Source organism: Lissotriton helveticus, assembly GCF_964261635.1.
Source record: "Lissotriton helveticus chromosome 1_1 unlocalized genomic scaffold, aLisHel1.1 SUPER_1_unloc_4, whole genome shotgun sequence".
NCBI classification, from domain to species: domain Eukaryota; kingdom Metazoa; phylum Chordata; class Amphibia; order Caudata; family Salamandridae; genus Lissotriton; species Lissotriton helveticus.
Genome location: NW_027611681.1, coordinates 3,116,806 through 3,188,894, shown reverse-complemented (window position 1 = coordinate 3,188,894; position 72,089 = coordinate 3,116,806).

The window sequence follows — 72,089 nt, the reverse complement described above, 5'->3', positions numbered from 1 at the left end:
GTCCGTTTGTAGTGTTGTGATTACTCTGCTGTACGATCCTAGGAGAGGGCCCTCATTCAGGAGGCCTCTCGGTAACGCTCGGCTACTTCTCGACGGAGGGGTGGACCTAGGGGTGGTCAGTCAGACATCTTCTGCCTCCCCCGGGTCACCTTTCTAACAAGGGGTGGGAATGGGTGTTCCCCCGTTTGCCCACACATATGTGCCTGTTCACATTATTTTTACCCTACAAAGGGATGGGAATGGGTTCTAGCCCCATTTGCCCATATACATTTGCCTACTTAGGTAACATACGAATTTTAGCCTTACAAGGGCACTGTAGCTAGGGTCACAGCCCTTCCTACTTGTACACGAGTATCCTCACACAGGGAACAGTGTTATGGGTGAGTCCTATGTAAATTTAAATTTTACCCTCACATAGGGCTTATTATGGGTCACAGTCCCGTTTAAATTTTACCCTCACACAGGGCTTATTATGGGTCACAGTCCTATTTACATTTTACCCTCACACAGGGCTTATTATGGGTTACAGTCCCATTTACATTTACATGGTCACCCTACATAGGGCATTACATGGGTTTCAGTCCCATTTACAGTGCTCCTCACACTCTTGCACAGGAGTAGAGGACGGTCATGGGTTTTAGTCGCTCTGACTGTTATTGTCTATTTACATTTTGTAATTTTGCTGTTTTATATAACGCTCTATCAGTATTTTGAATGAAGAGGAGACATCGGTGGAAGCGAGCCACTATTGCTATGAGGTAACAATCACCTACTAATTGAACGTGAGACGAAAAAAGGAAAATGATAAACAGGAAAAGAGCGTGGACTCGTAACATGGACCCAAGATTGCAGCATATACGCAATAATTGGAAAAGCATATTTTACAAAGGTCGAGTCCTCTGAACCAGGTTACCTAACACACGGACTCGAGTTATAAACCAATAGCAATATGGCCCAAAAGGGAGTGATGAAAAATATGGCCAATTAAGAAGGTCTATGAACACACCGATGTACAGTTGAGTATAAATAATTGCAGGACCAAAACAACTGAAAGCGACCAAAAGAATTATTTCTGCCAAAGGTCACCAAGTATTCCAATTACTCAACGAATACTTCTAAGATTCTTTTAAGATCCTTGAGCTATAAACTGTCCTGAAGAAGGTGGGGCCTAGCGCCTTATCCACCGAAACGCGTCGACAACCCGAAAGGGGGTTTTTAATTGATTTTTAACTGTTTTTAACTGTTTGCTAAAATTGCATTATAAGTGTGAACGTATGTTTTTAATTCTGAAGTATAGCTATATTGTGTGCACATATATGACCATTTAATCACGAGCATTAGGCACTGTATTAAATAGAAAAAACATTGATGGTCATTTTGCCCTTGTATGAATTTATGTGTGTCCTTGACACAATACTTTTTTTTATATAATAAATATCCCATTGTGAATTTATGTAGCTTTTGTGGTTCTACTATCACCAAGGGGTTAATACATAAGATGTGTAGATTGAATGTTGGTACAAGACGCCTGAGTGGTTTGTATGGTGATGATTAAGTCTCCCTAACCGACAAAAAAAACCAGAGGAACACTTTCCATTTTTTGATTATATAACGCAATGCTACACTTACATCGTATTTATATTGTTTATTGAAAACAGAGGGAAGTTGTAGTTATGTGTTTATATCTACTTTGCCTCTTCTCTGTGTTCCTATTCGTCCAGCTTTCCTCGTGGTGTCATTCTCATTGCCATCCCTGGTTTCTGGATCTACATGTCTTGTTGTCGTCTTTTGCCTCCTAGCTTTCTTTCGTTCTTTTTTACTCTTTCCTTCCCTGTTCCGGAGGAAATCTGTTACTCCCTCTTTCCTGTGTCTGTGTGGAGGCTTGTGTCAGTTTTCCATCGTGCCTTGTTCTTTCTTCCCTTTCTTGCCTGCCTGGCCAGTGGGTGCGTTCGGGGGTCAGTCCTTGGTGCGTGTTAGTTCTTCTGCCCCATGATGTTTCCATTTTCTGATTACTTGTTTTTTCCTCATCTTTTCTATGTCTGTGAGCCTGGGTTATCTCTATTGGTTCCGTATTACTCTTCTCTTCCTCCTCCTCTTATTCTTCCACCTGTCTCTTCACGTTGCTTTGCTTACACCTTTCCTTGTTGTTGTTTCGGTCCCTCTGCTATTCTACGTTATCTCTTTCTTGGTTCTCTCTCGCTAGTTGTTATTCACGTAGTGGTTTAATGCTTCTGTTAGAACGAAAGGGGATTTGTAGTATCCTGCATATTATACTGTAAGGTGTTTTACCAGCCCTGCTCTGCCAGTGCCTGTGCTCTGACTCATTAGATGTTGGAGTCTGATGATGCCTCGGAATGTTGGGACTGAGGGAGGCAGAGAGACTGTTGGTCATGGGCTGAGCAGCTGACAGGCAGCTCCTGGTGGGGCTCTGATCTACCACAATTCCACATGATGTCCTGTATCTTGCAACCTGTTATCTTCATAAAATAAATCATCTTGAAATACTACCTTCCTGAGTGGACCTTCCTCACTACAAAACTCCAGTCTGTCACATTGTGCAAACAACACTGCTCTTTTCTATCTAGAAACAACAAAGAGAAAAAAAAACTATGCCCTACTAATTGCCTCTATCCATTCCATTCTCCTGTCTGTCTCGCAATTGGTACACAGGCTCTCGGCAAAGTCTAGTGGGCACCAGGTGTATGTCCAATTCATCTCTGCCAGCCACCCTGCCCTCGCTTGCCACTTCTTTCTCTCACTTACCATCAGCCTACCTTGCTCTCGGTACTGTGCCACCCTCCTCTCTGGCTGGCACCCTGGGCGCCTGTCTCCACCTTCTGTCTGCGCCCGTCTCTCATTTTCCAGTATGTGCCTCATTCTCGTGTTTTCTAAATACCTGCAGACTCGTGTAGTGGGTGGGTCGCTATGTAAGAGATGGCGTGTGTGTCATGTTACGGAATGTGGGACATTATAATGCCATGTGTGGCGGACGCACCCTGTTCCTGGAGAGCCACGTGGTTTACACGCAGACTCTGGAACTCGGGGGCATATTTACAAGCCCCTTGCGCCACTTTTACCTCACTTTTAACATGGGAAAAGTGACGCAAAAGTGGCGCAAGGGACTTGTAAATCTGCCCCTCGGTGTTTATTGCTCAGTACGCGAAGTACATTCATGCATTTAAACATATTCTCTGCCTTTATTAGGTCTGGCATCATTCTGCCCAGAAGAAGGGGCAATGGAAAGCCCTTTGTTAATAAAGCCCTCTATACACATGTATGCCGGCGCACCGAGAGGAACACGCATGCATATGCAAATGAGCTCGAAGAGCAGAGGGGTGGATACCATTTCTTGATTCCTCCTCATTGTGCAGCGTGCTTGTGTCCTCTGCCCCGCCTCTCATGAAGCTTATTAAGGGTCAACCCATTCGCTGGGAGGCCCTGTGTCGCATGGTTGTCCCTGCAGGCTGCGAGTGACGAGGCCCCAGAGGGTCCAATGTCCCCAGGCATGGCAGAGTAAGGGCCCTTCGCCATACTGGGCATGGTTCCGTGTGACGCCTGTATTGTGTGTTGTGGCTGTTGAGTTGTCGGGCAGGGGGGGGAACCTATATCATTTCATATTTGTTGGAAGTGGGGTGCTTGTGGAAGCTTCACAAGTTCTGCACCGTCACCCTGCTACGTGTGGCCCTGCTAACTGGCTCGAGCTGGGTCCCCACAGACATTGGCACCAAGCGCGTTTTCATGAGCCACATTTCTCTTTGTTGTTTTAAGACAATTCCAGTAAAAATGGGAGAGCTTAGTTGAAATGCTTGGAATGCTTTACAATGATTGGCACTATGTTTCACTGTAATCTCTTGTTAAAATAGAGAGCTAATGATAAGCACAGCTGACCTTGCTAATATCCATCGCAAACTGTGGTTTTCTGGATCAGGGACACCATGTTAAATGCCGCTGGCCGCGCGACACGAAGGAGAGCTAAGCGAGACAGCATCTTAGTCCCACATCCCGCGCGAGCAAAACGGTGTGCGTCAGCTCCTGAACCGCCCCTTTTCATGCGCGTCCAATGGGCGTGGGCCACCGGGTGGGAGGGGCGGCCCCAAGGGGTTTAAAGTTAGCGCGGCAGCGAGGCTCGGTCTTTCCTGCCGTCGCGTTTCCTGGGCTGCTCTGCGCTGTTCCCGCGCCTGGGTCCCTAGGCTCTGCGCTGATAAGCGCTGTTTAGGCTTCCCGCGACTTTGTTGTTCCTGTTCGGCCTTAGCTGTCTCGTGGGTAATGTGTTGAATTTTCTTCGTCGGAATAGCGGTGAGTTTTGTGTTGGGGGTCCGCGTGCGGGGGTTCTGTGTCGGAGGGGCTCAGAGCGGGAGAAGACGAGGAGCGGACGGTTTTTGGACGTTGTTGTCCTCGATGCCGAGCAGCGGTTTGTGTGGCCTGGGGGGCCGAGGGGGAGCGTGCGGGGCAGTGCCCTAATGGAGGGAGTGGACCTGGTATGGCCTTAATTTAATTGCGGGCGGCCTCATTATTAGCAATGCTGCTGAAGGGGAACTGCTTTAAGAAATTGTGCAGGTTCGAGGGAGTGGACCTGGTATGGCCTTAATTTAATTGCGGGCGGCCTCATTATTAGCAATGCTGCAGAAGGGGAACTGCTTTAAGAAATTGTGCAGGTTCGAGGGAGTGGACCTGGTATGGCCTTAATTTAATTGCGGGCGGCCTCATTATTAGCAATGCTGCAGAAGGGGCACTGCTTTAAGAAATTGTGCAGGTTCGGCGATGGTGGGGCTCTGAGCGGGAAGAGGCGATGATCGGAGGTTTTTTGGGACGTGTTGTCCCTGATGCTGAGCAGCGGTTTGTGTGGTCTGGGGGGGCCGAGGGAGAGCGTGTGCCATCTCCGGACGGTCCCTGTGATAGAATGTTTAGCGCTCTTTGATGTTTGGTGAGTTTGTTCCTGTTGCCGAGAGCGGTCTTTGCCTCCCGCCCCTGAGCGGGAAGGGTTAGAATGGATGCCACTGGGCCCCTGAGGAGATGAAGTGTGCGTGGTGGATGGATTGTGATGCGGTGTGGCTGTGCCTCGGAAATCAGAGGTGGGGTGCCGTGGAGACAAAGGGGCAGAGATTGTGAGATATGGTGGTGGCCGTTTGAATGTTTCGTCAGAGTTCGTGTTTTGGTGCATTGATTGACGCTTTCATATATTTTGTCCTGCATTCTCTGCGTGCAGAGATCGTGAATGATTTGCACGGACATTGGATGGAGCCGGTCGAGTTTCCCGTTTTGGTTCCCGCTCTTGCATCGGGTGGGGATGCGGGAGGACAGGGTGTTGGAGAGATGCTTGGGCGCTCACGCGGGGCAGTCTCTTCCAGGCAGCCCTCGTGTGAAATAGAGGCCTCCAGCTCCGGACGGGCCCCGTGATATAATGTTTGCTGATCATATTCCATTTATTGTTGCCCCAGTTTAGGATGAAAAACGATTTGTACTATATTGTTGCCCCAGTTTAGGATGAAAAACGATTTGTACAATATTGTTGCCCCAGTTTAGGATGTAAAATGCTGTTTTGCATAGAATGTGGAGTTACTGATTTATGTGGGAACTCGGGAAAAAGAAGTGCAGGCAGAGAGCTCAAACAGGATGCTTCACTTTAGACCTCTGCGGAGAGAGGGGAAGCCAGGCTCGCCGGAGAGAGACTTTTAAAGTTCCATATTTTCAAATACTTTATGTCGAATTTGTAGCTTCTCCACCCAAGCAAATGCTTTATGGCTTTAAAGTAAACACCAGCATTTTGTCGAAGCTGGCTTCCACTACATTAACAATGTGAAGATTTCCGGGTGTATTATAAATACATAAGGAAAGTGACACCGATTTCCTTGTAAAAAGCGCAGTATGAAGTGTTTTAAGTTTCGGCATGGCGATCTCACAAATTGTTTTCCGTCCACAAACTAGTTTGCGTTTTCAGAGACTAATGGGTCTGACGTCATGCAGTTTGTCGAAGCTGGCTTCCACTACATTAACAATGTGAAGATTTCCGTGTGTATTATAAATACATAAGGAAAGTGACACCGATTTCCTTGTAAAAAGCGCAGTATAAGTGTTTTAAGTTTCGTCAAGGCGATCTCACAAATTGTTTTCCGTCCACAAACTAGTTTGCGTTTTCAGAGACTAATGGGTCTGACGTCATGTAATCGTAATTTAACAACCTTGTTGCTGATCACGTTTTGAGAGTTATACTGAAGATTAACGAGGCTCGTCTTAGTTTTGCTCTAATCTAAGTGCTCAAAGTTTTATTCTTAAAACGCAGCCAAAAGCAATTCTAGCATTAGTAACTTTTTTATGTTTTATTCCTTTTCACACTTCGGTTTAATCACTTCTTTCTAGATGATAGAAATGCAATTGTCCATTGAATTGTGTTTTCTGTCCCTGATTTGTACAATATTGTTACTCCGGTCGCTCTTGTTTATTACTTCTGTCGCTCTTGTTATTGTTGTTTGTGAATTTTGCTATAATGTTTGTGGAAATAAGCAGTGACCAGCCGCATGTTTACCGTGTGTTGCATGTTTACCGTGTGTTCAAAGATTACGATAACTAAGCAACGACAAAATTCAGGATATAACATTCATGGTTTTGCATTTTCAGATGCATGCATGTTACTATTTCACGAAGTTAGTTTCGTACACCTCCTGTGCGGTAATGATTTTATTTTCCAATTTTCACTTTGTAGATTCGAGGCCATGCTTTCTGGTTTTTTCCTGCGGTAATGGGTTTTTTAGGTTTTAGTTAGGAATTTCTCCCATAACACATTATAACCTTCTTACAATGTAAGCCCCGATGCACAGCGCCAGGGGACATTAACCCGCGCCTCGTGTGCTCAGGCGTTTTTTCATAATCAATCGCGTGCTCCCGCCTAGCTCAGGCTTATGGCAACAGACCCCTTTCAGTTCCTGAATTAGCTCTTGGCACAATTTTAGAAATGAGCAGTGACTAACCGCATGTTTACTGTGCGTTCAAAGACTGCTGGGGTGACAACTGCTGGCCGGCGTTGTATGCGCGTGGGCGTGCTCTGAGATACCGCGTGGTCGTAAAATATTCCATTTGGAAGAAATAAAAAGGCCCTAGAGCGGTGCATTAATTTCTTCCATTATGCAAATGAGGTGCCAATGCTCCTACCACTCACTCTGTTCTGGAAGCGCATTGTACAGACTAACATGTTTCCAAAATGTTCCTGGCCATTGTTTAAACTTTAAATATAAAGACATCCCCGGGCTCGTAAAGTGCTCTTTCAGTCAAAAGAGGAGACAGTCGAGGATGATTACGTGGCTTTTCTTGAAGGGAGCCACAAAACTTCTTCAGAGCGCTCGGCAGGCTCTGCGACTCGTGCGTTCCTTAAGCGATACGTTCGTACAGCGCGCTTTCACTCAACAGGGGAGACAGACGAGGAGGTTTAGCAGACTATGATACAATGCAAGGTTCTATACTAAGTATTTAACGCGGTTTTATATAGCGCAAACATGACCCGAGGGGGTTGAGCGCGTTATGAAAGAACGATTGCAAGGAATAAGGATTAAGGTTGGGATTTTAATTATGTAAAGCAATTTTAGTACAGCAGGTACGGAAGGATACATGAGAATGGGGCTAAGAAGAAAGCGAACAAATTGTAGAAGTGCTATCCTTTCGTGGCATCTGTGCTCGGTGACACGCGCGGGTCATAGTGCGTTGTGCGCCAGGCCTTCCTTGCGTGTAGGCTGTCTCTCCTTAGTCCCCGCATGCGACACCAGCTAGCTCCAGGTGGGGCCTTTAATTCGATACTAAAGTTGCTGAAATTGGAGGTCAACAGTGGAGCGTGACCAGTGAGCACCCGCAACAGGCTCAGCGATGTCAGGAGGGGTTAAACTTCACAAGTGCGACACGAGGTCATGCATAGGTTTCCACGGGGGAGCAACAATTAAAATTCGGAATTCAGAGTATCCCCAAAGTAAACATAATTCACCAAACGGGATTTTGAGGGCCTTGAGTAATATCCCCTCAGTAAAGGGACTGGCATCATTGTTATAATGTCACGCAGGTTTGCCACGGGGAATAAAAATTCTCTCCCCGACTTGTAAGCGGAGCTGCACATCTGGACAGCCTTCATCGGTATGATGGAGAGTGAGATAGGAAACCTTAAATTCTTGCGCTTGTAGTTGCTGTCACCAGACACACACACACAATTTCAGTATGAACGATTTAGAAACAAGCATTGGCCATGCAACAGGTCCGAGCCCACTGTGCGCAAGGGACCAACAAGGCAAATTGCGCTGGTAGAATTTCGTAGGTGGATGCCATCTGATGAGAGCAGGCGTCGAGAGCTATGCGGTTAGCTACTCCAAATTCAGTCTGGTACTTAGCAGCCCCCGGCAGCCCCTCCTCTTACATCCTGAGGAAGGCCCCATGTTTTACCCAGCACTACTGGTTTCAGTGCACTACACTATCGGCAGATATTTTCTGCTCATTCCTGCTGCTGGCAAAAGATGTTTACGCAGCATGTACAGCGAAGCATGGGTAACGGTGTCAACTGTTCCATTATCCGTGTAAGTAATGTAACAAGTAGGACATTCCCCCCCTTGCCCAAAGAACAGGAAAATGTGCAGCAGCCGAAAGTATAGCGCTGCGCGTGACATCTGTGGGATGTAGACATTCGGCTATTCTAACCAGGGTGACGTGCCCGTGTTCGGAGTCCAGTTTCCCGGCGCATAAATTACTCGTGGGAAAGGAAAGGGTTTTAAACTGCCATCCCTTCTGTCCTCCAGGGGGGTCGAGCCGGAGGATGGTGATCCACTCCTTCGAAGTAATCTTCAGGCAATGATGGCTGATCAGGGGGATTTACCCAACAGTTACGATTTTGTTATCCTCCAAGTATGAGAAGAGAACACGCATATGACAATGCAACGGTCTCGCTTTTCTTAATTAGAGCAATTGACATTGTAAATGATACAATTTTAGGTAGGTGTTGGTCTTGAAAACAGACGAAAAGAAACAGCATTGGCAGTTGGAGGAACGTGCGAGGCAGTTGGAACACAAACCAATGTGTACGCAATGAGTACATTTTATGCTCTTCCAGATCACGCCTGGATCACGTCGCAAGGATTAGCAGCTGCACCTCTGGAGCAGGGACGGGAAGGTCCGCTCGCAAGCGGAAACACACCCGCCAACGATGATAGTTAGTAGGTCCTGAACACTAAGGAAGGTTTACAATGGGAACAGTAAATGACAGGTGAAAATTGATAAAAGCAGACGTTAAGTTCATGAGGTGAAAGCGACAATTGTGAACAAACAAAATAGGCACTTGTCCAAGTAGCAAAGGCAAAACAGCAATTAAGAAGTAGCATACAGTGTACAAGTGGAAGTGACGGGGGCAACGTGGGCAAATACAAAAAGAGTACCACACACAGGTGCAGGGATAATACTGCAATAAATGGCAAATACTTCACAGGGACTACACTACTCTTTCCAAGGCAGGATGGGGAGCGCTTGGAGGTAGCATGCACACGATACATGGACATACATGGCGTAAGTGGGTAATAGCAGTATACATGAGGGGTTCCATGAGAGGTGAGGGTACAAGGGAGAGGAGTACCACCACCTGTTAGGTGGACCTTCAGGCCATACTATAACCATTCCTGGTAATGACCTTGCAGTGTTTAGCCAGGACAGACACTGTCATAATTGTTGCGGCTACTGTGTTCACGCAGCAAGTAATTAATACTGATCACAGGGTGATGCCCATAATGCTTTCGCTTTGCTTGGTCACATAAAACAGCATACGCTGGCTCATTAAGCAGACAGTAAGAAAGAGGACTAATAGGACATTGTAATAACACCCTTAAGTTCACTGAGGGGAGGATAGAGCCTGGAAGCTATGTCAGGGCACTGAAGGCCTATAGCAATTATACCGTATTTACAACATTAAACGGGAAGGGCGATTTGACGGTAAATTCATTGTCATAAAGACTACCATGCCGTGCCCGCATTATGGTTACATGTTACAAAAGAGTACTAAACACAATTACAAAGAGAATACTGTAGCACAACGGCAGGGACTTAGGAGAGACATGCCTGACTTTGTTCAACTTACATATAAGTACAAGCACTGTAAGATTGCCAGATATCTTTCCCTGTCCTGGTACTTACCCAAACAACGATGATGAAGCGCTATTCATTCCTTCTAGCACTTCTCTGCCATTGCAGGCTGGTAGAGCGCTTTTTAGTAACATGCACATTACAGGTACAATACAGTGCAGAAGTGGGTAATGACAGCAGTATACAGAGTGTTTCACGTGACGGCGAGTGACGGCGAGGGTCACAAGGTACAGGAGTCCCATTCCTTCACTGTGCACGGTGGTACGTTAGAAGGATTCTAGTTTTATGAGCTGCAAGTAACAAGCTATAACAATTACTAATAAGTCTTCGGCGTGATACATGAGGGCTTTTCACTGCAGGCATTAACGTTATGCCTGCCATACCCATCTCTTTTGGTTCCTGGGACCAATTTCACCGGTCTTCCAGTAGCATCCAATAAAAATCTTGCAAATAACATGCAGAATGCAACGAGAAGCAGGGACTAAGCAAGGATGTGCGGCTCCTCTTGTGGATATTGGCAGGTAAACAGCTTAATTCAAACTGCAGGATCCACAAGAGGTGGAGGGCCCTGGGCCAGGTACACTATTAAGAGGGCCCCGAGTCAATGAATTATGGGTTATTCAGGTCCCGAGGTGGCAAGATCAATGTTGTGGTAACTAGTCCGGCGAGAGTGAGACCTGCCATGGTAGCACAATCAAGTGCGGGCAGGTTCAGATCGGGCGTTACCATGCGATAACCAGGTATCCATTATGTAATAAAGCACTTTGAGGCTAAAACCAGAACAGCACCCTGTGTCTAAGAACAGTATCTACGCAATCCCCATTATAGGTGCGGCTTGTGTAACTAAGGGCGTGTCTACGCAATCCTCATTAGAGATGCGGCTGATGTAACTAAGGGCGTGTCCTAAGAACGGTTTTAAAGATATCTCCATAGTGGTGTGGCAAAGGGGACTATGATAGAGGTGCACGAAACAGCGTCAGAAAGTGGCTAGGTGGGTGGGGGGCTCTGACATCGACGGGGGCCTCCTCCAGAGCTGTGGCGGAGTACAGGGCGATCTGGAAGCAGATGGACAGTAGGGGTACCTCTGCGGCAGAAGGATACAGTCAATACCTCTGCCTGGCACAGTAGGGGTGCCTGAGCCAAGAACCTGGAGCCGAGGGGGTTCCAGGAAACAGTGTCGGCGCCCCGTTAGTCCTTCGGGCGGGCGGGGGGCCTGAACCGACCGGGGGTGTGCCTCATCGCTCCGCCCTGACAGGGGGGGCGGGAGTTGAACGAAAGGAAGTGATAATGTACTGCACCGTCAGAGCATCGACTCGCCGTGCAAGAATGGCTCATTAGGCATGCGGGTCAGCGAGGGGCTGCCGCATTGGATCGCCTGTAAGATGACCCACCTTATTTGCTACTTGTTGTGCAAAATAAACCTGCACCACTGTTTTCCCACAAATCTGTCTCATGAGTTTCCTTGGTATGTAAGTGTTATGGTGCACAAAGTGGAGCGAGCGCTGGTAGTGTGGGCACTATGACGTAGGATAAACCACGTGATTGTTAAACACTGGCTCACCTCAGAATGTCAAGGCATGCACACTGACAAGGCCCCGCCCCCAGCCCCAGTCCCACTGAGAGCCTCAGGGTGCCCCATCCTTCTACACATGAGCTGAAGTACTGGCTCATTGTAGTATGTTGCAATTCAAAGTCAAGGCAGTGTTCCGTTTATGTAAACAAAAAAAACACAACCAAAAATCAATGTTGAATATTTAACAGTTTGCCAATATGACCTCGTTCAAGATGGAGCACTGACTTACAGTCCCAGTAGGAGTTACCTGTGAGTACAGGTGGGATCGACGTACATTATTCCGTCATTCTCTCCTAGAGCCCCGCGGGCCGCCACCCATGGAGTCCTCTACATTGTCACGCGCTGTTCAGTGCTGTATGGGACTTTCAATGAAAGAAGGGTTCAGAAAGACTCACACATTGACCATTACTTACAGGCTTCCGGCCACGAGAGGAGCGGGGTTCTCCCAGGGGTTAAAAGTACTGGAGTTATTTAGACCTTCGTGAAGGACACGTTGTGGGTGGGGATAGAAAATCAAACACCTGCACTTATTAGCTCGGCAGACAGTTTGAGCACCCTACTGTCGGCCGTCCCACATTTTTCCACTTTTTGTGTTGTACATGGTTGTACATCCGCTTCCAGTATTGACAGCAGGCCTGTGCTCCAGGCAGCAATGTAAACATCAGGTCTCCATATATTTACCAAGCATATTTTCCAACAGTTCTAGGAGGAGGGCGACCTAGCAGCTCACAAACTTGTGGATGATTGAGTTTGCCCAAATTAATTCCATAACGTAACAGTGGAATTCCCTTAATATTTTTTCAATTTATGCTTGATGGCAATTGTTTCTCCACATTACAGCTCCACTTATGCTGAATGTATTTGTATTTGTATTTTGTGCTTGTAAAGTGCAACATTCATCCTGGGTAGGATATCACGGCGCTAAGATTGCTAGAGTCAGTGACCCGATGGTAAAGGTTTTAGAGGGATTTGTCAAATTTGGGGAAGAGTAAAGTTTTCAGTTTTTTTCCTGAAGGTGAGGTGGCAGTCTGTGAGCCTGAGATCTATAGGCAAGTCATTCCAAATGTTCGCGGCCAAATGAGAGAAGGAGCGACCGCCCATCCTGGTTCTCTTTACTCGTGAGGTGGCTGCTCTTGCTGTGTATTGTGAGCGGAGATTCCGGTTAGGTATATAGAACTTGATCCTGTTTTTTAGGATATTTGGGCCAGTGTTATGTAGTGCCCTGTGAGTAATGCATAACATTTTGAAAGAGGCTCTTTGCCTCATTGGAAGCCAATGTAGGGTTCTCATACAAGTTTTGGCTGAGTCATACTTTTTGTTGTTGCAGACTGCCTTTGCTGCCGCATTGTGAACCAGCTGCAGTTTTGTGAATAGGTAGTCTGCCATGCCGACGAATAGGGAGTTCCCATAGTCCAGTTTGCTGATCAGCAGAGACTGGACTAGTAATTTTCTGCATTCTACGGGAATCCATGTGAAGACTCTTCTTAACCTCTTAAGTGCTGCGCCTATACCAACGGCCGAAGGCACCACTACCTCGGGAGTGCTGCCGTCGGCCGTTGGACGTTCCAACTGCACCTGCGCAATGGAACGTTCAGCACTGGAGCTGGACGTTCCAAAGCAGCTAAGGTGTTAACATTTTTAGCAGTGCAAAGCTTTTGCCACATAGGCTTGTGACGTGGTTTTTCATGGACAGGGTATTGTCAATAAGGACTCCTAGGTTTCTGGCGGTCTGTGTTGGAGTGGGGGGAGCGCCTAGGTCAGCTGGCCACCAGGTATTATCCCAAAGCTGTTGGGATCTCCGAATAGGAGGATCTCCGATTTGTCGGTGTTTAGCTTTAAGCAATGACTGTACATCCAGTTGGACAAGTCGGTTAGGAAGTTGACCAGCCTGTTTTTGGTGCCGTCCTTGCCGTTTAGGGTTACCATTAGTTGAGTATCAACTGCATAAGAGCAGATATTGATACCCCACTTTTTACCAATGGTTGCCAAAGATGATACATAGACATTGAATAATGTCGGGCTCAGTGATGCCCCCTGTGGGACACCGTATTTGATCTTCCTGGGGGTAGATGAGAAATTGCCTAGGCGTACCGATTGCGATCTGTCTGACAGGAAAGATTCGAGCCAGCGTAGGGCTTTTGCCTGTATGCCTTTCGAGGCAAGGGTTTTTAGTAAAAGGTTGTGTGACACGGTGTCGAATGCTGCAGACAGGTCTAATAGTATCAAGGCGACCGTCTTGCCCTGAGCTACCTGTGTTCTAATGTCGTCAAGCACTGCCAGAAGGGTAGTCTCGGTGCTGTTGTTTGCCCTAAAACCTGTCTGGGAGATATCCAGCAGGTTGTTGGTTTCCAGGAAGTTGGACAACTGTCTGTTTACCAGTCTTTCAAGGACTTTTGATAGGTATGGTAGTTGTGAAATCGGTTGATAGTTGGCAGGGTTGTTTATGTCTGCACCGGCTTTTTTTAATAGTGGAGTGACCACTGCGTTTTTCCAAATTGTTGGAAATTCTGCTTGGTCAAGTGAGAAATTTAGTGCTTGTGTAACTGCAGGGCAGATTACGGGGGTTAGTTGTGAAAAAATATGGTGTGGACATGGGGTTTAATCTCCAGCATGGCTTTACTCACTTCCTCCTCAGAATAGGGGCCAAAAGTTGAGCAACTTGCCGATGGCATGGGATATATGTGTTGCTCAGTTTGTTCCTGGAGATTATTAGAGAAGGAGGTGTAGATTTTCTCTATTTTTTCACAGAAATAATTACTTATTTTGTCGCACCCCTCTCGTGATGGGGTCAGGTTTAGCATAAGGCTTGGAGGGCTGCAAAGTTCCTTGACTATTTTAAAGAGCTCTTTAGAGGAGTTTCTGTTGTCGGAGATTCGTAGAGATTCATAGCATAAAATAGTCTTTTTTTGCCTTCCTTAAGGCAGTGTTGTAGGTTTTAAGTTCATTTTTATAGTTGAGTCTGTCACTGGGTGCTTTAGTTAATCTCCATTTGTGTTCCAGTGAGGTACATTTTCTTTTTAGGATTTTTAATTCGGGTAGTACCATTTCTCTGAGAACATTCGTCTGGATTTGCTGTTTTGGCATGGCGTTGAACAAGGTTCTAGTGCATTCATGATGCTGTATTGCAGGTGTTGAATTCCATGATCACTGGAGGAAACAGGGATGTTTTTATGGTGAAATTTCTCCACAGAAAATTTCTTCCAGCTTATTGTTTTCCCTGCAGTCTGGAGTAATGGTCTCATGTGCTTTATGGGTAGATTCATGGTGAATTCGATCATGTGATGGTCAGTCTATGTAAGTGGCTTTATGTCTTTAATGGGGGTACTTTCTACATTGGTAAAGATAAGGTCCAACGTATGTCCTGCTCTATGTGTGGATAGTTCAATTTTCTGTGTCAGTTGCAATATTTTCATATCCTCTGTTAAGTGTTTGGTTAGGGGGTTGTTGTTGTTGTCGTAGTGGAAGTTGAAGTCACCTAAAATTAGGACATTTTTGTTTTTGAGACAGAAAGGAAGGACTTGTGAGAGGAGCTGGGTGCTAAATTCTGCTGTGCTCCCAGGGGGATTGTAGATGATTACGCCGCCTAGTATTGCTTGCGTGTTTATGGTGAGTGAAAATATCAGGGCTTCATAGTTACCAATTTGTGTGGTGGCTTCTTGAAGACAGGTGAAAGTTTCTTTAAATAGTATGGCCACGCCTCCCCCTCTCTTATTTGCTCTGTTCTGGATGTGTTGTAGCAAAACCTACTTCCTAGCTGACGGTGCATAAAGGCGATTGTACTTTGAAAAGTTTTCTGCCTCAGTCTTTTCTTTGGCAGAGTGTTCGGCACTAATAGGTATAAAAAGCATCCATAATGCTTTATTGAGCAAATGTAGGATTATCTTGGTGGTTCCATACCTATGCTGGAAAGAAATTAAAATCCAGATGGAACAAGAAATTCCAAATTCATGGGGAGCATACCTGAGGAAATCATTGGCGGAACTTGACATACAAACAACATGGGACAACCAATTAGACGAGGCAACTTTTGAAAAACTGGCAAAAAAGACAGAAGACAAAATAACAACTTTGAAATGCAGGCATGGGTGGACTGTGATTAACTCTTATACATCAACAAAGCCTCAGACCTATTTAGTAACACATTTCAGAAATGAGGTAAAAAGGAGGTTCACCCATTACCGTTTGGGCATGCATGATTCGAAAGTTCTGGCAAAGCAACAATCAGGCACCATATTGACCACTATGCGGCTTTCGTAACGAAACGGTAACACACCTGCTGTGTGCTTGCCCCACAGTTAAGGAAATAAGGAGGGGGCTGTTAAAATCAATGTTTAATGAATTGAACATTCGCACGTGCAGGCAAGCCGTGATACGTTGGCTGGATGGCTTCTCTATAATCCTGGCTTGCCGGGGTGTTAAATACCTGTCAAAAGTAAGGGAACTTTTTAAACAAACTGATCTAGAGGGTGCCAATAAAGTATGAACAAGGACGGCAGGGGCCTCCCAAACATGGTACACCTCAATAAGCCCAAAAAGCAAGTGGAAAAAAGCCCTAATCAACAGGATAACTGGAACAACATAGAAAACAGTAATCAACAAAAACTTATTGTATAGTTGGCATTTGAAATGGACATTCTACCTCACACAGGACCTAGCCAATTTAGTTCTAGATAACTTCTTTTTGAAAGTTTTAAATAATAGAACCTCTCACAGATTGCTCAAACCGTGAGATAACATTTTATGTGCGCTATATGGTTTTCTCAGATTTTAAAATATTGTGAAATGCATCGTCGAAAATTGGAATTTAACGGAAGATTAAGTTTAACATAAATTTTATTTTTATTTTATAAAAAAGTATAAATTGTAACGATTTTAAGTAATCATATACAATAAACTATTTTTGACATTTTGGTGGTTCCATACTGTCCCGAGGAGTTGGTTTGGGGGTTCTTTCGTCTGTTGCTGGCTTAGCCTCGTGGGCATCAGCACGGAATGTCAGCAGTCTACTACTCTCTACTACTCACTATCTCCTACACACTATCTCCTACTCCCTCTATACTACTCCTACTAATCTATACTACTCATCTCTATTACTGCCTACAGCTCACTACTACTCTACTCTCTACAACTCTACGGTCTATTAGTCTACTACTCACTCTCTACAAACTACTACTCACTACTACTACTCTCTACTGCTCAGCTATTGGCATTGTAAATGACAATGCCATTTATTTATCTGTTTTCAAAACCAACACATACATTAAAAATTTGTCATTTACAATACCAATAGCTCTAACTTTTGCAAAGGCGAGACCGTTGCATTGTAAATGCTTGTTTGTAGCTGTGGGCTGGGGAGGAATGGGGACGGGGAGGCAGGTATGATGCACCCAGCCCTTTGCCTTCCAGTCTTGAGAAAATTGTAAAGAAGAGGTTATTTTCTCCCATTAATCTGCGGTATGTATTTTGTAAGTTAATAGTTGCACGTCTGAACTTGAACAGAAAATAGGCCCGGTTACCAAAATAAAGTAGACACAATTAGCGAATTAGTTAGATTAAAAAAAAATGCACCTCATTTGCAAATAAGGCAATTTTGAACTTGTAAAGACACTTTATTTGCGGGTATGGTAGTCTGCCTGCCATTGTGCTTGCTACAGGTGATGTGATGGAATCCAACAGTCAAAACCGGCCCACCATACCATAAAACAGGCCACAAACCTTCTAAACAAGCATTGGCATAGCCAATAGATCTTGCCTTTGGGACCTTACACGTGTTTAGTTATCCAGCACAATATCCTTGGTGCAACAACTTCAGCTGTTGCATGGCTAAACAGTTAAAAGGTCCCAAAGGTGAGGCCTATTGGCTATGCCAATGCTTGTTTATAAAGGTTGGGAGGAATGTAGTGACTGGCTGGCCACATTCTAGTGTTTCCTAATAATGTGTTTCCCCCAGCCCCTTCTAGAGGGCTGGTCTCCACACTCACCCCACACCCATTTATCACAGGTGTCACAGGACATGTGACCCTGGTAATTAAAGGGGCCGGGCACACATTCTGTGGTCCAGTTCCAGAAACCCTAACACTGTGTCTGTGATATGAGTGCCTATGGCTCGACACGTTACAGTCGGCGCTGTGTGCCACAGCCACATCTCTGCTCATGAAACCAATCTTTCCCCGCTCCGAATAACCTCCTAAACGGCTAAACGCTGTGTGTTGTCTAGCAAATAGACGCCCAGGACATCTACTTGCCAAGGTCTCCAGGGTCGGAGCAGGGGTGGTCCATCTCAATCTCATTTATAAACTTACCATTAGAGCTCGGAAAAGGGCGATCAGGTCAATCAATCTGTGTCCTTATTGAAGCCACAAGAATAAATGCCCACTGGTGCTTTGGCAGGTGGTCCATAAGGTCTGCAGCCGGGAGAGTATACTGCCCTTTGTTACTCCTCATATCAACGCTGACCAGTGGGTTACCCGTTTCTCTACCATTTATCACATGAGTGATCAATCAGTATACTACCCCTCAAGTACTGGCTTTAAGATATGGGGTTCCTATCTTAGAATGGAGCTGGGGAGGTTGTCGAGGCCTTTAGGACACCTGGACTAGATGCGCTGGGCTCCTTACTAATGTTTTTAAAAATTGTAACTCCAATAAAATCCCGCCTTCATGGTCAACTTCCTGGATTAGCTCAATTTAAAAAAAGGGAAGCATTGGGATTCTTAATGTTATAAGCCAGTTTCCTTCACTGACTCATCAGCCAAAGTTTTGAGCAAATCAGTATTTAGTACAATTAGGGCATGATACAAAGACAGAAACATTCTTAGGCCTCGGCAGTACAGAGCTGTGCCTGAAGCCCTATTTTGTTATTGGGTAATATGTGGTTGTTAAACGATGCTGTTAGACCTGCCAGCCCTCAGAGTCGTCTTCCTTCAAAGTGTTTGCCATCTCCACCCATGTTTGCTGAAATCTGTTTCTGCTGGCCTTAGGACTCTGTGCACTTTACTACAACTAATCAGTGCTAGAGCGCTTGTGCTCACGCCTCCAACCATTTTTGCAATTGACTTACACCCAATTGGCACATTTAATTTACTTATAAGTCCCTAGTGAAGTTGTGCAGCATAAACCCCTGGTTTGAGGAGGGAATGCTGGAAGCAGCACCCTCATGGTCAGGTCAGCCAGGCTGCAGCTTGTGCATGCACCAGCGTGCAGTACCAGGGGTCGTCCCTAGAGGTCCCAGTCCAACTCAAGCCTCCTCATACATGACAACTGTCACCTGACTGTCACCTGACCGCCCCTATGTGTTCATGAGCACACATTTATGAATCCACATCGGAATGGATCACACTTGTGTTCCTCATATTAGCGTTTAAAGCCACATAAAGTGTCATGCGTGTGAAGGCGGGGAGGTGCTGGTTCACAGTATCAGGGTGTGAGTGCAGAGGGTGTTTGATAGTGCGGACAATCTACGAGCTGCGCTCCTTCCCTGCAGCTCCAACAGCTCAAACTATCACTGACGCGTGATCACTTGCATATGCAAATGCTTGTTTCCTTGAGCAGCGCTGTTAGGATGGCACTTCCTGTACCGCGTAACAGCCTCCCAGCGCACCTCCGGTGTTAGGATGGCACTTCCTGTACCGCGTGACAGCCTCCCAGCGCACATCCGGTGTTAGGATGGCACTTCCTGTACCGCGTGACAGCCTCCCAGCACACATCCGGTGTTAGGATGGCACTTCCTGTACCGCGTGACAGCCTCCCAACGCACATCCGGTGTTAGGATGGCACTTCCTGTACCGCGTGACAGCCTCCCAACGCACATCCGGTGTTAGGATGGCACTTCCTGTACCGCGTGACAGCCTCCCAGCGCACATCCGGTGTTAGGATGGCACTTCCTGGTGCCTCGAGACAGCCTCCCAGCGCACATCCGGTGCTAGGATGACACTTCCTGTACCGCGTGACAGCCCCCCAACGCACATCCAATGGCCCATAATGCATTGCAAAGACGGCAAACCCTTCTCCCGAACACAATAAATAACTCTTGGCATTCGTGAGACCTCACCTCAGTGATAGACTCTGCATGACGTGCACGCGCCTGTCCGAGCTCGTGGCCGCGTGACGTCCGCATGTGGGGTCGGCGTAACATTGAAAGCGCGCGCCATTGAACCAGCTCAGGAGCTGAGAACAATATCTGCGCATTTTACGATAGCTATTGCCCTTCTTGAAATCAGCTGGACCACGAGTGCCGCTGAGGAGAAGGTTTGGTCAATTTTTGGAAGACCTTTCAACATTGAAAGGTCCGCGCTCTGGTTGAAAAGTAGTGCATCTATCTGGGGGTAGAATCTCCCAGTCTCTCCCCAGGCACACACAGACAGTATAGCTAGGGTGACCAGTCGTCCCCGTTTTTCACCAGCTGTCCCAGTAAATTTCAAGAAATGTAGCTCATGTCCCGGTTTAGAGAGGGTCGACTGAAAACGGTGGGAGGTGGTTTTTATGGGTTGTATGTTATTACCACGAATTCCGTTGCAACGCATGCCTTTACCACGCATGCGTTACAACGGAATGCTATTTCAACAAGTAACCTTTTACACTCATTGTTCGTGGTGACGTCGTACGTCGTTAAGAGGAAGCGGAAGTTTCTTTCCGTTTCCTCTTAAACGACGCCGAGTGACTTTAGGTGAGTCTTTTTTTTGGGGGGGAGACCCCCCCAAGCCCCCCTTTTTAATGTTAGCCTTTACCACACATGCCTTTACTACGTACCTCGTAGTAAAAGTATGCGTGGTAAAGGCTTTCGTGATAACCACGCATGCGTTGTAATGCATGCATGGTTAATATTTCCGTGGAAACGGCCACGTTGTAGTGGCCGTTTCCCTTTTTTATGTTTTACAAAACAAGGAAAGTTAGCAGTTATTTCAAGAAAGCAGTTTAATTAACAGGCAAATTACATTTTATGTATGTTCTTACTGCCTGTTCTGTAATTCTCTGCTGAGGAGCGCTCTCATCGCTTGAAGTAATATTGTAGTCCTTCTTCTATTTTTGTGAAATGTCCCGGTTTTTGGCTTTAAAATTCTGGTCACCCTAAGTATAGCTGCTGTGGGCTGGCGATCTTCTCCCTCGTCGTCGGCTCTTCACTCCCTGCCCGCCACCCTTACCTGCACGGGCAGCTCCTGTGCATAGATTCCTCATAGTGTCCTAATCAATCAATCAATCAAAGACATTTATAGAGCGCACTACTCACCCGGAGGGTCTCAAGGCGCTAGGGGGGGGGGTGCTGCTACTGCTCGAACAGCCAGGTCTTGAGCTTCTTCCTGAAGGAGAGGTGGTCCTGGGTCAGGCGGAGGTGGGTCGGAAGGGAGTTCCAGGTCTTGGCGGCCAGGTAGGAGAAGGACCTTCCTCCTGTTGTCGCTCTTCGGATGCGGGGGACGGCGGCGAGGGCGTGGTTGGTCGATCGGAGGTGGCGTTTGGGAGCGTAGAAGTTGAGGCGGCTGTTGAGGTATCCTGGGCCTTGGTTGAGTAGGGCTTTGTGTGCGTGGGTGAGGAGCCGGAAGGTGATTCTTTTGTTGATCGGGAGCCAGTGCAGGTCTCTCAGGTGTCTGGAGATGTGGCTTCGTCTGGGGACGTCGAGGATGAGTCTCGCCGAGGCGTTCTGGATACGCTGGAGTCTCTTCTGGAGCTTGGCGGTGGTTCCGGCGTAGAGGGCGTTGCCGTAGTCCAGACGGCTGGTGACGAGGGCCTGGGTGACCGTCTTCCTGGTTTCGGTGGGGATCCACCGGAAGATCTTACGTAGCATGCGCAGGATGTTGAAACAGGACGAGGAGACGGCGTTGACTTGTCTGGTCATGGAGAGGGAGGAGTCCAGGATGAAGCCCTAAGATGCACTGCAGTGCACAGACTCATAGTGTCCTAAGATGCACTGCAGTGCACAGACTCATAGTGCCCTGAGATGCACTGCAGTGCACAGACTCATAGTGTCCTAAGATGCACTGCAGTGCACAGACTCATAGTGTCCTAAGAAGCACTGCAGTGCACAGACTCATAGTGCCCTGAGATGCACTGCAGTGCACAGACTCATAGTGTCTTAAGATGCACTGCAGTGCACAGACTCATAGTGCCCTGAGATGCACTGCAGTGCACAGATTCCTCATAGTGTCCTAAGATGCACTGCAGTGCACAGACTCATAGTGTCCTAAGAAGCACTGCAGTGCAAAGACTCATAGTGCCCTGAGATGCACTGCAGTGCACAGACTCATAGTGTCCTAAGATGCACTGCAGTGCACAGACTCATAGTGTCCTAAGAAGCACTGCAGTGCACAGACTCATAGTGCCCTGAGATGCAGTGCAGTGCACAGATTCCTCATAGTACAGTAAGGTGCAGTTCAGTGCAGATTCCTCATAGTGAAGTAAGATGAGTTGCAGCATGCACAGACTCATAGCGTCCTAAGAAGCAGTGCAGTGCACAGACTCATGGTGCCCTGAGATGCAGTGCAGTGCACAGATTCCTCATAGTACAGTAAGGTGCAGTGCAGGGCAGATTCCTCAGTGAAGTAAGATGAGTTGCAGCGTGCACAGACTCATAGTGTCCTAAGAAGCACTGCAGTGCACAGACTCATAGTGCCCTGAGATGCACTGCAGTGCACAGACTCATAGTGTCCTAAGATGCACTGAAGTGCACAGACTCATAGTGCCCTGAGATGCACTGCAGTGCACAGACTCATAGTGTCCTAAGATGCACTGCAGTGCACAGACTCATAGTGTCCTAAGAAGCACTGCAGTGCACAGACTCATAGTGCCCTGAGATGCACTGCAGTGCACAGACTCATAGTGTCCTAAGATGCACTGAAGTGCACAGACTCATAGTGCCCTGAGATGCACTGCAGCGCACAGACTCATAGTGTCCTAAGATGCACTGCAGTGCACAGACTCATAGTGTCCTAAGAAGCACTGCAGTGCACAGACTCATAGTGCCCTGACATGCAGTGCAGTGCACAGATTCCTCATAGTACAGTAAGGTGCAGTGCAGTGCAGATTCCTCATAGTGAAGTAAGATGAGTTGCAGCATGCACAGACTCATAGCGTCCTAAGAAGCACTGCAGTGCACAGACTCATAGTGCCATGAGATGCAGTGCAGTGCACATATTCCTCATAGTACAGTAAGGTGCAGTGCAGTGCAGATTCCTCATTGAAGTAAGATGAGTTGCAGCGTGCACAGACTCATAGTGTCCTAAGAAGCAGTGCAGTGCACAGACTCATAGTGTCCTAAGATGCACTGCAGTGCACAGATTAATAGTGTCCTAAGATGCCCTTAAGTGCACAGATTCATAGTGTCCTAAGATGCACTGCAGTGCAGATTCATAGTGTCCTAAGAAGCAGTGCAGTGCACAGACTCATAGTGTCCTAAGATGCACTGCAGTGCACAGATCCCTCATAGTGTCCTAAGATTCACTGCAGTGCACAGATCCCTCATAGTGTCCTAAGAAGCAGTGCAGTGCGCAGATTCATAGTGTCCTAAGAAGCACTGCAGTGCACAGACTCATAGTGCCCTGAGATGCAGTGCAGTGCACAGATTCCTCATAGTACAGTAGGGTGCAGTGCAGTGCAGATTCATCAGTGAAGTAAGATGAGTTGCAGCATGCACAGACTCATAGTGTCCTAAGAAGCTGTGCAGTGCACAGACTCATAGTGTCCTAAGAAGTAGTGCAGTGCACAGACTCATAGTGTCCTAAGATGCACTGCAGTGCACAGATCCCTCATAGTGTCCTAAGAAGCAGTGCAGTGCACAGACTCATAGTGTCCTAAGAAGTAGTGCAGTGCACAGACTCATAGTGTCCTAAGATGCACTGCAGTGCACAGATCCCTCATAGTGTCCTAAGATGCACTGCAGTGCACAGATCCCTCATAGTGTCCTAAGAAGCAGTGCAGTGCGCAGATTCATAGTGTCCTAAGAAGCACTGCAGTGCACAGACTCATAGTGCCCTGAGATGCAGTGCAGTGCACAGATTCCTCATAGTACAGTAGGGTGCAGTGCAGTGCAGATTCATCAGTGAAGTAAGATGAGTTGCAGCATGCACAGACTCATAGTGTCCTAAGAAGCTGTGCAGTGCACAGACTCATAGTGTCCTAAGAAGTAGTGCAGTGCACAGACTCATAGTGTCCTAAGATGCACTGCAGTGCACAGATCCCTCATAGTGTCCTAAGAAGCACTGCAGTGCACAGACTCATAGTGTCCTAAGATGCACTGCAGTGCACAGATCCCTCATAGTGTCCTAAGAAGCAGTGCAGTGTGCAGATTCATAGTGTCCTAAGAAGCACTGCAGTGCACAGACTCATAGTGCCCTGAGATGCAGTGCAGTGCACAGATTCCTCATAGTACAGTAAGGTGCAGTGCAGTGCAGCTTCCTCAGTGAAGTAAGATGAGTTGGAGCATGCACAGACTCATAGGGCCCGATTCACAGAAATACCTTAAGACAAAATCCGAAACTTACTACCATTTTGCTATTCACAGAAGGCACTTACTCATTTTGGTATTCACTGAAGGCACTTACTCATTTCGGTATTCACAGAAGTTAGTAGTCCTAACTTTAGGACTCCTAAATGTGTTCTGTGAATACCGAAAGTCTTAAAGTTAAGATTTGTTTTCAATTTAGTAGTAGTAAATTTAGGACTCCTAACTTTAGGACTCCTAAATGCCTTCTGTGAATACCGAAAGTCTTAAAATTAGGATTTTTCTCAATTTAGTAGTAGTAAAGTTAGGACTCCTAACTTTCGGACTCCTAAATACCTTCTGTGAATACCAATCGATATTCACAGAAGGCATTTAGGAGTCCCAAAGTTAGGACTCCTAACTTCTGTGAATACCAAAATGAGTAAGTGCCTTCTGTGAATACCAAAATGAGTAAGTGCCTTCTGTGAATAGCAAAATGGTAGTAAGTTTCGGATTTTGTCTTAAGTTAGTTCTGTGAATCGGGCCCACAGTGTCCTAAGAAGCAGTGCAGTGCACAGACTCATAGTGTCCTAAGAAGCAGTGCAGTGCACAGACTCATAGTGTCCTAAGAAGCAGTGCAGTGCACAGACTCATAGTGTCCTAAGATGCACTGCAGTGCATAGATCCCTCATAGTGTCCTAAGAAGCAGTGCTGTGCGCAGATTCATAGTGTCCTAAGAAGCACTGCAGTGCACAGACTCATAGCGCCCTGAGATGCAGTGCAGTGCACAGATTACATGTATGTTGACATATGCTTTTATTTAAATACATTTTGTCCTGTTTTTTAATTAACCATGCTGTCCATAGGCTCAGCTGCTGACCTATAATTCATCAAAGACAGCATTGAGAGTCTCTTTAAAGGAGCACAATTTTCTGTATTTATCCACTTTTAAAAATAAATGCAGACAGAAAACCCATTGTTTTCTGTCTGTAATTATATGTAAAAATCCGGAAAAACGGAAAACAGGGAGCCCTAATTAATATTTAGGCCTCCCGGACCTGCCTCCGGTTTTAACAATGCTCTCTTAGAGGCAGTTGGAGCATTTGCTGTGGAATCGGATAATTTTAGCATTTTTGGCGATCTTAACCTCCACTTTGATCTGGACCTGGATCAGACTATTCTGGCCTGGTCCAACCATCTCCTAGTTGAAATGACCATTCCCACACCTGCATCTTCACACAACAATACTCAACGTTCGGTATTTAAAAGACCGTGGCGCAAGTTTCGACTTGAAGATTTCCAAGCACTCTTAGGAGCGGACCCTTTAGGCCCTTTTAGTAATTGTCGAGACAGGATATGATTAATTCTGTGCCTGGATCACCCGGGCACTTGACACTCTTATACCGGCAACCTGGATTAAGGGTCGCACACAGGATTCTAACCCCTGGTATAATGACACCTTGACTTCCCTGAAGAAGACATGCAAAAGGTATGAGCGCAAGTGGAGGAAAATCTATGCTCCCGAAAAAAACCTTACTATCTAGCCGAACTTAAAACATATCATAGAGCTGTATGCAGGGCTCGAGCGGAGTACTATGCTTCTGAGATTAAGTTGAGCTCCAACCCCCGCTAAAGTCATCTTCAAAATTCTCAAAAGATCTCAGTGCCAAAAAATCTCCAGCGCCTATTCCCACGTCAGAATCCCAATGTGAAGAATTGGCCTCCTTCTTCGTGGAGAGAATACGGGCTATTTATCAATCTTTTTCTTCCATGACTATGCCCGCTCCATCTCCTTTCATTAGACCAGCCTTAGCCTCTGATCTGACGGCTATTCCTGAGATTTCATGGGAAGAATTTAGCACATTGACTGTGAAAATTAAGTCCGGCTCTCCGGCTGATCCACTCAAAGCTGCCCAGTTCAGAGAATCCTCTCTGCCCTGTATGGCCCCGCTACACCAGCTGATTAGTGCCTCTTTCTCATCCGCCATTGTTCCGGTGAAATGGAAACAGGCGTGGGTCTCTCCCATCCTTAAAAAACCTAACGTAGACCCTATGAAGCCTGAAAATTTCAGGCCTATCTCTCTTCTTCCCTGGATAGCGAAGGTGGCCGAATCACATGTTAATACTATACTTACCAACGTTCTGAGCTCCAATAACATTCTGGATGAAACACAACATGGTTTCCGCGCTGGTCATAGTACCGAGACCGCTCTCTTGGCTATGACGGAACACCTGTGATCTATCCTTGACCATGGTCAAACGGCGGCACTGATCCTGTTAGATCTCAGTGCCGCCTTTGACTCTGTTTCCCACAAGATTCTGCTCCACAGGCTTGAGGAGGCAGGGATCACTAATATGGCCCTTGCCTGGTTCAGATCTTTTCTGACCGAGAGGTCATTTCGTGTTTCCACCCCTCCTTTCCTATCTCAGGCACATCCTATTGAGCAGGGTGTTCCACAAGGCTCGGCATTGAGCCCCACATTGTTTAATCTTTATGTTCAGCCGTTAGCTGCTGTCGCCAAATAATGGGACCTTGCCATCGTCTTATATGCTGACGACACGCAGCTAGTGGTTGCCCTAACGGAAGGATCGGCCCCAAATGTCTCCAGGTTTAAAAGCGGCCTGACTGCCGTGGCAGACTGGATGACATCTAACTGTCTGCAACTAAATGCAAATAAGACAGAGGTGCTACTGGTTGGAAAAAACTTAGACCTATGGGGTGATCACTGGTGGCCCAATGCTCTGGGTAAAGCCCCAGAACCCAAAACAGAAGTCAAAAACTTGGGGGTCTGGCTGGATTCCTCCCTTAATTTTTGCTTGCAGACAAAAAAAGTCGCTGCTACATGCTTTGGCATTCTACGAGGTCTAAGACCTATTTTAAAGTTCTTTGACTCATCTATAAGGCAGCTGATAGTCCAGTCCACGGTTCTTTCCCGATTGGACTACGCCTGTTTCCTGCTGCTGGGAGCCAATCGAGCAGAGATCTCTCGGATGCAGCGCACCCAAAATGCGACTGCTAGAGCCTTAGTAGGCCTTCCCCGATTCTGCTCCATCTCTGATACCATCCGGAGGCTTCAATGGCTCCTTATGGCTCAGCGAATTCAGTTTAAGACTCAATGCCTGTCTTTCAAAATCTTAAAACTTGCTACTCCTAAAATTCTCTGCAACCTTTTGACCCCGTATGTTCCAACTTGCGTATTGCGCTCTGCAGGTCAACATCTGGTCAGGGTACCCCGGATTAAGCGCTGCCGAGCGGGAGGACGCTCCTTCCGCTACTTAGCAGCAAAATTGTGGAACTCATTACCAGCCCACATATGAGAACTGGAAGGCCTGTTGGACTTCAGAAAGGCAATCAAAACCCATCTCTTCCCCCTAAACTAAGCTTTTCTGGAATTATGCCCTGATGAATCTCATCAGAGTCAGTTATCTATCTGCTACAAAGCGCCGGGACGCCCCTTTGCTGAGGCAGCTGAGCGCTATATAAGCTATTTTAACATAACATAACATACCAAAACCCTCAGTCTGGAAACGGGCAAAACATGGCACCAACGCAAGCACACCAACTGCAATTCTACAAACCTAGTGTACTTGATTGAGTGCCCATGCCAGCTCCGATACGTGGGGATGACCACGAGAAAAGTACGCACAAGAATCACTGAAAACAGAAGTGCGGTTCGGTGCAAGAAGACTATCAGCAAACTCACAGAGCACTTCTTAAGGCATGGAAATACCACCAATGACCTCAGATGGACAGTCATCGAGCAGATCCCTGTCCACCCTAAAGACAACGAGAAGCACCTACTGTCCAAAAAACAACGCTGGATCTACAGATTGTCAACCCACATGGAGGGTTTGAATGATAATATTCCGTGGAACAGCCTCAGTAGATAAGGCTTCCCCCCTGTCAATACCTGACACATCACACTCTCCCAGTGCCATCTCACCAACAGCGCCCTTGCTGGGCCTGGAATGTCCCTGCCCTGCCACATGTTCCAATGCCAAACGTCCACAGTGAGACGTACTGGATCTAACACCTAGGTTGTGACCAACTCACTCACAGTCCCTTCTTAGAATGCGCTAACCCAACACTCTGTGAGACGACACTAGATCTCGCCCACTGATGCCCCCCAAACCTTACTCCACCGACAGGGCACTGAGCCTCCACGGCCTGACTTACTACACCGTGCCAGGGTATACACTCACACGGGACCATCACGACCCCGCGATGTCCCTTCCAAGGAGAGCGCGTGAAACACCACAGGTGTAAACCCCCTGCACATCCCCATGAGCCCCCACACAGTGGGTTCATCACCTCCCTTCATGGCAGAACCAATATGCATCAACATCACTGCATACTAGCGCCCGTTACCATCTTTGTCCCGCCTAGCTGCTGCAATATGCATAAATAGAGCGGGCAGTGCACAGATGCAGCGCGACTGCCCCAATATGGATTAGCACTCTCCTACATGACCGCACACTTGCACGCGCATATAAACGATCTAGGCTTTTGTAATCCTGCCTAGCAGCGCCAATGAGAAAAATTACATCGTGCACTAAGTACCTGAGCTCGACTTTGTTAACGGTACAGCCACCATTCATGCTGCCCCCGGCCGTGTTTGTGTGCGCATCCTTTTACCGTTACCTTGTTGGGTCCAGACTACCCCCCTCCCCCAACAGCCTTTTTCCTTTTCTTCCCCCAATTTAAAGCGCACATGGTCCTGGCCCCCGGCTGAGCTCCATGCTGAGTTGTTCGCTAAAATCTTGGGTAAGCAACTCCCCTTTTAATGTTTTATTCCTTCACCACTGTTTACTTCGGTTACGGTACTTAGGACTAATTTCACATACATTAACGCATATTGTGAGATCGGCCACACTTTCACTACCCGCCACTGACGCCAACACAACCGCCTTGTCCGTGGTCACCTCTAGGCACCCAGCGCAGCCTCACTGAATGCTTTTAGGCCGCTACAAGGAGCCTTTACTTAAATGTTACGTCTGTTTTCTTTACCCCCACAGGTACAACTCGAGAGGAAACATCTCTTGCACATATAAGCACCGTAACGTGTGCTTTACACACAGGGCACTGACAAACTCATACAAACCCCTGTAACACCCTACACATATAAGGTCCTGAAGAAAGCCAGTAGAAGAAAAGGCCTGGCTGAAACTGGTTGACCGCACAGGACGTCGGAGGCCATAAGCCCACCGTGCACGTCCAAAAGCCTTGGAGGCATATTTACAATAAGTGGCGCATCCCTGCATATCAGCAGGGATGCGCCACCTATTGTGCACCACGCCTACGTCAACATGGTAGCGCTGCATTTACAATGCGGCGCACCATGTGGCAAAAACGGCACAGATGCGTCGCGCATCTGTGCCGTAGAAGTGTCGCATTGCTGGAGTTGCGTCGCAAGCACGACGCAGCTCCAGAAATGCTCGGGGGCCCTATTATTCCAAAGCTGCGTCAATCCTTACGCCTGCTTCAAGCAGGCGCAGGGTTTTGACGCAGCATGGGCACCAAAATGACTGAGTGAATTCTTGTAGATTTCACTCAGCCACTTTCAGGAGGTGTTCCTGCGCCGGAACACCCCCCCCCCCCCTGCGCAGGAATGCCTCCTTCTGGTGCAGAGCTTTACAAAGTGACGCATCTCCCAGATGCGTCACATTGTAAATACCCTGCACCTTGGCGCATCTTTTGCGCCGCCGCTGGGTCACGAAAGTGACGCAAAGGCGGCGCAAGGGGATTGTAAATATGCCCCATCATTTTTATTGACTGCCTGGGGACCACCATTAAAACAGTCTTTGGGACCCCTAGGACAGTATTTTAAACCTCACTCAGAGTACACTCACAGCCCCCTCACGAACCAAAAAAATGATGAAACTTGCCACCAACTATGTTGGTGGGTGAAGGCCTTCATAAATTTCCTCCACCCTCAGACATACAAACACTTTAAATCAGAGCTAGTTCTCATTGATGGCTACAGTCAGAATTCCAATTATTAAAACAGAAACCTCATATATTCAAGACATAATAACAAGTATTTATTTTCTTCTATACATGTTAAAATGCATATAGTCAATTCACAAAAGTGGAGTCATTTCACAAAAGTGAAATTAAGATTCTACCAAGCAGTGAGAGAGGTGATAATTTTGAGATCCTCCCTAACCTAGGGGGAGAACCAAGAAGATGCCTTCAAAACAAAGAGCACATCTTGCTGAACGATTCGAATCGGTGGTGGGCCCATCCTCTTAGGACTATCACAAGCACAGTTATGGGCACAAATACAGTCCCAATTAAAAGCCCCTGCAAAGCATTATGGGACGAGATTAGCAGTGGGAAGTGAATATTATAGTATCCAAGTAATTCTACAAAGAGCTGCAGTTCACCTCGTCGTCCCTAGATGTCCCTGATGAGGCAAATGCAATAGCATTTAAAATATTATACATCAAGCTGCAGTTCACCTGGTCGTCCCTAGATGTCCCTGATGAGGCAAATGCAATAGCATTTAAAATATTATACATCAAGCTGCAGTTCACCTCGTCGTCCCTAGATGTCCCTGATGAGGCAAATGCAATAGCATTTAAAATATTATACATCAAGCTGCAGATCACCTCGTCGTCCCTAGATGTCCCTGATGAAGCAAATGCAATAGCATTTAAAATATTATACATCAAGCTGCAGTTCACCTCGTCCCAAGATGTTCCTGATGAGTAAAATTCAAAAACATTGAAACCATTTCATGAATGCTAATAATGATGCTAATCTTATCCCATAATGCTTTGCAGGGGCTTTTCGTTGTATTTTTGCCCATAACTGTGCTTGGGGTGGTTTTAAGAGAATGGGACCACCACTGAATTGTTCAGAATGATATGTTCTTTGTGCTCAAGGCATCTGCTTGGTCCTCCCCCTAGGTTAGAGTCCCCCAAAATCATCTCCTCTCTCATTTTCTGATGTTTATTAGTTCATTTTTGTGAATTGGTTATATGCTTTTAAGCATGTAAAGTTGGTTTATCAAAGCAGTTGTGGATGCAGTTTAATAACTGGTTCTGCTTCATGGAATGGAATTACTGCTCATGCCTACAGAAGACTTAACTGATGAATTGATGGAATATTTACCTGCAACCTGTGAAGTCATATATACTAATGGATGTATTAAACAAACTCTACAAGAAATGCCAATTGTAAAAAAATATATAATAAAGAAATACTTGTAACATCTAAGAAAAGTAACATGTTTATTTACTTTAATACAAAACTGCCTTGGAAAAAAAAGTTACCATTCATTTACCTGTATAATGAAACTTACATATATATATATATATAATTCACTGAAAAAACCATAGGTTATGAACCATATATAGTTAGGAATTAGCATTTAAAAAACCTTACTTTACTCACACAAAACCATTGAAATTCCATAGATAGTTAGTTGTACTAACTATATATCGCGCACCCGCAATCCACTGCTGATCATGTCACATATTACATCATTCATGACATGGTCAGTGACATCACTGATGACATCTCAAATGACATCACTGATGACATCACTGATGACATCTCAAATGACATCACTGATGACATCACTGATGACATCACTGATGACATCTCATTTGACATTACTGATCACATCACTGATGACATCATTCATGTGATAATACGATGAACCTCTTCAGACTCTAATATAACCTTAGATACACTCAGTGTAAACACAGACTCACAGATTGTCACTCATCCATGAAGTTACACACACACCTAGTCAGTCATGCAAACAATCAATCACACCTCCATTTCCTTAACTATACAGTTAAACACACCTTACTTATTCAAACATATACTAAAACATATGTACTCACTTATACAATCCTTGATACAAGTTCACAATCATCCATACAGCCACTCACACATTCACTGGCTCTTATGCACAGTTATTTATATATGTCAACTCTCACATGTACTGTATTTTACATATGTACTTACTTTGACATGTAGCACTGAGATATCTATTCACTCACCAATACAGTCATGCACACAGTCAACCGCCCATACAGCTGTTTCCACATGCACTTTTGAACCCATACATCTATGCAGAGAGTCATACACCTCCCAGCCACCCATACACACTCTCAGTCTCCCATACAAATACTTGGGCAACCAATCAATAACCCATATAGTTAATCATATAGCTACTGATCAACACATGCAGCAGTTTACAGAACAACAGACATAATGATGCACAAATTAAGACAGTTTAGTCACTAACCCATGCACTCAGTGAGACACATTTAATCACTCACTCATACAGTCAGTCATGCACCTACTAAATCCTTTGTTCAGACACTTCTACATCCACTCATTCTTCAATATGTAAGACATATTTTAACTTTACAGAAACATACAGTCACTGGATGTTGTCATCAGTGATGTCATCAGTGATGTCATTTGAGATGTCATCAGTGATGTCATCAGTGATGTCATTTGAGATGTCATCAGTGATGTCATCAGTGATGTCACTGACCATGTCATGAATGATGTAATATGTGACATGATCAGCAGTGGATTGCGGGTGCGCAATATATAGTTAGTACAACTAACTATATATGGAATTTCAATGGTTTTGTGTGAGTAAAGAAAGGTTTTTTAAATGCTAATTCCTAACTATATATGGTTTATAACCTATGGTTTTTTCTGTGAATTTTCAAGGTTTTGTAAATGCTAATTCCTAACTATATATGGTCTATAACCTATGGTTTTTTCAGTGAATATATATATATATATATATATTCACTGAAAAAACCATAGGTTATAGACCATATATAGTTAGGAATTAGCATTTACAAAACCTTGAAAAATCACAGAAAAAACCATAGGTTATAAACCATATATAGTTAGGAATTAGCATTTAAAAAACCTTTCTTTACTCACACAAAACCATTGAAATTCCATATATAGTTAGTTGTACTAACTATATATTGCGCACCCGCAATCCACTATATCCTAACTATATATGGTCTATAACCTATGGTTTTTTCAGTGAATATATATATATATATATATATATTCACTGAAAAAACCATAGGTTATAGACCATATATAGTTAGGAATTAGCATTTACAAAACCTTGAAAATTCACTGAAAAAACCATAGGTTATAGACCATATATAGTTAGGAATTAGCATTTAGAAAACCTTATTTTACTCACACAAAACCAATGAAATTCCATATATAGTTAGTTGCACTAACTATATATCGCGCACCCGCAATCCACTGCTGATGATGTCACATATTACATCATTCATGACATGGTCAGTGACATCACTGATGACATCACTGATGACATCTCAAATGACATCACTGATGACATGACTGATAACAACATCCAGTGATTTTTTGTTTCTGTAAAGTTTAAATATGTCTTACATATTGAAGATTGAGTGGATGTGTAAGTGTCTGGACGAAGGATTTAGTAGGTGCATGACTGACTGTATGAGTGAGTGATTAAATGTGTCTCACTGAGTGCATGGGTTAGTGACTAAACTGTCTTAATTTGTGCATCTTTATGTCTGTTGTTCTGTAAACTGCTGCATGTGTTGATCAGTAGCTATATGATTAACTATATGGGTTACTGATTGATTGTCCAATTATTTGTATGGGAGACTGAGTGTGTGTGTGGCTGGCTGGGAGGTGTGTGACTCTGTGCAGATCAATGTGTACTTGTATCAATGATTGTATAAGAAGGTAAGTATGTGTTAGTATATGTTTGAAAATGTAAGGTGCTCTATGTTTAACTGTATAGACAAGAAGATGGAAGTGTCATTGATTCTTTACAGGACTGACTAGGTGTGTGAGTAACTCCATGGATGAGTGGCAGACTGTGAGTGTCTGTATAGGTGTATGAGTGCATATGATAGTGTTGTAAAGATGAGTGATTGTATGTATGAATGATTGTATGGGTGAATGAGTGAATGTGTGTGTAGACATAGGAATCAGTGAGTGCGTATGTAGTAACTAGTATTGGTGTGTCAATGGTTTCAAAAATTATACTCTGTATTTAACACTGGGTGAAACAGAGGTTATATTAAAATGTGAGGAGATGCATTGTATTGTCACATGAATGATATCATCAGTGATGTGGTCATTGATGTCAAATGAGATGTCATCAGTGATGTCATCAGTGATGTCATTTGAGATGTCATCAGTGATGTCATCAGTGATGTCACTGACCATGTCATGAATGATGTAATATGTGACATCATCAGCAGTGGATTGCGGGTGCGCGATATATAGTTAGTGCAACTGACTATATATGGAATTTCATTGGTTTTGTGTGAGTAAAATAAGGTTTTCTAAATGCTAATTCCTAACTATATATGGTCTATAACCTATGGTTTTTTCAGTGAATTTTCAAGGTTTTGTAAATGCTAATTCCTAACTATATATGGTCTATAACCTATGGTTTTTTCAGTGAATTTCATTGGTTTTTTAACAGCTAATATCTGTAGCTGTAAAATGTATTCTTCTTTAAATCCAAAAATATATTTTATATGTTTATGAATAAAAAAAATTTTAAATATTTTTTTTTCTTCGTTCCCGCTTCGAGAATCGGGAAGCTTCCCGTTAGCTGACCTTGATGCCGCGAAATAGACCGCGAGCCGGTAAACGTTTCTTTACCGCAACTGCCGCGTTAGAAAACAACATCGTAAAGCCTCCCGTCCGCATGACGTTTCACGTTGTCGTGTGATACGTCATATGACGTGCTACGTTAGCGAACTGGTACGCGAAGCGAGTCACAAAGCGCAGGTATCTGGAAGCAAAGCGGGAGGCCCTGCAAAGCGCTTAACGTAAACACAGCAGGTCATGTGACTTGGTAATAACACTTTTCATTGGTTCATTTCACTTTTGGTTTCCTAATGATGTAAGACTAGGTCATATAATCTAAAATGAACACTTTTCATTGGTTGAGAACTCTTGTTTTTCCCAAATGATGAAAATCCCTCCTTCTTTCCTCACTCTGACTTTCATCATTGTGAGAGAAAGACCCTTTGTTACCAGTGAGCAATGGCTTCTTTAGTAGCTTCAGCTGGTGCTTCCCCACCACCTCCACCACATCCAAGGAAGAGTGGACCACCTGCTCAAGTTATAATTCAACAAGAAGAGGAAGAAGAGGAACAGGACGACGAGCACGAAGAGAGGCAGTTTTTGCCTGAGGAGCCGAGGACGTCTCACCGGAAAGAAAACTTCATTTGGCAATTTTTTAAAATTCCCAAAGGTCAGAAAAAAGTAAATGCAAGATACGTAACTTGCCTTATATGTCAAGATAGACTGTCCAGAGGGACCGAGAAAAAATACAGTTTCGGAAACTACACAATGCATCGCCATATGACTAGGTGGCATCCTAACAACTACAGTGCTGCACAGTTTCGGAACGACCTAGATAATCTCCCTATTATGGCCAGAAGATCTGTTGTACCGGAAGTAACGGGACCAGAGGGCAGGGAGATGGTGCCAAATATACAAATGAGATTTGGTGAAGTAAAACAAGTCTGCGTACATTGCAGTGGATTCATTTGCTACAGAGAAAGTAGCATCACTCTGATCAACAGAGCTATTGACTATCATATGCAAGTTTGTACAAAACGCCCCAAATAATAAATTCTTTTTTTTTTTTGTTGCTCCTGTTGAGCCCTTTACAATGAATCGTTTTCATTGCCCCCTCCAAGAAAAACCCAAAAAAATATAAAACTGTTCAGAAAAATTCAAAAAAAGTAAAAAAATGTTCAGAAAAATAATAAAAAAAATATAAAACAACAAAAACAATAAAAAAAAAGTTCTTTTCAGAACTACCTCCCCGTTATTAAAAAATTGGTACAATATTTGGAACTGTGCCAACCTCTATTTCTCGTAGTTCTCTTCCCAGTTCGCTCGCCGGTACGCGAACCGGAAGTGAACCAAAATTTTTTTACAAAAAAAAGAACAGTAAGTATAAGGGAAGGAAACAGACACTTATGTTAAAAGAAAGACAGCTATAAGGGAGTAAACTAGAGATACTATTACCCGTAATCCACTGCTGATGATGTCACATATTACATCATTCATGACATGCTCAGTGACATCATCAGCAGAGGATTGCGGGTTTTTTGGCAACGTGCCTTATCCACGGTTTAATAACGCTGCCTTTTGCTTTATATAAGTTTTCACATTGTATGAAATATATACCAATAGGTCGTTATGCACCTTTGGGTAGTGCTTTTTTTCATGAGGTCTGGTCGCTTCCATACACATACAGATGTTTCAAAGATGATCAAGAAGTTTATCTGAATGGAGAGGAATGCACTGAGACGCCACATCATTCACTAATGTGTAGGCACATACAGTTACACGGTTCATGCAACAAACACCGACCAAATATGGCTTGCGTGTTGCAAGGCACGCCAGTTCCTGCTATCATCCCCACGTTCAAGTTGTTGGAAAATGGTAGTTATTTGATGCTCAATAATGAAGATTGTTCTGGGTTAATTAAAAGTATTCCTTTTATCGTAACAGTAAGTGAACGGGTTATTTGCTGCAGAAATGTTCTATTTCCTCCCACACATGAACATAGGGAGTTTTCAATCTCGCCACAAATACCAACCTTGGGAGCAGATTTCAACGGCATGGCAAGAATAAGAGCTCTTTTGTCTCAGAGAGAGGTGGCCTTGAGTTCGGCCCGTGAAACTTTCGTGCTTCACATAGCGAACACCCGTACAGAGGTGCAGACCCTTTTCAATACAGATTTGCCTTTCCATTTCAGCAAGATGGTTCGGACTATCTTTAACGCGTCCTCCACAAAGGCCATGGCGCACTTTTTTAAAGTTGTTACCAGTGGTCTCGTGACTTCATTTGAGAAAATCTTTGGAGTCATCCCTGCTTTCTTTCATTCTACTTTCTCCACTCTGCTTCGTGGATTGCCATTTTTACTTGCATTACCAGCGGACGCTCTTGTGCTTTTTTACATTTTTAAATATGGATCTCCCTCCTGTGCAAGGTCCCGCCCTGTAGCTGCTGACGCTGTTCCGCAATCGCATGCTTGAATATTATGGCACAATGCCGTTGGCGATATTAAGCACGGCATATGGATTATCTTTTCGATTCTCCTACTTCACCTGTGTCCAGCCTGTATTTCACTGCCTGACCTGTGATTTCGATTGGGCCATTGATTTGTGTCTCTGCGGACCGGTTTCTCCTGACGTCGACTTTAATCAGCTGATGACTCCTATCATTACTCACGAGTTGGTTTGTCCTGGCGAAAGGATTATGGCTGTGGCATTGATGCATGGACTAATTGGTCCCTGGAATTTACTGGCGGCAACACAGTCTTTCTTGGAACAGAGCTTTCTTGAAAACCCACCGAGCTGTCCTCTGATGGTGATAGAGGATCCGGTGCTGGGAGAGCACGTATGTTCTTTTCCGCTTTTAAATTGGATGGCTGAACTCTTTTCGGATGAAGACGGTGACTTCCTATTGGAGGCTGTTGCAGCTTATTTTGCATACACAGTTATGTCATAGACCTTTTTCATGTTTGATATGCTGAGTACTAGCATTTCATTGACAATTCATTGACTTATTTGTCAAGTTTTTATTATTTAGCTTGCCTATTGGCTTAAGACTCGATGAAGTACTTGGCTGTTTTATTTTTCTTTAGCATTAAATTTTCCTAGTTTTTCATGCTTTACCTTGCGGACCGTCCACATATAAACTTGCAATCTGCTCTCATGAGATGGCACTTCTATTATCTTATTCAGTTCGTTTCCGGATCATGGGGAGGTGTCATCTAGGTCCTGGATATCTTTACACCGTGTTAAGTTAGCATGGGCTCATTACCGGTTTAAACGCCATTTTTCCTTTTTTGCAACTTCTGCACACGACACTTAGTTGTTGCTTTAGCTTTCAACCTAGTAGTTCATCGTGGTTTACATGAGAATAATATGTTATTGCTCTACTATCTGCTTTGCTTGTTAAACTATATCTGTACAGCGAGTGCTGAAGTTTCAAGAACAACACGATACAGAATTGTTATGAGGTCTGATCTCCACGACTTCATACTCATAACATAAGTGCAACTTCTGCCAATTCTGGGCATGAGGCGGGTTTTATATTGCTTTGCCGAACACACATACACAACAGTTGATGCGGTTCACATGAAGAGAGAGCTGGTGTATGCTGATGTGATTCCTTCAAATCTAAGACACTAAAGTATGGGCAAGCCCTAAACCAACACAAAGAGACCTTCTTAGCAAATAATATAATATGTGTATTAGGGAGGGTGAGATATAAGCAGCTGCGGGCCGTGGAGGGAGTTACGGTGGGGCAGGGAGGCGGGGAGGGGGAGGAGCAGGGTGGAGCCCTCTCCACCCTGCCCCTCCCCCTCCCCGCCTCCCTGCCCCACCGTAACTCCCTCCACGGCCCGCGGCTGCTTATAAGTGTTGCTAACTCTTATTCATTTACAGCATGTTAACATACTGTCACCATTCGCTTTTTATGTACTAGTAACTATGCTGGTAATTTTACTACTGATAATATGTGTACTTGTATTATCTAAGATACTACGCCTGAGAAGACGGCATTAGTAAATAAACATTTCAAATACACATGTGTTCCTCTTAACTCCATGTTCTGGTTTCTAAGAAATATATAACGACCGACTGTTCATGAGTTCCACGTATCCTGAGGTACTATAAGTTCATATTCTGGATTGTCTAAACATTGAGAGTTTGTTATATCCAATGTGACACTGTACCTAGCTTGCTAAGGGGTTTTGGATTACTAAGGTGAGTTTTGGGACACTCTAATTCGCCGAGGTTCCAATCCTCTGTCCACAGTTCTGTGTGAGAACAGAAACCCTGCGACAGGGGCACCCCCGACCCTTGCTGGAGCTTCATCACACTTGCGATACAACTCCAGCAATGCGCCACCTTTACGGCACAGATACATCACGCATCTGTGCTGTTTTTGCCCCATGATGCGCCGCATTGTAAATGCAGCACACCATAGGTGACGGAACAGCGGCACAGAATGACTAACACATCCCTGGTGATGCGCCAGTCATCATAAATCTATCCCTATGCTTCTTATCTTGTTAGAGATGAACCGCCATATGTATCATCAAAGTTTTTTGCATTTCCTAAATAGCGAACTTTAAGGAATAAATAGCGATTCTTTACCATTCCTAGTTTGCGATGAGCTATTTGCTAATTACAAATTACCCATTCATTTCCTTCATTTCCATAGGGCGGTTGGACTCACTTTTAGCTCGAACGGCTGAATGGATTTCCACGAAACTTGGCAAAATTGTAGGGACTGGTAGCCCGATATGCCTTTGCTATGTCTCAAGATATATGCTCCAGTGGTTTTTACGAAAATTAACTTTGAAAAATATATATTGGGCTACATTGGCCTATATATATGTTGGAGCCCAAATGTAGCCCAATGTAGCCCAATGAAGCCCAATGAAGCCCAATGTAGCCCAATGTAGCCCAAAGATGGCCGCCAGAGACAAAAAAAACGAATGTAGCCCAAATATCAGCCAGATGTAGCCCAACTATAGCCCAGTGACAGAATGACCAATCAGCTTCGCAAACCTCCGTTACGCGAAGCGGAGCGCTGTTACAGATATATATCTTTTTTTGAACGTTAATTTCTCAAAATCCACTGGAGCACATATATTGAGACCTAGCAAAGGCACATCGGGCTACCAGTCCCTAATATTTTACCAAGTTTCGTGCAAATCCATTCAGCCGTTCGATTATTATTATTATTTTTTTTTTTTGCCCCGCGGGGCCCTTTTAAAACCTCCACATCAAACCTAGGGGGTCAGCGAGGATCTACTATTCCCCCTTATGGTCATTTGCCCCTTCGCTTTGGCCTCCTCTTGTCTCTCGATCCTACCGAGAGACAAGATGGCGGCCGCTACGGACTGTTTGGAATGTTGACAGACGCCGGAGAACCAATCAGCTTCGCTTCACAAAGCTCCGTTGCGCGAAAAGTACGCGTCCTGGAGCGCTGCCCGGTCCGCTGTTACAGATATATATCTTTTTTTAAACGTTAATTTCTCAAAATCCACTGTAGCACATATATTGAGACCTACAAAAGGCACATCGGGCTACCAGTCCCTACAATTTTGCCAAGTTTCGTGCAAATCCATTCAGCCGTTCGGGCTAAAAGTGAGGCCAACCGCCCTATGGAAAACTCAATGTTAAAAACACGTTTTGGGACCCCCCTTTTTTCTCGGCCCCCCCTTGACGAACCCCCCCCCCCAAATTTTCAAGGGCTGCTCAGAAACAAAATGTGCCATTTTCCTGAAAATTTCAGCCAATTCCGTCCACAAACGCCAAAGTTATTAGACATAGAATTTTCAAAAATCCCATAGAGAAAAAATCCTAACTATATATACCTACTGGCGACCGCCAGTAGGTATATATATATATATATATATATATATATATATATATATATATATATATATATATATATATATATATATATATATATATATATATATATATAACATTTCTATGGCAAAATGAAACCCCTTATTTTGTTCCTTTTCAAATTAAATGTATTAAGTGTTACCACTTTATTCCAATCAAGATGACTTCAGGTGTGCCATACTTTTGTCATAAGTAAGACTGTTAGCGTTCTAGTTGTTCTTTAAAACACTGTGGGACATTCTGTCACTGGGCTATAGTTGGGCTACATCTGGCTGATATTTGGGCTACATTTGTTTTTTTTTGTTTCTGGCGGCCATCTTTGGGCTACATTGGGCTTCATTGGGCTTCATTGGGCTACATTGGGCTACATTTGGGCTCCAACATATATATAGCCCAATGTAGCCCAATATATATTTTTCAAAGTTAATTTTCGTAAAAACCACTGGAGCATATATCTTGAGACATAGCAAAGGCACATCGGGCTACCAGTCCCTACAATTTTGCCAAGTTTCGTGGAAATCCATTCAGCCGTTCGAGCTAAAAGTGAGTCCAACCGCCCTATAGAAAACTCAATGTTAAAAACACGTTTTCGGACCCCCCTTTTTTCTCGGCCCCCGCTTGACGAAACCCCCCCAAATTTTCAGGGGCTGCTCAGAAACAAAATGTTCCATTTTCCAGAAAATTTCAGCCAATTCCGTCCGCAAACGCCAAAGTTATTCAACATAGAATTTTCAAAAATCCCATAGGAAAAAAATCCTAACTATATATACCTACTGGCGACCGCCAGTAGGTAATATATATATATATATTATATATTATATATATATATATATAACATTTCTATGGCAAAATGAAACCCCTTACTTTGTTCCTTTTCAAATTAAATGTATTAAGTGTTACCACTTTATTCCAATCAAGATGACTTCAGGTGTGCCATACTTTTGTTATAAGTAAGACTGTTAGCGTTCTAGTTGTTCTTTAAAACACTCTGGGACATTCTGTCACTGGGCTATAGTTGGGCTACATCTGGCTGATATTTGGGCTACATTTGTTTTTTTTGTCTCTGGCGGCCATCTTTGGGCTACATTGGGCTTCATTGGGCTTCATTGGGCTACATTGGGCTACATTTGGGCTCCAACATATATTTAGCCCAATGTAGCCCAATATATATTTTTCAAAGTTAATTTTCGTAAAAACCACTGGAGCATATATCTTGAGACATAGCAAAGGCACATCGGGCTACCAGTCCCTACAATTTTGCCAAGTTTCGTGGAAATCCATTCAGCCGTTCGAGCTAAAAGTGAGTCCAACCGCCCTATGGAAAACTCAATGTTAAAAACACGTTTTGGGACCCCCCTTTTTTCTCGGCCCCTGCTTGACGAATCCCCCCCAAATTTTCAGGGGCTGCTCAGAAACAAAATGTTCCATTTTCCAGTAAATTTCAGCCAATTCCGTCCTCAAACGCCAAAGTTATTCAACATAGAATTTTCAAAAATCCCATAGGAAAAAAATCCTAACTATATATACCTACTGGCGACCGCCAGTAGGTAATATATATATTTTTATATATATATATATATATATATATATATATATATATATATATATATATATATATATATATATATATATATATATATATATATATATATATATATATATATATATGTATGTATGTATGTATGTATGTATGTATGTATGTATGTATGTATATATATATATATATATATATATATATATATATATATATATATATATTATACACTTTCAATGTTTACAAACTACATTGCATAAAAAAAGAGAATACATACATTGTTTTACAAATATTATACAGCATAAGATTTTAACTTGAACTATTTGAACACTGATTTATAAAGAATTTCATATTATACAATGTTTAGGCATTATGTCTTTGTACTGTATATATTTTTACAAAATGTAAATAATAGTAGAAAAAAGGAAAACAATGTTTTTTACTTACATACAAAACTACCTTAGAAAACAAACTTTTTTATAATAACACTCATTTAGCTGTGTATACAGAATTACCAGTACATCATGCACTTTATTTTTTTGTGTTATCATTTTTTATTAGCAGGAAATACAAACATCATTAAATATTAAATAGTGAATATAAAATACTAAAGTATTAAACAATTAATTTGACAACAAATCAGTAAAAAGCGGAAAATGATAGAATGTCAAGCTAGTAAAACATAAGTTACATATTTCATTAAAAGAATTCATTCGGAATAAAATAAGGGAATGCAATATAAGAATACAGAATCATACCAGTAGTAAGTATAAATATAATAGTAAAAGGTTGACTAATTGAAGACAATACACCATAGTCATAAGTCAGTGAACTAACAGTACCCAAAGGTCAATACAATATAATGAACAAAATAATCTAAGAAGTAAGGTTAGCAAACAGATTAAAAAAAAAAATGTATACTTGTTACTGGAAAACCTTTCCTCCATAACTTATTTTATTCTGTCTACAAAAGTTAAACAAAACTTCCAATAAATTATGCACTTTCAATGTTTAAGAGCTACACTGCAAAAACAAAAGTCAAAATTTTAATAGGAGACAAATACACAGTTGTACAAATGTTATACGGATAATGTTTTGAAATATATTGGATAAATGTAGCTTTATAATAAGTATCAAATTTTACAATAGTTTGTATTAAAAAAAATATTGTTTTGAAAAAATCACAAAAAATCCTGCATATATTCTTTTAAGCCATTGTAAATGTCTTAACAGTACAACAAAATAACATTACTTATGCAAGTTAATAAAAGAAATTACAAAATGTAAAGCGTCATTAATTTTGTTTTTTGATAATACAAGTAGGCAACCATTATATAATAATTAAAATGATGAATATTGTATACAGCACATACCAATAACATTGAAAGAATATTCTTTAGTAAAAATGACATACCTTAACACAAAAATATAGAGAGACTGATTGACATTGCCAATGCTTGTTTAAAACAATGTTTTTCCAGAATTAAAAGTTATACAAACAACATGACGCAAACAAGTTGTTACAGGAACAATCAAGTTGATCAGTTTCCATGTTACCACTCCTGTGAAAGGGGCATCATTGTGGAACTATGAGGTACTCTGTAATCAATGTTAACAAAGTTGTGTTCATAATAACGCACTACATACCCATGAGGGTCTCAAGGCGCTGAATAATGTGTAACCATAGAGACACTGTTGACAGTTGAGCGGTACCAGAGCGTCTATTCTGCTCACTTTGGAGCCATAACTGACCTTTGAACCCCTGCCATCCCTGTGACCTCCTGTCACTCCCTTTTTAGGTCTTGCCTAGGCAGCACGCACGCGCTACTCTAGGAAAAATTACCTCTTGGAATCGCTCTGGACTTCCGGCCTATTGCTTGCTGTAATGTGCATCGGCTCGCAAGTGCTCGTGCACCACTCGCGGGACTTCCGGCCTATGGTTTGCTGTAATGAGCAGCGTCTCGCAAGCATACGCGCACCACTCGTGGGACGCTGTAGCTGTATTCGTGGCCGGGCTTGTTTTAAATCAAATACGTGAATTGTTCCCACTTTGCTGTGCCCTTCTTGTCTACATGTGTAAGTGCATGCATTCCTCAAGCTAGGGAGGGCAGGTGTGTCCCTTCTCACTCTTGCTTGCTTACACCAGCTGTCACAATGGAGATCACCAGGTCAGTATTTAGGGCTGGCTAATCTTCACACTTCGGCAACACTGACCGATATATACCAGTCGGTACCTGTTGAACCACCAAGTGTCCACAGATGCTGGAAGGCTGCCGTGCTTTGCCGTCCATTAACTCTCTCAAAGATGACCTGTCCTGTCCAGGGAGTTACTTTTGCCCAGTGTGAGTGGTGTTTGTGCTGAAGCTCTTGTTATTGGTGTTGGGATATGCGTGTCCTATCTGTGGGAGACTGCAGCAAAGAATACAGTTCTGTCCCGGGAGCTGGAAAACGAAGTCCCCTGACAACATGAAACCTCTTTTATCCAGACTCTGTTCTGATTACGCACAGTTTGTTTTATTTTCTGACGTGTAAATGGCACATTTGGGATGCCCTGACTTTGTACCCGTGTTCTTCAGTGTAGCACAACTTGGCAGGCGTAAAGTTCAAAAGAAAGAGCCAACTTTTACCATTGCAAATGGTACATGTAGAGGGTGGCTTGGCAGGTGGTAAATATTGTCTAGGTGCTCCAGTGTGGTTTTTTTTGCATTTGGGAGAAGTATGGGCTGGGAGATAAGCTCTTTGCTCCGAAGCCCACATTTTGGTCATGTGGAGATGAGTGGATTGGAGTCTAGATGCCCTTCGGCAGTCTTCAGTGTGGCCGCTCCACTCACTGCCTATCTGTGTAGCCCACACATGGGTGCATGGTAATGAATCCTATCTCCATAGGCAGACCATGCAGTATGTGCCCCAGTTTTTGTGTCTCTTTTAATTTCTGAAACTGGGTTCTTTAGATATATATTGGTGACCCAGTTAGCTTGTGTCGTAGGTGACTGCCTAGTACTCTCATACGGCTGCACCACTCCCGTGTAAACCTTCATATTGGTGATTGCACCATAAAGGCAGAAACAAGCATGGTCCTTCATAACATCAAACATAGAATTCTGTTTTTGATTGCATTTTTTTTCTGTCTCTTGTTCCAAATAGCTTCTGTGAAGTGCCATTTCAGCTGCCTGCAGTTTAAGTGCTGGGTTAAGTGTGGTCTCCTTAGCAAATGATAAAATGCCTGTGAGCACTGACATCATTGGCATTTGTAAAACATCACTAGTAAAACAACCACGAGTTGCTGTTTTTACATTGCACATTTTTATTGCAAGAATATGATATGGGGGCAGTGTTTATTATTTGCTTTCAGTTCATGACACATGCTTCCAATAAAACTAAGAGTTCCACCTTGCCAAGGCTAGCACCATTGGTTTTGCAAATGCTTGCTTGATCTTGTTATTAGCTCCTGTTGGTATGAACTCATGCAGCAAGTTAGAGCCTCGAAGGGCTGCATGAATCGAGGGATTTGTTATTTGTAGACGTGCAATGAAGTCTGTGCTGGCCAGCCTGTGGCATGTTTATGCAGACTCGAGGGGGTGCTTTTGCTATAGTCCACTTTGTTTCTGGAACTCAGAGTTTGTTGCTTCGGCCTGCATGGGGGGGGGGGGAGGGCTCTCAGAGGGCACTGTGGATGGTAATCCCCACCCCAGGTGACCCCTAAATGTACATCATTCAAGGTGATCAGTAAAAGGCGATGTTGATGAGCTGGTGTCGGAAGGGTTTGATCCAAACCTTGGCTTCTCCACCTGACCACGATTGCATGGACCTGTGACACGAATGTCTCGTCCTGCACCTCTGGCTCTCTACCTGGCGAGCACCGGCAGCAGACTGAGCCTCAACTTCAAGAGTATCTGTTTGGGACCAGCCACGCCTAGACGTGTCTCCCTTGCCTTATATTGTACTAGTCTCACTATTCACCATCTGGTGAAGTGAGACCACAAGAGCTGTCTCGTCTGCTACAATAATAACCTTCATGAAGCGCTGCGCCGGCGTCTAGGCGCTGTTCATCGGGTGAGGTGCATGCTAGGTGGAGGCCACCGATCATGAAAGGCTTCTGCTGTGTCTTAAGAGGTTGGCGAGATGCTGCTTGCTTGCTCTGCCGCTGTCCACAGGTGACCGGCCACTTCGACGTGTACAGTGGGAGTTGTAGTCCATGTGTGCTGTGCTGTGCATCCTGCCTTTTCCTTCCACACCAGCTGCTTTTAAGTGGAGTGGGGTTGTAGTCCGTGTGTGCAGTGCGGTGCATCCTGCTTTTTCCATCCACCCCGATTGCTTTTGAGTGGAGTGGGAGTTGTAGACCGTGTGTGCAGTGCGGTGCATCCTGCTTTTTCCTTCCTCACCGGCTGCTTTTGAGTGGAGTGGGAGTTGTAGTCCGTGTGTGCTGTGCGGTGCATCCTGCTTTTTCCTTCCACACCGGCTGCTTTCGAGTGGAGTGGGAGTTGTAGTCCGTGTGTGCTGTGCGGTGCATCCTGCTTTTTCCTTCCACACCGGCTGCTTTTGAGTGGAGTGGGAGTTGTAGTCCGTGTGTGCTGTGCGGTGCATCCTGCTTTTTCCTTCCACACCGGCTGCTTTTGAGTGGAGTGGGAGTTGTAGTCTGTGTGTGCTGTGCGGTGCATCCTGCTTTTTCCTTCCACACCGGCTGCTTTTGAGTGGAGTGGGAGTTGTAGGCCGTGTGTGCTGTGCGGTGCATCCTGCTTTTTCCTTCCACACCGGCTGCTTTTGAGTGGAGTGGGAGTTGTAGTCTGTGTGTGCAGTGCGGTGCATCCTGCTTTTTCCATCCACCCCGATTGCTTTTGAGTGGAGTGGGAGTTGTAGACCGTGTGTGCAGTGTGGTGCATCCTGCTTTTTCCTTCCACACCGGCTGCTTTTGAGTGGAGTGGGAGTTGTAGTCCGTGTGTGCTGTGCGGTGCATCCTGCTTTTTCCTTCCACACCGGCTGCTTTCGAGTGGAGTGGGAGTTGTAGTCCGTGTGTGCTGTGCGGTGCATCCTGCTTTTTCCTTCCACACCGGCTGCTTTTGAGTGGAGTGGGAGTTGTAGTCCGTGTGTGCTGTGCGGTGCATCCTGCTTTTTCCTTCCACACCGGCTGCTTTTGAGTGGAGTGGGAGTTGTAGTCCGTGTGTGCTGTGCGGTGCATCCTGCTTTTTCCTTCCACACCGGCTGCCTTTGAGTGGAGGGGGTGCCGAAGGCCTTGTAGCTACCCGCTGGTGTCCCTTCTATCCACCTGGCCCACCCCCTCCTATGCATACTGTTTGCACTACGCGCCTGCACCACTGAAATCCTTGCACTGCCCCAACCTGCCCGCCACTGCCAGGGCATCGAGCGCTGGTGTCCATTGCAGGGCAGAAAGGCAAATTCCTCTTCTTGCCACTACATCTTCACTGGATGGGGCTTGGAATAAACCAGATCCTTCTCTGCACCCCTCTTCTCAGTCAGTCATCTATTAAACTTTACTCCTCCCAGAGCAGGCTCTGCTATCCACCCTTGCTAGGGGAGCTGCTCCGGGGTGGACCTTACAAAGCATGTTAACAATTTGCTGTATTTAGTGCATGCCTTCGGGTCCCTCACCTCTGTCCTGAGTAGACTCTGCCATGGATGCGGTATTCTGTCCTTGCCGTTGGGTGGACAGAGTAGAGAATTTACCGTCTGTAGCCTGTCCCTGTAGAGAGTGCTTCACCGTCACGCCGGTGTGGCCCCGGTACAGCTTTACTGGCTGCCTGTAGTTACTGTATGACATGGGTTAGTGGAGTTGTTTTTTAGGTCGATCCTGTCCCATTCCGCATAAATGGATAGGATCGAATTCATGTCGGCAAAATCCTCTTCAAACTAAGGGCTTTCAGCCCGGCGTTTTCTTGCAGTTCACGTGAACATGCACGAGCATTCACGGCCATGGCTTCTCCTCCCCTAGAAGCACTCCTCCCACACCAGCAACTCCCCCCTCCCACACCAGCACCTCCCCTCTCTCTCCCCGCAAACACAGCCTTGCCGTAGCAGCACTCCTCCCACACCAGCACCTCCCCCCTCCCCAGCACCTCCCCTCTCTCTCCCTGCAAACACAGCCTTTCCTTTCATTTCTCCTCCCCCTCCCCTAATTGATTCATGGCCGGCCGCAGGCCGGCCGTACTTTCGTTTCCCTTTTCTCGTTTTGTATCAAGCACTACATTATAGTGTGTGTGTGTTTGAGACATCCACCTAGAGTACAACTCTGCCAGTTCACCTCGTGTTGCTCGCTTTCACATGCATCTTCCATGTTGCTTTCCCTCAACCGGTGTTGCCTTTGCTCCCCGCCCCACGCCCCCACACCCGTTGTTTTCCTATCCCCTCCAACCCTAACCTCTTGCTTTTGCATCCCCTTCCTTTGTTCCTTTGAAACCTTTGCATCGCAGAACCAATGTCACTTGTGGCATGCTTATGATCAACTTCATGGCATTGGTGCCCAGCCCTCAACTCTCTGAGCTGGTTTCCAATTGAAGGTAGAACGACATAGAAGATAGCATGTATCATTGCAAACTCCTGCACCACGATTACACACACTACCTAGCCAAGAAACTGATTGTAAAAACCTGTATGTCTTTCTATTATACATAGCCTGGTCTATTCGTTTGCTCTTCACTGTACATTTGTCCATCACAATTGTTATGTGATTAAGGCCTCAAATAAGATAACTGTAAAGTGCTCTGTAGCTCTCGGCCGTGAGCGCACCATATGAAAACTCTAAATAAATACATTGCAAAGCGGTATGAATCTGGCCGACCTGGGCAGAAATACTCAACAATCTGAAGACATTCTCTTGTTGAGGATATGTTAACGGGTGGGAGATGCAGAGTGAGTTTGCCGGAAATGTTTTTCCTTGTTGAGAGTTTTGTGAACAAGATGGCAAGTTCTGTTGCAACGGTCGGGGCAACGCTAAAATATTTACGAGGACCCTGCGGTGGGCGTCACATCCTGCCGGTGCCTGATCAGATCGCAGATGTGCTTTCATGCTAGATAGCGATCACTGACTCGAAGAGCGCACCGAAGCCACTCTGGTGGAGTCAGCATGTCTGTGCGTGTTGCCGTTTGATGAGATTATCGTCCGTTGAGGGGCCATTTGGGAAGCAAACTGTTCTTTTTTCTGCATTCAAATGTACTCGCATTAAAACACGCCTGCTGGATTGACTGTTGCCATGATTCAATTAGCCCCTTCGCGACAGGCCAACACACCGCAGTAGTGCTCAGAAGCTTCAAGAACAACAAGCCGTCAGTCTAGAGTTTTAGGCTGCGCGTGGCATCCTCAAATAGCATGGCATATCGACCTAAAGAATAAATGTCTGGGTTGCACAGCTCGGATTCGAACCTGTGTATGGGTTATGCAGAGCAGTGAGAACTACTCACTGAGGTTAAAGTAGGGCGTGGCTCAGTTAACAAGCATTGGCATAGCCAATAGGTCTCGCTTGTGGGACCTTAGAAGTATTTAGTTACAAGGATATTGTGCTGCAAAACAAAATACTTATGAGGTCCCACAAGCGAGACCTATTGGCTATGCCAATGCTTGTTTTCTTTATTCCTGGGTGGGGTAAACCGGAGCAATAAAATTCTGACATTTCCATTTCACTTATAATTGGTGATCATAACTAACTCACTCTCAATAACTCACTCACTAACTCTCTCACTCACACTAACTAAATCTCACACTCTCTCACTAACTCAATAACTCTCTCTCACTAACTAACTCACTCGCTAACTCTCTCACTCTCACTAACTCTCTCACTAATTTTATCACTCTTATTAACTAACTCTCTCAATCTCTCACTAACTATCTCTCACTAATTAACTCACTAAATCTATCACTCTCACTAACTAACTAAGTAACCTTCACTCTCCTGTTATTTATACCCACCCCTTTAACAATAAACACCTTAAAAAGCAACGATTAGAACAGGCAGATACAAGTTGCCAGCATTCAAACATAAAAAACCACAAATCATTACTTCTAATTAATAGTTTTTTATCATCGTCATTTTGTTGTACATTATACATCATAAGTAACAAAAATGCTTCTCACACTTCTTTATTATAACATTTCAGCATACTGCAGACTTCTGCACAACGCAGCTTAAAAGCAAACACAAACTCAATATCTCTGCCTTAACACTTATTAGTTCCCAAAGGCAAGACCTATTGGCTATGCCAATGCTTGTTTTGTTTATTTCAGAAGGATTACTTCTGGTGGGACTTCTAGTGTCACTTTTTGTCACTATTAAATTAGCTTCACCCATTCCCTTTATTTCTGGATTTTGAGACTCTTCACCCCCTGGACCCAGAGCACAAGTCCCCATGGGGCTAATGCAGGAGCCTTGCTGTCACTGGAGGAGGCGTGGCCAGCCACAAACATTTGCATACCCAGAAGCCTCTACGTCAAACACCTGATTCATCAGTACAGGCGACGCAGGCGTTTGTTTAAAAGGAGAAGGAGCGCCTGTATCTGTGCACGCAAAGGCAGTCATGAGAGTGAACGGCACGTCACCACTGCAAAGTCACCCTACCAGTAGTAAGTGATCTTTTTTATCGTTATTGCGCGAACAGTTGACCAACTTATACTATTTATTATGCTTTACGTTTCGCTGATCACGCGCACTCTCGAGGGGCCGTGAGAAGCGGAAAACATGCATCAATTTTTGGAGGGTTTCTGTACAAGAAACTCTGTTATTGGTCAGAAATGTGAGCTTCCTGGGGCGGTCAGGCTTCCTCGGCTGCTGAGGAGAGGAGGCGTCACAGGCTCACGGACACAGTACGAGGCGCCGTGCGTAAACGTGCGCCTGCGCGAAGGAGCGGGAGGTGCAACGCTCCCTCCTGTCGCTAGAGGTCAGGATGCTCGAGAGGAAGACTCAGCGCGTCACCATCACTCTGCATACCCACAATCCTGTGCGCGCCTCATAATGCTGCTTTACTTTCATACTAAATGCAGCTCTTTGTGGCATTTGAAACGATAAAGAGCAGAGATTTAAGAACGAAGGGGCCAGAGTACTCAGTCCGCTAGTAGGAAGACACGAACCGTAGTTAGGCATACTACTTTACTAAGGGAAGTTTCCGGGTAATTTGCTTCTTGAGTGACATTTCAATAAGCACCATAAAAAGCAACGAATAGAACAGGCAGATACAAGTTGCCAGCATTCAAACATAAAAAAAACCTCAAATCATTACTTCTAATTAATAGTTTTTTATCATCGTCATTTTGTTGTACATTATACATCATAAGTAACAAAAATGCTTCTCACACTTCTTTATTATAACATTTCAGCATACTGCAGACTTGTGCACAACACAGCTTAAAAACAAACACAAACTCAATATCTCTGCCTTAACACTTATTAGTTCCCAAAGGCAAGACCTATTGGCTATGCCAATGCTTGTTTTGTTTATTTCAGCAGGATTACTTCTGGTGGGACTTTTAGTGTCACTTTTTGTCACTATTAAATTAGCTTCACACATTCCCTTTATTGCTGGATTTTGAGACTCTTCACCCCCTGGATCCAGAGCACAAGTCCCCATGGGGCTGCTGCAGGAGCCCTGCTGTCACTGAGCATTGGTAAAATCAATAAATTCAGTCAATGGCATTTGTATCCTTAAAGGAATTCTTGGGAGCGGCCGCCTCGCGCATTTCATTGGGCAATAAAAGCAACAACAGAAAAGTGGGGAAGAAGGGATTGAAAACGTATTACAGAAACTTGGGGCAGATTTACAATAAATGCTCCATCCCTTTATATCAGCAGGGATGTGCCAGTTATTGTGCGCCACGGCTTCGCCAGCATGGGTGCGCCACCATGGGGAAAGAACGGCACAGATGCGTGACGCATCTGTGCCGTAAAGGCGGCTCATTGCTGCGTGACGCATCTCCAGCAATGCTATATGAGCCCTATCTGTCCAATGCTGCGTCAATCCTTACGCCTGCTTCAAGCAGGCGCAGGGTTTGGACGCAGCATGGACGTAAAAATGACTCAGTATTTCACTTAGTCACTTCGGAGGCGTTCCTGCACCAAAACGCCCCCCCTGCGCCAGAACGCCTCCTCCTGGCGCAGGGCTTTACAATGTGACGCATCTCCCAGATGCTTCACGTTGTAAATACCCCGCACCATGGTGCCTCTTTTGCGCCGCCACTGTATCACAAAAGTGACGCAACAGTGGCGTAAAAGAGGCGCAATGGGCTTGTAAATCTGCCACTTACTCTACAAGGTGGAAATGTAACTTTTTTTTGTATAAATGAGGTGGCATATACTCAAGGGCTTATCACCAAGTTAGCAGCCAAAGTAGCATGCTAACATCCGATATTACCAATTTCCCTGCGATAGCAACCGCAAAAATCATCGCCACAGATGAAAACCGGCAAATATCGCTAATGAGATGCAGAGTAGGCGTTCCTGTGCAAAAAGACGGGACAACACCACTTCTTAACATTCTCAACAAGAGAGGGAGAGAGGGAGATAGAAAGAGAGGGAGAGGGAAAGAGAGGGAGAGAGAGTGGCGACACTGAGGACCCAGGCCTCACTGCTCACCTGCTACCATCGGTGTGTGTCCAACCACGTGCCGGTATACGCTGCAGTCCACCAGGTCCCTTATCTGAAACAGAGTCCAGAGTCATGAGTGGCAGAGTCCATACAGTTGCACACGCCATCATCGCTTGTCCGTCCCTGCGCACACAGGCTGCTGCACCCCAGCCCCTCCCGCCTCCTAGCGATAATTGCACGCCCTTGTGCATCCAGGCCTCACTGCTCACCTTCCGACACCGACGTGTCTCCAAGAGGGCCCACCACGTGCCGGTGCAAGCTTCAAGCCTGGGACCCGCACCCATGGCAGCCTTAGCATCATGCACCCCGCACCACAGGCCACCAGGTCACACACTTGAGTCTGGGTCTTGATTTCGCAATGGCAGAGATCATATCAGTGCACAAGGCATCATCGCAGGCTGCACACCTGCTCAGCCCTTTAGGTGCCACTACCTCTGTTTGCCCGAGAGGCAATGCCACGTGGCAGTAGGCCCGCACTGCCCGCTGGCTCAGGCCTACACTGCAGTCCAGCAGGGCTCACCAAATCCTTACCAGTCCGGACCGCCAGGATGGGGTATCATCGCAGGCTGCACACCCTCTTAGCTCTTTAGGTGCCCCTACCTCAGTGCACTGAAAGTCACCGTCCCGAAGCGGTGTGCCTGTGCCAGCCGCAGTGTATCCAGTGCCACCAAGTCTGTGCTCCACAAGTCATGGACCCTTTATGATTGAGTCTCGTGGTGCGGACACCATCATGTCACCTCTGGCACTAGGGAATGTGATGTGGTAGGGCCCTAGTCCCTCACGCATAAATAATAACCACACGGATACACCCAGATAGAGAGTGGAAATGGTGTCCAGCATGTGCGCCCTGCCCTTTTAATTGGCAGGGTCACATGTCCTGTGAAGCATGTCCCGGATGGGTGTGGGGTGGGTGTAAACCAGCCATAAGGGAGTGGCTGTGACATGCCGACAACTAGACCTGTGATCAGCAGATCACTACAGGGAAGACCTGGGACATGGAGCGTTGTCGCCACGCCTGTGGGGGTAAGAGGGGTGGACTGGCCTGGCGTTTGCCAGTCCAACGCAAGGGTGTGAACAATGACCCCGGGGCTCTGGGCGTGGTTCCATCCTGGGCTGAACAAGGAAGTAATTAATGCGTGTATCTCTGTTTTAGTGTCGCGCCACCCGGACCGGAATTGGCAATGTATCTCCCTGTGACCCAAGTCCCACAACATGAGCAACATGGACGTAAGGGGGAACCACTGACCCTACATCATCCGTACTTCCACACGTGAAAGATCATAGACATGACACATCTGTGTGAATATGAATGTTTAATGCACACTCAGTGGAGTGTTGCAGCTGGAGCAGTGCAGGGCGATGCAAACCCCACTTTACATTGTTGGCCCGTGGAGGGCCAGCCAGAGTCATTTAGGGAATGTCAAGTTCATCAGAAGAGAAAGAGTACAGTCTGCAGTCTGAATGCTGTGTCATTGGTGACCAAACAGAATATGGCAGTCCATGTCGAGGTCCAAGGTGAGTGTTGCAGAGTGTATCGGGGGACAGTGGAAGGTGATGATGCAGAGGGCAGAACCAAGCAGAAACCAGCCATATGGCGGAGATGAATGCTACTGCATCCTGCTTACCACGAAGGCAGATTCATCCGCATCTTCATCCTCTGCTGTTTCATGAGCCTCACATGTGGGTGGTGTTCTGTCTCCAGCACTGTGTGGCAGTGATACCTCAGGGGCTGGAGGTGGAATGTCTGCCACGCTGTGTGGCACGGACACTTCAGGGGGCGGAGATGTGGATGTAGTCGTAGCAGCAGCATATATCATCGCTAGGCCTTGTGGCAGTAATGTCATGAGGAGGGTGTTTAGGGCAATGAGGATCCCAGATACCTCTCGCTGGTGTGCAGCCATGGCAGCCGCTCTTTTCCCCTGCATCCGCTTCATGGTCCCCATTATCCTCCGCATGTGTGCCAACTCCGGGTTGACATCGCTAGATCCACTTTGACTAGACAGTTGTTCTTGTCTCTGAGTGAGGACTCCAGCGATGTCAGCCATGGATCATTGGAGGACATGGAGCGGAGTGGGGGTGTCCGTTAGGGACTGTGAGTGGTCCCTGATGGGACTTAGATACCCACGTATGGTATCTAGTTTGGCTGTCACGCGGTCGAACTCCGCCCACACCTGGTCAGCCCGTTTCTCCTGGCATCCCAATACACGGCGTTGGAAGGCCAGATGTTCTTCGTGGGGGTCCTGGGAGGCAGCTGTGGTGGTGCCTGCTGTGTGGTCTGTGCAGGGGGTGGGGTCTCATAGATGCAGCTTGGCTGCCCTGCTCCTGGAGGTGGGGTGCGGAGGCTGTCAATGAACTCTTGGATGGCGTCCGTGTCGAAGGGTTGGTGGTCCTCTTCATCATCAGAGAAGAGAGGTTCTGCCTGCTCTGCAGAGGTGTTGGTTTTCCCTCTGCAATGTGAAGGGGAGATGTAGTTTAACATTGTGTTCACATGTATGTTGATGCATGGTGATGTGCTCTGCATGTTATGTGTTTGTGCTGCATTTTGGGATAGTCACCCCTGCAGCTCTGATTTTGCTGCCCCTTATCATTTTCATGCGGTGTGCCTTTCACTTCTGTGCCTATACAGTGCTGAGATGTTGCAGACTTGGGTACATTGGTCTCTTGTTGGGAGTTGGGGGTCTGGGGCATGGTTTGTCTAGAGATGTGCTATACTTAGTTGTGCATTTGTGCCACTGTGCCCATCTCTAACGTCCCCCCAGTCTCTGGTTGTTACTCATCCTGGTGCTGTTGTGTCAGGTCATGTTGAGCGGTGCCCATTCCCCCAACTCCTGCCACTGCCTCCCCACTGATGACGGTGGACACCATTTCCTCCATCTCATTCAGCTCCTCCTGTGGCGTTGGACTCCCAACTCCAGTCTGCATTGCTGCCTTCTGGTTGTTAGCGAGTTTCTGCTGTGTTTTGCCCTTCACATTCTTCCAGCGCCTCTTAACCTCTTCCATTGTCCTCTTCAGCACTCAGACTGCATTCACCTTGTCCACGATGGACTGCCATATTCCATTTTTTGTTGCCAATGACGCAGTGGAGGTGACAAACAGTTGTTGATGGTGTTCTACCACCTCCGTTATCAGGATCCTGTTTGCCTGCGGACTGAACTGCGTCTTCCTCTTCTTCTTGTCCTTGGCCTTCCCTGACCTCAAGGTCCCAGGCTGGTCCTCTGTATTTGCTCCGGCTACCTCGATTGTGCTTCGCTGATGTTTTGCTTTTGTTTGTATGTTTTTTTCTACTTTTATAGTGATTTTTCCCACCTGCCGTGTGTGACTTGCAGGCCCGGTGAAGATTATTGCTGATTTATTTATCGCGGTTGAACCCATCGCAACTTCATTTGCATTGGGGTTTACATTTTTATTGCCGTCCTGGTAGCTTTATCGCGGACATTTGACGCGTTATCGGGAGCATATCGCATGTAATCGCCGTGTTGGAAATAGAACGTTAACACAGAGTTATTTTCCCATGAAGGACGGCGATATGAAACATTGCGATAACCGATTTCGCCGATGATTATCACACGTTTTTGAGAAGATCCCGCTGAGATGCGAAGAGATAAGCCCTATACCAAGAAAATGGACGAGGACATGAAGTGGGCTGGTGTAAGAAATGGGGGTTACCCAAATCTCCAAAGGGGTAGCATGGCATCAAGCGGGCAGGCCAAACTTCGAGGACATGTGAAGCATTCACGCAGTACCCACAGACGACACACCAATAACACCACAAAAGAGTCACAACACCACCTTTGGTTGGAAAAAGATTAAGTTTAATGATGTCTCCAACCTGCAAGGTAAAAAGGAACAGAATAGTGGTAGTCACAACAAGGCGCCAACTGGCACCAGAGCCAAGTACTTCAGTGGGGGATTATTTACATGGGACAAAAAGGGTTGAGTCCAAAGTCCATGCTGAAAGGAAAAAGGATGGTTAATTAAACACTAGACCTGGGGCCAATCTGGCGGGGCCAACTCAGGCTCTCATCCTCGGGGGTAGGCTGTAATTGCAAACTCTAACATTATGCATAAATACACCTCATGCGTTATTACGCCAAACCCCACCCCTGTAAGGGAAGTACAACAGAGCATCACAGCACATATTAGACAGGAGCACCTGTAAGAAATCAGTACTGCAGCTCACAAACTTGGGGCGTAGCCAGGGGCCTGGAATAACTCGTCAGGCCAGCATAGGGCACACCTGTATTAAAAGGCACAACAAAGTTTCCTCTTTGGCAAGGGGAAATAACCACTGGCATGGAACTTTCTCCAAGCATCAGGCAGAACGTTGGCATCACTATAAACATAAACAGCAGGGTGTACACAACAGCCAATCCTCTGCATGAACATTAAGCTTACACATTATAGAGCGATGTTAGGCATTAACCCATGAGCATGAGCCTAACCCTCCACACTGGTGCCTCATCTAATGAAGGCTCCCTTAGGCATCTGTTCCCTCCCGGCCCACTCAAGCCAACCTATATGGGGGCGTGCCCTTGGGTCATAACCACACTGACACACTGGGCGTGAAATTCAGCGAAAGCACTGCCTTGCCACACTAACACAAATCCCAGGGCCTACACTAGCTGGCATTCACCTGGTCACCCCAGGCAGGGATTAACTAATGGTGTGGCCCAGTTCAGAGGCCTGACAATCCGGCTGGTACTTCTCGCGGGGGGGGGGGCTCTGGTGTAATTAGGGCCCACAAGCTCAATTACAATGTCTACCGGGGGGGGGGCGAGCACCGACCCTGTGCCCCGTTGCCCTCTCCACTCCCCACACAGTTTAATTAAGGCCCCACTCACCGGGCTACTCCGGGGGTCCTCTCCCCTGCAGGGCTCTTTTCCGTTGAGGGGGCAGGCACCGGCAATGTGCCTCGAGGCCCCTCCCTCCCTGTGGCATCACTCGGGCCCCCCTCCTCTCACGGGGGCCTGGACAGCTCAATCGGGGCTCCCTCCTCCTGACGGAAGCCTCGCAGCTGCTCTGCTCCGGGCGCCTCAGGTCGGGAGGCGGGGCTGGCACCGATAGTGTGCCCCAGCCCCGCCTTCTTCACCGGCCCCTCGCATGGGGCACAGACCGGCGGGGTGGCCTCCCGCTCCGGTCGCTTCTCTCAGGGCTCCCTCCTTTGCACGGGGGCCCCCGCAACGGAGCTTCACCTGGGTCCCCCTCCTACCTCACGGGGACCCGGGGCTTAGACTCTGCTTCTCCCTCCAGCGCGGGCACAGACCGGCGGGGTGGCCTCCCGCTCCGGTCGCTCGATCCTCGGGGCTCCCCCTTCGTCCACGGGGGCCCCACACCAGCGCTTCACCCGGGTCCCCCTCCTACCTCACGGGGACCCGGGGCTTCGATTCCCCTTCTCCTGGCCTTCCCGGCCAATAGCCAATCCCTGCGCGGCCTTCAAAGGTCACGGCCGCGCAGGCCAATCAGTGCGCGGCGGGGCGGGCCGATGACGCGGCCGGGCCCCCTTCATGTGATGGGGAACCTGACGGCCTCAGGGCCTAGCGCGGCCCTCCCTGCACTTCGGCGGCCCTCTCCTCACACCGGGGGTCGCCGCAACGGTATCCACAATGGTGGGGGTCCCTTAAAGGCGGCGCCGGGCAGCGGTGGTGATTTTCACCAATTTACCACCGGTGCAAGGCAGCGCCAACACTCCTCGGGCTGCGGCGGTGAAATCGGCGGCAATAAGGGGTAGGCTCCCTTTTAATTAATTATCTATCTGTCGCTCTTCTCCACAGCAAAAGGGGCGCTTTTCTCGGAGGACAGCTCCTCCCTCAGCCCACACAATCCTCAGGGCCGACAGCACTTCGGGGGCCACACCAATCACAGGGCACAGTCCCTTGGGGGCACAATCCTCCCCAGGCAGCTCCACAGGCAGCAACAGTCTTTAGACTCCCAGTGCTTAGGGGGCAATACTGCAGTTTACGCCGGTCAGCTGTCCACAGCCCTTCACCATAGGCACCTCGCAGCCCAGCGCTTCCTTGGGGGCATCAACCTCCCCAAAACAGCGCTATTGCAGCACAGCACCTGGCAGCACACCTTACAGGGGGGTGAATAGTCCCACAGTCCGCCTCAGGGGCACACTCCTCACCTCCTGGGCGCTTCCTCATGCAGTGCTGGCGTGGTACCCGGTCCAAACAGCGTCAGTGACCTGGGTAGGGGCCCTCCCTTGTCAGGGGCCCATGGGGACAGCAGCGGGGGGGTTTATAGGGGTGCTGGGCCCAGCTCACAGGCCCATGTGGCGGTAGCACCTCACAGCAGGTCCCCTCCCTTCCTGGTCCCAGCGCGGACTGACTTTCTGGTGACACTTCTCCCTATTTATACCCTCCTCCCAGGCAGTGCCAGGACCTTCTAGAATGTTGGCAAATCTAGCCTAAACTGGTTCTAGGGGAGGGGGTGAGCACCCTGGGTGCCAGGCTTCCCTCCAAAAGCTAGGGGTAGCTGGGTATTATTATCTAGACCGCTGACCTATCGCAGTCAGGTGGCACTACCCAGGGCCATGGCATCCATTTTAAGAACACAGTACATTTTAGTCAGGTACATTTTTAAAATGGGGGTTGTTTTCTGCACACCATTTAATAACATTTAATCTCACAACAGGGCAACTCTTACCACACATGGTCCATACATATTTAATACCATGGGGGAGTTATTCAAATTAGGGGGGCAAAAAGCGAAAAAGGCCAAGTCCAACACAGCTGGACAAAAGGAAGACCTACTTAACCCAACTGATAGAGTACCAAAGCGAGTGACTATCATGAATGCAGCCAACGTGGATGCAGAGGACAGAAGCAGGAGGGACCTACCTCTGGCTCTAATGAAGATAACAAATGAATACAGTAAACAAATGCACGGCTCGAACTGGGCTCCCCTGCTGCACCTCGATTAGACAACATAAAGTATGCACTCTTCACACTCTTACAACTCTCAGAGTTTCAAGATTTATTGCCAGTCACTTAAGGAAAGAACATTTTACTTTAACATTTGATCTACGCCCGGCCTTTAAAGTGTAAGAGGTTAATGTGTGCAAAACATGTTGGCAGAAGAATCAGTGGATGTCCTTAGCAGACTAACACCAGCTGGACAGGGCATGGAAAGGAACAATGTGCACGCACAGAAAGACCTGAAATGTCTGTTGCTGCCCCACTGACATCCCTGAGTGCACGCACAAATAGTTAAAAAGACTGGGCCTCATTTATGAGGCTGCGCGTCACTTTTACGCCACCGGTGCGTCACTTATTGTGACGCACCAGTGGCGTAAAAAATGCACCTTGTTGCGCCATATTTACAAAGTGACGCATCTAAGTAGATGCGTCACTTTGTAAACCCCTGCGCCACATTATACCTGCACCAGGTATAATGTATGCAAGGGGGGTGTATTGACGCAAGAAAGGGTCGTAGAAGTGACGCAGTGAAATCTATGAGATTTCATTGCGCCACTTCTAGGACACAAATGCGTCAATTTCTTAAGCCTGCCTCACAGCAGGCGTAAGACTGACGCAGGCCCTTTCACATGGGGCTTGCCCCATGTGAAAGGACACATTGCTGGAGTTGCGTCACTTTTGTGACACACTCCATCAAGGCGTCACTTTTGCGCCATACAGATATGTCAGAAATACTGACGTATCTGTAACTCCTTGCGACATGATGCGTCATATTATAAATATGACTCATCCAGCATGTCGCAAGGAGGGCGCAATGAAAAGTGACGCATCGCTGTTTTCACGCAGTGATGCGTCACTTTTCATAAATGAGGCCCACTGTACATTTGAAGGAACAGTTTGCACAAAATGTATCTTATTGTGGTAGGCGGGTGGATTGGTAGGGCAAATGATCTTGACAGTAGGGGAGATGTGGCCACCACTATGGCTCAGCAATCCTTGCTGCTGACTCAGGGAGCTGTAATCCGTCCGTGTAACTTTTTCATTAGTAGATTCACACACACTGAGCTTTGGAGATTCAGGAGTGATCCACCGACTGCCAGTGGCTAGGATTTTCTGGATTAAAATGGACAAAAACTAATGTCAGATATTAAACCTTTAGAAAACAGAAGTGTTTCCGAAACCATTAAAAAAATACTGTTCAGGGCTTAGTATGTCAATTAGGGATGGACTGAACTGGGACGCCAATGGCACAGAACTGGATGGTGCCTCGGGCCCCAACTGTGCCACATATCACTTTGAAAAATGCATTTTTGTGCATTTTCAATGCATGTACAAATTACCATCAACTTGAAGCTGAAGGTAATCAGCAATTTAAGCTACGTGCATCAGCATTAGGGAATGACAAATTGCAATTTCATAAATGCATTCGCAATATAGGTAATCGTAAAAAATTGCAATTACCTAATTTGCAAATACAAAGCCTTTCATGCTTCAGAAAAGTCATTTTTGCCCTCGCGAGGGCAAAGATGCTTGATGCATGTGGCTCTTGATCTTCTAAAGCTATAACTCTGGGGCTTGACCTGTGTGATTTCCGACAGGTCCATTGAGAGTGTTTTAAGTGGCATCAAAGGTAATTATCCACAACATGATGTTCGGAAAAGCAGTAAACTGAATGTTTTCATATGTGCTTGAAGTGAAATTCTCAAAACGTGGGCACAGAAAATAACAAGAGACAAAAAAGGGGTTCCAAATCCCCAAATAGCAAAGAAAGCTTTGGGGATTTGTGGCTAGGTTAACAATAAAACACTTTAAAATATAAGTTCTTCGTAAGGAAGAAAGAAAGGAAAGAGGATAAAGGCATTCAAGCAGCATGCACGGGGCTGCTCGATCCAGAGGCAATACTCCATGGGAGTTAACTTGACCCTTCCAGGTACGTCGCTCCCCCTCCGCACAGTACCTCCTGTGTGTCCCTGCCCCAGCTGCCGCTGCTGAGGAAGTTTGAGGCCCTCCTCAACCCGCAGGCTACCACCTGTGCCTCATTCCTGGTGGCCAGTGGTAGGTCATAGGTTTGTTCATCTCTGCTATTTTTCCGCTATTTATTGTATTGTATTTACTGTATTGCCTTTATTATTATTGTTTTGTGTGCCTTTGACTGCTGTTCTCTTTCTTCCCCTGCCGCCGGTACTTGATCTGTGCCATTTTTTCCTTCTGTTCGCCGTGATGTCCCAGTATCTCTCTGCCCGGTTTTATCTTCTGTACCCCTCGCTGTCTCTGTGTCTCTGCCCGTCTTTGCCTTTTGTTCCTTAAGCTGCCCCTGACCCTCTGCCCTTTTTTGCCTTCTGTTCCATTTGTTGCCCCTGCATTTCCGTGCCCTTTTGCCTTCTGTTCCACTCGTTGTCCCTTTATTTTTTGCCCTTTGCCTTCCGTTTCCTTAGTCGCCCCTCACCGCTCCCGCCGATGCGTCCCCCGCAGCCCGCCCCCTGACTGCCCCCGCCTTCTGCTTCCCAGCTTCTCCTCCCTCCCACCTCGCCATATATGCTGGCCGCTGCCCGGTGAGGAGAACAACCCTTGACCCTACCAGATAGGTCAACCAAGAACAACATCAACGTCTCGACCAGCACCGATGACACTCTCAGCACCGCCAAACGCATGCATTTCCAGAACCACACAGACCCAAACTCCACCCTCAGAGGCCCCCTCGTCTACCGACCCCCACGACTCCGCCCCCAGTTCAGCGACTCCATCGCCGACTTTATCAGCATGCACACCCTGACCTCCTCTGACTACATCCTCCTCGGAGAACTGAACTTATGCTTGCGAACAACAACGACAACAACTACACCCTGATCGATAACCTCACCAACCTCAGGCTGAGACAACTCGTCACAATGCCCACCCACTACGCCGGCCACACGTTCGACTCCGTCTTCTCCTCTAGCCTGCACGTCTCCTTCAACCACACCATCGAACTCCTCTGGACCGATCACTGCTGCATCCACTTCACCTTCCAGAAACCCACCACTCACCACCGCATCCAACAGATCCCCCAACGCTGCTAGAGCAATATCACCGAAGACCAACTACATGCAAACCTCGCTCTCAGCCCACTCACTGTACCCTCCAACACCGACGACGCTGCGTACAGCCTCAGATGCTGGATTGAGGACTGCGCCAACACCTTTGCCCCGCTGAAGAAACCCCCCACAGAGACACCAACAAGAGGGCCTGCTGGTTCACCCCAGAACTCCTAGCCTCCAAGCGAGCTTGCCAGAAACTAGAGAAGAAATGGCACAGTGAACAGACACGGACAGCCACGCAGCACACAAGGACGCCATCCGCAACCACCACCATCTCATCAGGGCTGCCAAGTGGACCACCTTCAAAGACCGACTCAACAACACTGCACACGATAGCAAAGAGCTCTTCAACATCGTGAATGAACTCTTTAACCCCTGTTCCAACACCAACAACATACCACCGTTGCAAGCCCTGTGCGACTCCCTCGCCACTTTCTTCCACCGCAAGATAGTAGACATCCATGACAGCTTCAACACCCAGACAGTCCCAACAGATAGTAACACAACAGACTCTCAGCACATCATCGACCACGACCCCATGCTAGCCTTGGCCAGCGTGAGCACTGATGACACCATCAAGACTATGAGCACAATCCACTCGGCTCTCCGTTAGACCCACTCCCGCACCACGTCTTCAACAAAGCATGCAGCTCCATCACACCCCACCTGTGCAACGTCATCAACCTCTCCCTCAAGACCGTGGCCTTCCCAGAGAGCTGGAAACATGCAAGATGAAAGCCCTACTCAAAAAACCCAAGGCAGACCCAATAGACCTCAAGAACTTCCGGCCCATCTCTCTGCTCCAATTCCCGGCCAAGGTCATCGAGAAGATCGTCAACAGACAGCTAACTCGATACCTCGAAGAATACAGAATCCTGGACCCTTCCCAGTGAGGGTTCCAAGCAACCACAGCACCGAGACCGCCCTCATCGCCGCCACCGACGACATCAGGACCATGCTGGACAACGGTGAGACTGCAGCACTCATCCTCTTAGACCTCTCCTCTGCCTTCAACACCGTCTGCCACCGACGCCTCCACGCGGCAGGGATCAAAAGACAAGGCTCTGGAATAGACCACCTCCTTCCTCTCCAGCAGAACCCAGAGCATCTGCCGCCCCCATTCTGATCCGCAGCCTCTGAGATTATCTGCAGCGTACCCCAGGAATCCTCCCTCAGCCCAACACTGTTCAACGTTAACATGGCCCTGCTCGCAGACGTCACCCGACAGCACGACCTCAACATGATCTCCTACACCAACGACACTCAGCTGATCCTCTCCCTCACCAAGGACCCCATCAGCACCAAAGCCATCCTCCACGAAGGAATGAAGGCCGTCACCGACTGGATGAAGATCAGCCGCCTGAAACTGAACTAAGACAAAACGGAGGTCCTCATCCTCGGCTTCAACCCTTCAGCCTGGGATGACTCCTGGTGGCTGACGGCACTGGGGGCAGCCCCGACACCCACCAACAACGCACGCAACTTGGGAATCATCCTCGACTCAACGCTCTCAATGATCAAGCAAGTCAACGCCGTCTCCTCCTCTTGCTTCAACACCCTCTGCAAGCTCCACAAGATCTACAGATAGATCCCGACAGATACAAGAAAGACAATCACCCAGGCTCTCGTCAGCAGCAGGCTCGACTACGGGCACACAATCTACGCAGGAGCCCCCACCAAGCTCATCAAACTACTACAACGCATCCAAAACGCCTTGGCACGACTGATCCTCGACGTACCACGCCACGGCCACATCACCCCCCATCTGAGAGACGTGCACTTGCTCCCCATCAACAGGAGGATATCCCTCAAGCTCCTCATCCACGCACACAGGGCACTCCACAAAACCGGTCCAGCCTACCTCAACAGACAACTTTTCTTCTACACCCCCAACCGCCAGTTACGCTCTGCCAACCTCTCACTCGCCACCGTCCCGCGTGTCCGAAGAGCAACCACCGGCAGGAGATCCTTCTTCCACCTTGCCGCCAAGACATGGAACACCCTCCCACTGAGCCTACGTAAGACCCAAGACCTGCTGACCTTCGGGAGGTCACTGCCTGTTCGATCAGTAGTGGCCCTCCCAGCGCCTTGCGACCCTCGCGGGTATGTAGTGCGCTTAACTAATTACTAATTGATTGATTGATTGAACTTGCAAGAAAAGGTTGGGCATGTGCCAACCATTAACCAATTGTAGGCTATGATTTTGGAATGACACAGACATAAACCAATCCGAACCAGTGGGATGTGTCAGACCCCACAAAGTACATACAGCAGATCACCTGGCAGCTGCACTGCCTAGGCTCATCCTAAAAAAAGAAGGAGGGATGGCAATAACTCACAGCCGAGACAAAATAGTAATCTTCACAAGAAGCACCGCCGCCTAGGGAGACAAGCATTTACCATGCAATAGGTCAATCGTTTGCAAGAGTTTGAGCTATAGGCATTGTAATGACAATACTTTTTATTTATGTGTTGGTTTTTAAAACATAAATTAAAGGCATTGTCGTTTATAATGCCAGTAGCTTGAACTCTCGCAAATGCAAGACCTATTGCATTGCAAATGCTTGTTTTTAGTGTTGGAGTCCACCAATGCTGGTATCAGTGGGTTATTGATTATCAGAATGGAGGGAGCGTAAAGGCATGGGAGCAATGCCTGACGTCTTAGGCCGTCCCATACCCATCGCACACAGCCAGTCGTGGTAACATCTGTCCTTCTGTAAGGGTGGATGATATAGTGCCGTGGATAGGGGGTGCGATGTACCAGGTCTCCCTCCACCTCCACGTGCGGTTGAAATTTGATGGGATATGTCCAGTAGTGGGCATATAGAGCCTCTGCACATAGTGCATATAATAATAATAATAAAGTCATTTGTAAAGGGCCTGGCTACACCGACTGGTGTGTCCCTGCTCTATAGAAACGGTTATAAGCAGTGTCTGTTCCTCCGAGCGCGCAGTGCTTCATGTGGAGCGCGCACCCACAGCACATCCCAGGAGATCATTCGTGCCGCCGTTTTTATAACGTAAGCGGTGCGAAAAATGTTAATTTCCTGGTTGTGGTGGCTCCTGCACTTGCTGTATTTCCTCCTTCTGAGGGCTGTTGGTGGGCCATTGTGAAAATATTTGTTTATTGTAGTGCCGTAATGCGCTGCAATTAACATCAATATTTTCACAATGGCCCACAATCAGCCTGCAACGGTGCTCCTTTAAGAGAAGAAATGCAGCCAAAAGCACGACTTGTGATGCCTTTCTTCTCTTAATGGAGCCCGGCTGTGGGATGATTGCGGGCCATAGTGAAAAAATGTATGTTAATTGCGGTGCATTACGGTGCTGCAATTAATAAATATTTTCACAATGGCCCGCAATCAGGCCACTAATAAGGTACTTGGATAGCTTTTAACCTTGAATGGAAAGTTTCACTGTCACACATCACTACGTGATACAAGCTTCGGTGGGCGGTATTTGCCTTTCGCAAAATGTCGCGAAACGGCAAAAAATCTCCGCGAACATGTGGAATTTCGCGTGCTTGCAGGGATTTCGGGGGTGGGGCTTTTTTGCGAGTTCACATGCATCTCTTGTGTTTATAAAAGGTCAGAGACCGATCAGAGCAGCAGATGAGAAGAAAGAAGCTCCTGGTCACCGGAACTGCACGTGGATTGTGCTCGTGAAATTTAAGGTTGCAAAGGCCTCCATCAAGCATCCCTGCTAATTTTTGAGGGTAGATATGGGGAGAAAACACACCTGCCCAGCCTCGACAAAGCTCATAATTTTTTTGGGCTGATTATTGAGTTACTGAATTTGAGCTTAAATTAGGGCACCTGCTTTATTTATATCTGTAAGTGTTTCCTGTTGAGCTTTAATTTTTGTGACAGGAGCACTATGCCAGAAAGAATCTTGCCATTCATATTATCAATGAAGATGCTTCCGTTCCGCTGCGGATCGCAGAAGTTTTGACATTTTCGTGTTCCGCGCGCGGAACGGAATTTGCCCCCCACCCCTACTTTGTTGTTCTGATGTGTACGTCTACTACGTTGCTTCTCATCGGTATTCTAATGGATCACCTGTGACTGCTTGGCTTCCAGGAGAATATTGAGTTTGCATTTTTTCCAAAGAAAAATGGAAAAATACGAGAGCAATAGAAAGAATACTATTGGTTTTTTGAGAGTAAGCAAACTGGGGTGAATATTTTAGACTAATGTCTTAAGGAAGAGTCTTGTTACTGTAACAAATACTGCTTTTTTCCATCTTTATTCATTGTTTTCATTTAGCCCCATAAAGGGTGTCCAAATCAAGATGGTTCGATTCTTAGGGTGAACCAACTTTCTTTGCACAATTTAAACACGCACAGTTTTGGTTGCTAGCTTTCAGCGTCACACCTGTAGGCAGCCCGAAAATATGTATTGTTCCATATTCTATTAGGTTATCACCGTATTCACCTGTTTACAGTCCTTATAAGAATCAATCTCAGTGCTGTAGATGGACTTTTCTCATCGATTGATTCGGCGCAGTGAAGTACGGGCATTGAAATTTGACCCGGTGCATGCCACGTTGTAGTTTGAGAGAGATAAAGCAATGTTTTTCGGCTTCCGAACAGGGTTTCTGGAGAGTAGAACACATTTTTGGGCCACAATGAACGGTCTATGCTCAGATTGTTTCACCAGCCTTTAACTCTTGTATTCGCTTTTACCTATGACTATTCGTCTGATTTGGCATTGTGGCTCCACTACGAACCACCTCAACGGAGGTGGTCCCACTGTATGGCTGTACCTTGATTGTTTTCATGCTTTCAAGATGTAAAACCAATAAAGATTTTTTTTTTTAAACTCTTGTATTCGCTGGGAGGAAGCTGATATGACAAGCAGCTGAGGTAAAATGCGGTGACTCATGGTGGTTATGACACAGACAATTAAGGACACTCCATATACCCGAAATGTCCTTATCGGTGCAACGCTACACAGGGCCGGTCTGGCATATTGAGGCAGTGTTTTAATTCCCACCCAGAAAGCACACACCCCACCCCCTGCCCCCTCCTTTAGGCTGCTGCTGTGCACTCATGATAGTTCAAGATAGGAGATGCCTTACGAAATCAGTGAACCTTTTCACCCCACCCCCGCCTGCACTGGAAAAATAAAGCCTGTGTCTTTTCCACTTTAGAGAAGTGCGCACAGCATGTACAGTGCTGAGTCTTGTATAAGTTTACAAAAAACAATAGAGTTGCCAACCTTCACTTCTGTTCTTACATATGATAGGTCTGAGAGCGGAAACGTATCTGGTGTATTGGAATAATGACAAACAGGATTGGGACTGTATAGGGAAATTGTGAGGATGAATGCCAGAGAGCAATGGAATGGGACGTGGAAGGAGGACAAAAGAGGCCCAAGGGAAGTGTATGGGACATCACATGACTGACATACACCTAAAACCAGCCAAGACTTCTGGTTGGTTTAAAATAAATTAGTAATAGCAATTATTTTGTTCTCAATAATTAATATTTGAAATTTTCTATCCTGAAATTGTGAGATTGAATGAAACATTACTGAGGGCTGTGGAAGGAGTAGTGGTCTTCAGAGTGACTCGGTCTCCTCTGTCTGTTCTCGTGTGTTGGAGGTGTATGCCCTTTTTCCACCACAGCTCCGTCATCTGCATATCTTACTCCCCATCTATTTCCTCTCCATCACCCTCTTTTCACTCTTAACTAAAGGCCCTTCCTCACATCTTCTTCACTTCACCACCCCAAACACAGCGCACTCACTCACCTGGAAACACTGCAATTTCTTTTCATTTCTCCATATGCAATATTTTAACAACTGTATACATCTATCACACACATTTGGACTGAATCACAATTACAACTAAAATATGTGACCATTGTCTGTGTGCCCTGCAGAGGGGCCAAGGATTGGATGACCACGCATTCTGAACACCTGTTTAACCCACTGACGAGCACCGTCAAAACAAGCGCTGCATTCAGCCTCCAATCCAGACTTATCAATTGTTGCCCACTATGAGCACATGGAGAACTCTGTTTAAAGTAGGAACTATAGAAGAGTAATCTGCTACACTGAAAAAATACAAAAACAACACCTTGGAATTAGATAGCACTCTTACGGAATGCAAGATTAAGTAAAATACATGAAATAAAAGAAGCATTGGCATAGCCAAAAGGTCTAGCCTTTGGAACCTTATAAGTATTTAGTTCTGCAGTACAATATCCTTGGTGCAACAACATCAACTGTTGCATGGCTAAACACTTATAAGGTCCCAAAGGCGAGACCTATTGGCTATGCCAATGCTTGTTCTCTAGGGCAGCTGTGCCCCCGCAGTGGGCATTTCTTTTCACCGCCCAGTGGTTTCTGGGAGCTGTAGTTCTAGGTCAACTCATTCGAACTCGCTTCGGATGACTTGGTTGGTGATGCTTTGGATGTAGAAACATAGGATAGAGGGGACAGTAGAGAAACTCGTAAGAGGCATGACCGTAAAGAGACACGTTAACATGTTATGGCTGGAGAGCTGAACAATGGGTATTGGAGGTGTATGAGCTCAGTGGTATGAGGGGAAAGACGTAAGGTAGCTCGGAGAGGAAGAAAAGTGTACTGTGGGGAGGGAGCCAGAAGGGTGGCAGGGGTGGCCCTTAAAGGAAGCACTGAAAGAGTATAGCAGGCGGGTAAAGAGGATCATGAGGAGGAAACTTAAGAACAGATTATAAAAGCCGGGGTAATAGATGGAGCAGTGCTGGCTGCAGGCGTCTGAAAAAATGGATGTCAGCAAGAAAGTCGAGTTACGAGAAAGCAGAGATTTGAGCGTAAAGCCCCAGTGGCCTTAGTGGGGGTGGTGAGCGGATTGTGTTAAGCTTTTGACACTGGAATGAAGACGGGGGCGCAAAGTGGAGGATAAATAAATGAGTGATAAGGGGAGAGGTAGACTTAACAGGGGCATTAAAGTCGATATAGATTTTGGAGAGTGGAGAGAGAGTTCCGAAGAGGAATAGGTAAGGAAGTGAGGTGAGGGTGTATGGAGGAGGTCTGGTGGAAAGAAGAAGTGAAGAGGATGGTAGAGAACCACAGCGAGAGTTACTAGGCTTCCACAAAAATGAGCATTTACGATATTGTAATAATCCTTCCTTATAAAGCCAAACTCAAAGTTAAGGGGGAGGGGGTTTTCAGACGCGTCACTTGACGAGGGTGCATAATGCTGCCACCGTAGACGAAGGATGGCAGGATGTTCCTCTCAGTACGTACTATCAAGGGAGCAAGCATCAATTACTAGAGAGACCTTAGTCTAAGTTATGTTATTGATCTCTGGGTCTGGCGCTTCTGTCGTAATTGGCATGGCCGCGTTAGCGATTAGCTGAAACTACACGTTTTCCTCCTTAACTTGGCTATATACGAAAACGCCATTTTGAATGTTGCGGCGGCCATCTTAGGCCATAAGCGGCCTCGTGGCTGGCGTGCCCTTTAGTCCGTTGTCCGTACCACTGACCACTTCAGTCTGCCCAGCAACAGGCTATTTTTAGTACTGGTCAAGCTTGCACATGCGCAGTCCCAACTGACCAGTTACCCTTCAGGAATGTGCACCAAACTGACCAGCGGAGTTGTGCCCCCTCCAATGAGCTGGCTGTGTTCCAAAACATGACCATATATGTACATGAATGTGTTCTAACTTGTGCCGCCTATCTTTTATTGCCCCAAAACTGTATATAAATCGGGGTCACACCGGTGTTCGGTGTGATACCTCTTGCATTACCGAAGGGTGCTGTATGAGTGTACCACCACCCCATGGGGTCTTAATAAACTTGTTCTTTGCCTTTTACAGTTTCCGTGCCAACAGTTCTTGAGTGTAAGTGGGTTATCTTCGGAGCATGTAGGCCTTGGGAACCCTGATTACTACAAATTGGCGACCACGAAGGGACTCATCGGCGACTCGGATGCCCGAAGGAGAGGTCGTGACGAAGGCTTGGAAACTCGCCATGGACGCGCGCTGCCACTGAGTGACCCGAGTCTTGGCTCCCACGGTGGTTCTTCCTTTCCTTCCGATCTGACCTTCCAGGTGGCGCCGGTCTCCGACTGAGTTTTCGAGTGTCTGTGTTGCTGGGAAAGTGCCGTTTGGCTGATTTGATCACAAGACCTTGGCAGTTGGAATTTGGACATTTGAGAATTTGGGTAAGATTTGTGTTCGGTAAGGTAGTCTTCGGACGCTTACTGAAGTTCTATGATTTGTGATCGGCAAGGTAGTCTTCGGACGCTTGCTGAAGTTCTATGATTTGTGATTGGTAAGGTAGTCTTCGAACGCTTGCCGGAGTCCTATGACCTACGATTTTGATTTGAGTTAGCTAACGTTTGTGAATTTGTGAACTTTGAATCTATATGTGTAGTGCACTTCACATAGGCAGGCATGTAGAGATGTTTCTCTAACTTTGTTTTTTTCCTCTGAGCGGCACATTTGTGTGAAGTACTGTAAGTGCCATTTTATATACGGTGTCACGCTTTCGTGATACTTTTTGAACATGCCTGTTTTCAGCACACTCCGAGGAATGTGCTGTCTTGGAAATGGTACCACAATTAGGTTAGCGGAAGTACAGCCGGCTCCCCCAGAGGGAACACCGAACAGGGAGATGTATATTAAATTTGGCCTTCCCCCTATTATGTACAGCAAATTATGGCATAAGTACACGAGAACTGATCCTGAATTGCAATGGCCTCTACATGGGTCGTTCGATTTACGTAAAGTACAGTTTGTGGAGCAATGTTTGTTTCAACGCAGGTCTAGACAAAACATGTTTGATTGTGTGCGAATGTGGGAGAAAGCGGTGCGCGAGCGAATGAAACGTGAAGCTGCCTTGGCGGACAAAGAGCAGCGCAAGGCTGCTCGGGATAAGGATTTACAGCTTGAGGAAAAAGAGGCTCAGGAGAAAAGAGAGAGGGAGGAACGGGAACGTAAATTGCAAACGACTGGTCAATTTCCTATTCGCCGACCGCTTTATCCTGTCCTTAATAATGAAATTGATGATTTTTCATTGCTAGATCGGTCACCGCCTCCGTACGTTTCGCCAACGGGTCCAGCTGAAGATTCGGGAGATGATGGGCAGGATAAGTCGGAAAAGAAGGGTATATCCGCTCTCAGGTTTACTGCGGAGAGGTCCGCACATTTACGTAGTTGGGCTCGTAAAGTGAATAGGAAATGTGTTTCTCAGGATGAGGTGATTGCGGAGAGGAGTAGGTGGTTGGATCTTGAATTAATGTATTTTTTGTCTAGTTTGGCGGATGAAGTTGTTGCCGCGTATCGTGACCTTTCAGATACGTTAGAACCTAAAGCTTTGTCAGTACATCGTGAGAATTTGGATAAAGGTTTATTTGATCTTGCAGATGTTGACGACCTTTTCAAGCAACTGATCCAGCTGCGAGATGAAACAACAAGATTGCGGGAGGAGCGGAAAAGGA